Genomic DNA, 72,089 nt, shown 5'->3' on the forward strand with positions numbered 1-72,089 from the left:
AGAATTGAAGGAACAAAATGAAGACTTGAAGTGGAGAGTGCGTTCAGAAGGCACAAATACATCACAGTCACGATGTAATTGCAATGACAATGACAACGAAGCCTATAGTCTAGGAACTAGCAGAAGAGAAACTTTTAAGCACACTGTACAGTCGACTCATGGCAACAATCAGATGATGAAAAGCATGAGGAAGGAGTTAGACGAAGTCAAAAATGCCATGAAGGGAAAGACAGTGATAAATCTTGACGTCATGATCAAGAGGACAGCCTCACCCTTCACTGCCAGTGTTTTGGAGTGCCCCTTGCCTCCCAAATTTTGTCTCCCACAAATGGAGGTTTACAATGGCACTAAGGATCCCCTAGATCACATAAGGGCATTCAAGACAATATTAAACCTCCAACAGACCCCAGACGAGGTAATTTGTAGATCATTCCTAGAAACCCTCAGAGGAGCAACAAGGGTGTAAAACGCCATAAGAGGCCTACCTCATACCTGCTAACTGTGAAGCAATAGGAAGGGGAAACCTTGAGAGAGTATGTAAAATGCTTCAACAAAGAAATATTAGAAATTTACGAGGTAGACGATCAGGTGATAATGATGACCTTCCAAGCAGGGTTGAATAATACTGACCTCGTCTTCTCTCTAGGGAAGACTCAGACAACTACAATGACAAACCTCCTGTTCAAAGCCTAGAAGTACATGTACGGAGAGGATGCATATGCGGCGAATGGAGTAGATGGCAAGCGGAAGATGGAATAAATTGACGAGCTTTAACACAAAAAGAAGGAGAAGAAGGATCGTTTTCCCAGTCGAAAGGACAATAACGAAAATACGCAAGCTTATACAAGATCGTCAAGTATTCTAGAAGAGGAACTTGTTAGCTCGAAACATTCAACACTAAACAGTTACCTCGTCCATGGAATGTAGAGTACTTTAAGAGGTATTATTAGTAGTTAGATGACATTTTCAATTTTCTTTCATCAAACTGTTTTCTAAGCAAGAATGAATAAGGGGACATTTTTCCCCACATGAATAAATGTTGTTCTCTTGAAAGATCTAAAAGTATTATTTACCATACAAAAGAAAAAAAAAATCAAGAAGAAAGCCCGTCATTGAAGTCCAATGAGTAAAACCAAGTAGAGGATAAAAATCTCGATAAGAGTAAAATCGTCACATAAGGTTCCATTCGAACGAGTACAATCATAATGACAATCAAATTCTCAAAGCAAGAGTAAGTTATATGATTAAATTCGCATGGTTAAAAACCGAAGAACACGATCATAATGATGATTAAATTCTCAAAATGAGAGTAAGTCATATGATTAAATTTGCATGGTTAAAAACCGATGAGCACAATCATAATGACGATCAAATTCTCAAAGTGAGAGTAAGTCATATGACTAAATTCGCATGATTAAAAACCAACGAGCACAATTATAGTGACGATCAAATTCTCAAAGCAAGAGTAAGTCATATGATTAAATTTGCATGGCTAAAAACCAACGGGTACAATCATAATGACAATCAAGTTCTCAAAGTGATAAAAAGTCGTATAATTAAAGCCACAACTATAAAAACCAAAGGGCATAACTGCTTCGGTGAAATTCTTAGAGAAGCAGGCAAGATCGATAAAACAAAAGCTCTACCTAATTATCAAGATTAGCAAGAAGTGTGTGCTATAAATGGCATCCAAAGATAGGAGTTTGTGAGAGACTACACCCTCAACCCAGTTTTGGATGTGGTGTTAGGCCAAACCCACGTGAATGGGTGGAGTCGTGTTATTGCCTCTCAAAATGGAGGTTCAACTGATTATATTTTCCCTTTTAAATTAAGGGTTTTACAATGGAGTCGTCACTTATTTAATTATTGAAATAAATAAAAAAACCAAAATTGAAAATTTTCTCATTTTATTGATTTGCAAATGAATTTACATTGATCATAAGAAATTATATGGCTTTGGTCCTAGATACAATCTAAGATAAAGTATATGGCTTTGTTTCCCAGTTACAATCTAGAAATTGATAATTACATGGAAAAAGCATTGATCTATCAACCCTTGATCTAAGCTCGGAGGCTATGTTACAACGTGGGAAGGTGTTAGGCACCCACCTTGCCTGATGAAACTGGTCTTAGACTATGGTGGCCAACATTCATATCATATCATCCAATATGTCAATCAATTTGCATGTGTGCATGTGATAAACCCTAATTTAATTTATTAAGCATTGCATTTGGATTGAAAAATAAATTCTAGTGAATGTGTGTGGATGGTGATATCTTAGATTCAAGGATTTGAAAGAATTATGAAACAAACATCTTTTTCATATTTTTATGTGGATTTAAGATCAGAACTAGTGTTATGCATAAACATGTGATGAACAGCCAAGAACATGTGAAGAACACATAAGAACATTTAAGAACATTCAAACACATTCAAGGAAATTTAAATAATTACTATCATGCTATAATCTTAAATTCTCATCATGGCAACATAAAAAACAAGTTAGGGAAAGTGATTATACCTTCATGCAAGATCCACATAGTGGAGGAGGAGACTCTTGGTGGAGGTACTAAGGGTGGAATAGAAAAGAATAGCTAGAAGAGGGGGAGTGAGTCTCACTCAATACCTTAAGTCTCAGGGAGACCAAGATATGAGAAGACTACTCTACTTCATTAGAACTCAAGAGAGGAGAAGAGAGGGGGTTTTTGTGTGTCTTGGAATGGAAGAGATGGGGAGTTTATATAGTAGTGGTGGAGAAAATATGAACGGAAGGTCATTTACTGAGGGTTGACAAAAAATAATAAACCTAGACCTTATTTTAGCATTTGGGAAAATCTAGTGCATTAAATGTAGAAATTGGTGGGAGTGGGGAGCAAGCAAAATTTGGTTTTCCTGTAGCTACTGTAATAGCTTATAGAGCCAACTTCAAAAAATCATATCTTACTCAATTCTGATCAGAATTTTCTCGTTCTTGTGCTAAAAGCGAAGCGCCGGATGTCTAGTTTCTGGGAAAATTAACCCCATTCACAAATTCAATATATTCTGAGAGATATCAACAAAATGGTGAGCAAATGTCATTTGTTAGAAAATAATTTCAGCACAATTAATATTAATAGGTCTCAAATTAGTTTCCAATTAACATTAATAGGCTCCTATCACTCCCATTTTAGACTTAATTAGTTCCAAATTCACCTTAATTAAAAAATAATTGCACAAATTACTCATTGAATAATTAATGTTTGACTATCTAATTAATTAAGTGTGTGCAACCTTACCATAAAATGTAGTCCTAGCCAATCAAATTATGAGACGTCATTAATCTCAAATTAATTATAATTATAACCAATTGGAATCAATTGTTCATAATCACATATAGTCAGACTCAATTTGTGATAGTGCATCTTGGCCATTAAAACTTGATTTGATAATAACTTTCAATTTGATGGTCTAATTAGGGCTTATGACTAGTCAATTTAATCGTTACAATATCAAGATCATTTTGATATAATGAGATTAAGGATCTAATGACCAAAATCAAGATGTATATTTCTAAGGTGAAATTACCCTTTTACCCCCCATGTAAGGTTAAATGCGACTTGCAAAATGGGGTGTCAATAGAGTCTTTGTCAAAACAAGTGTAAACTGTCAATATTCCTACAGCCATCCAAAAGGTTGACGCAGGAATAAGGGGGCAATTGATGAGTAGTGTAAAATGGTCATCCATAAAGTGACTGTCATTACTAAGGATGATCATCATTACTAAAGACGATCATAAGTGCACATTAACACCGAGATATAAATTCCTCACTTAAATGGCACAAGTGTAACAGGCGTATAGCCTTTTCAGCCACCAGCTCATAGCTATTACAGCCACCTCAAGTTGACCATTATGCAGCCGTTACAAGACATTGAATAGGGAGGTTAAATGGCTATTAAATCAGCCATTTAACCCTCCAGCTTAACCATAACACCTGAGAAGATAAATGCACAAAGCATTTGATGGATAACAGTAAAATACTTGTCCATATTGCAAGCCATCCAAATTAATGACAAGTAAAAGTATGGACGAGTATAAGTGCATTAATTCCAGACAGCATTTAATGACCAAATGATGAATGAACGCGGAGCCGTTACCACTGTCCAATTATGTGCAATTAATGGCTGTTACGAACGTTGAAGGTCTGAGATTAAGTGGTCATTATTGAGCCATAAATCCTCTAGCTTAAGTACAATGTAAGAAGAGGCCAACAAATTGGATATTTACTCACACAAAGGCTATATAAAGCTATGAGGGATAAGCAAGTGATTCATATTGTACAGACACACAAATTGCTCTACAAATTACATATTTTTAAAGAGTTTAAGCTAATTTAAGTATCGGAGGGTTCTTGATAAGCCCCAAACCGGTGTCATTAGCTACTCAATGTTTTCTCTCATATAGGATCTCAAGGCCGTCCATCGTACTGACGAGGAATATATTGACAAGGCAAAATTGCGTTTTATCAAAATTGATAGCTATAACCATTTACTATGATTAATTTGTTATGCATTTTCTTTGTATTTAAATTGCTAAAATGTATTATTTGAGGTAATCTTTGGCCAAATCGAACAGTAAATGACAAATGTAAGCTTATATATAATAAAAACACTTGCAATGTTGATAATACTGCACAAAATAATTTATTTTTTTATGCACCGATCCTTTGCAAGGACCATTATGATTTTCAAATGACTTCCATCATATGTATTCAAAGTGATAGAACATTTCCCTCAAAAAAGAAAAAAAGTGAAGCAACATTGACATTTCATTGTTCCTCTTTCAACAGGAAAATCAAAAGCAAGCATATGATTACAACAGCGGAAACATTGTTACTATTTTATTAGCAAGTAGCAATCGCATGGCTATTTTGGCCTAATATTAAATAGAAAAAGAAGAAGAAGGAGAACTTAAACTCATGATAGAGGGGATACTCAAAAATGAAAACAAAGCTTTCGTTATAGGCATCGGGATTTGCCAAGAGGTAGTCCTCAATAGCCTTAAAAAGACCCACAGCCTTTTCTTTACTAGCCTTTGAAGAGGACAAAATTTTACGGATGCCATGAGCAACTGTATTAGGTTATGGATGGTTAAAGGGACGAAAGCAACACGACAAAATGTGTTGAAGGTGGACGGACTCTCTGTGGCAAATGGACGGGAAAGTAGACAGATATGAAATGGACGGTGGCAAAGCCATGTGGCACCCACATGGTTTAATTGGTCCTCAAGGAGCTTAAAATGGAAATGTCTTGTACTTCACAATTAACCCTAATTAACAGAATCTCTATATGGGAAGGATCCTGTAAAATATGTACATTTATGTGGATCTTCCCTATAAGAAAAAATTCCTCTTCGCCAAGAAACAAAAGCCAGTTCTACACTACTATAAAAGCCCAAAACCCTCAGAGATCAAGGTACGCATAATTTCCTCCAGCTCTGGCACTTTAGAGTTGTGAGAGTTTTCTAACTTAACCTTCAGAGGGTATTTGGCCGGTACCACACTGGTACTCTCTGTAAGGTATTCTTCTTCTTTGTTGTGCAGGTTGTGTCTAGAGCGTGCTAGGATCGTGTGACTTACTGACGATTTCGGCATCATCAGTTGGCACAATCTGTGGGAAAATCGTAAGCTATATTACCGCTTCTCGGACGAAAAGTTGCATGGTGCTTACTCTCTCGATGGTGACCACTAACAATAAACAAGGAGACGAACCATGTACCACTGCCCTTGAGAGACAAGTTCAGACTCTTGCCGCGGCTGTTGAATGCCTCACCAAGCAAAACTATGACCTAGAAGAGCAGTTACGCCAAAGGGACGCCGAGCCCCAAAATCAAGAAAAGGAGCAGGAGGGGGACAACTTTTAGCACACCAACAGTAGGCAGAATAGAAAAGGGCCAGAAGGCAATAACGCCATGAGCAGATCGACTGCCACAAATATCACCCCACCGAACCTGGTTGCAGAGATGCAGATGATGAAGGAATAAATGGATCTGATAATGAATGCCCTCAGAGGATGGGTTTCAAGCGATCTCGATAAACTGGTACATCAAACAGATTCACTCTTCACTGCACCCATCACTTCATTCCCCCTCCCACCAAAGTTCCGTATGCCATAAGTAGAAGACTACAACGAGTCAAGGGATCCTTTGGACCACTTGGAGTTGGTCAAGACCCTCATGCACCTACAAGGCGTAGCAGACAAGATCATGTGTTGAGCCTTCCCAGTACATTGAGGGGTCCCGCAAGAGTATGCTTCAGCAAGTTGATGCCCAGAGGAAAATTCGTCAGCAAAGAAAGGACGATGTAGAGATTTGTCAACAAGGAAAATTGCAGAGATTCATCAGCAAAGAAAGGACGGACCAACCACAAAAGCAAGGTGCCCAGAGGGAAAACGAGTGTCCTAAACCACCCATAGGAGACATAAGGATGATTGTAGAGGGCCCCACAACTTCCTGTTCGACCAAGAAGGTGCACAAGACCTATCTTAGGATGGTTCAGAACGTCCAGCTGACGGGTTTGGCCCCAAAGATGGCGCGCATCGATAACCCTGTAATCGGGTTCACAAAGGAGGATGCTCGATGTCTCCACCACCCATATGACGATGCACTTGTAGTGAGCATATGGATTGGGGACTAAAACACTCATAGGGTCCTGGTGGATAATGGGAGCTCTGCTAATATACTCTACTACCCAGCCTTCTAGTAGATGAGGATTAGGAAAGAACGGCTAACTTCAACTAATGCACCACTCGTTGGATTTGGAGGAATAAGAGTGTACCCATCCAGTGTAGTCACTTTGCCCGTAACAGTCGGTGATTACCCTCAACAGATCACCGAGGATGTCACATTCCTGGTTGTAGACTGTTCATCCGCTTACAACGCCATCTTGGGCCATCCTACCCTTAATTCGTGGAAGGCCATAACCTCCACTTACCACCTGATGATCAAGTTCCCCACCAAATATGGAGTAGGAGAGGTACGAAGGGATCAAGTAGTAGCATGCGAGTGCTACATCGCCATGTGCTAGAGATGGACACCCATTTACAGACCATGTGCATAGAAGAACAATGGACGGTGGCAAAACTAGTCAAAGGGTTGGAAGAGGTACTCCTCGATGACTCTAAGCCCAAGGGAACGATAAGAGTAGGTACTCATGCTAACCTGCCAGTCCGCTAGGCACTCACAGCATTTCTAAGGGAAAACCAGGATGTCTTCGCTTAGAGCCACGAAGACATGCCCGGAATCGATCCTTCGGTCATAGTCCATAAATTAAATGTCTCGCCCTTGTTTTCTCCCATCCACCAGAAGAAACGGGTGTTTGCGCAGGAGTGGTACAAGGCCATAGCGGAAGAAGTTCGCAAGTTACTTGAAGCTGAATTCGTAAGAGAAGTATACTACCCCGACTAGCTGACCAACGTGATGATGGTCAAAAAGGCCAACGGAAAGTGGAGAATGTGCGTAGACTTCACAGATTTAAACAGGACTTGCTCCAAGGACAGCTGCCTTTTTTCCCCAATTGACATCTTGGTGGATTCGACAGTAAGACACCAGCTGCTGAGCTTCACAGACGCATTCTCTGGTTACAACTAGATCAAGATGGATAAAGCCGATCAGGAGAAGACTTCTTTCATTACCAGCCAGGGTCTCTTATGCTATAAATTAATGCCATTCGAACTCAAGAACACAAGTGCCACGTATCAAAGGTTGATGAACAAGATGTTTTCACATCAAATTGGGAGGAACATTCAAGTCTACATCGACGACATGTTAGTAAAGAGCCTGCAGGAAGACAACCATTTGGATGACCTCAAGGAAACCTTTGATACCTTTCATTCGTACAGCATGAAACTAAATCTGAACAAATGTGCATTTGGGGTGACGGCTGGAAAGTTCCTAGGGTTTATGGTACCCCAAAGAGGTATTGAGGTTAACCCGGACAAGATACAGACAATAATGGAGATAACAAACATCAAGGAAGTACAGGGTCTCAACGACAAAGTAGCCACACTAAGCAGGTTCGCCTTAAGAGCAGCGGACAAGTGCTTGCCATTCATCCACACGTTGAAGAAGTCGTTTGAATGGACAGCTGAATATCAGCAAGTGTTCAAAGACTTGAAAGCATACCTCTCCTACCCACCACTGCTGAGTCCCTCCAAACTGGGCGAGGAATAATTCCTCTATTTGGCAATCTCTCCGGCAATTGTCAGCGTAGCCTTAGTCAGGGAAGAAGACAGGGTACAAAAGCCTGTATACTACACTAGCCAAGCACTCTAGGGTGCAGAAGAGAGATACCCCTTGATGGAAAAGCTCGCCTTGGTGTTGGTAACTGCAGCTCGTAAGCTCAAACCATACTTCCAGGCCCACACTGTGGTCGTCTTGACAAGCAAACCCCTGTGAAGAGCAATGAGCAGCCCTGAAGCAGCTGGACGGATGGCGTTATGGGTAATTGAGTTGAGTGAATTTGACATACAGTATCACCCATTAACGGCCATAAAAGGGCAAGCCATTGCTCACTTCATCACGAAATTCACAAACGCGGAGGACTAGGGGGCAGGAGCGCAGCCACAATGGAGTATTTACATGGATGGATCATCCAATAAATAGGCAGGTGGAGTTGGCATAGTTCTTCATTCTCTAGAAGGAGACGAGATCGAGTGCATGATCCGACTTGACTTCCCTATGACCAATAACAAGGCGGAGTACGAAGCCTTAATAGTAGGGCTAGACCTAGCTAGAGTGGTAGGAGCTACAAATGTGGTCATGTATTGTGACTCTCAAGTAGTCACAAGTCAAGTGACTGGAGGTTACGAATGCAAGAGCGAACAGATGAAGAAGTACCTAGAGCAAGTGAAGTATCGAGTAAACAACCTCCAAGCGAAGTTCATTCAAATCCTAAGGGAGGAGAACGAGCAAGCCAACCGCCTCGCCAAGGCTGCATCAGCAGAACACATGCTTATCCCTAGCCAGGTACTGTCCTTTGTTCAAAATTCACCATTAATAAATGGCATCAATATACAGGAGGTAATTTTCGAAAACAACTGGACCACGCCGATAACCTCCTACTTAAAGGAAAGTATGCTACTAGACAGTAAGGAGGCCATTAGGAAGCTAAAGGTACAGGCAGCGCAGTTCGTACTAATAAAAGGCATCTTGTACAAAAGGGGCTTCTCCCGTCCGTACTTAAGGTGTCTTAACTTCGAGGAAGCAGATTATGTCATGAGAGAAGTACACGAAGGGGTGTGCGGGAACCATTCAGGATCGTGGTCTTTAGTGCATAAACTAATTAGGGCAGAATACTATTGGCCCACCATGCAGAAGGATGCCCATACATACGTCAAAGCTTGTGACAAGTGTCAGAGGTTTGGCAACCTCATCAGGCAACCAACAAAGGAGCTTACCCCAATGATGGCCCTATGGCCTTTCGTTCAATGGGGGTTGGATATCATGGAATCGTTCCTAACAACAATTAGGTAGTTGAAATTCCTAGTAGTCAGTATAGACTACTTCCCCAAGTGGTTGGAAGCCAAAGCCCTGGCCACCATCACAGAGAAGAACATACGAAGCTCTGTATGGAGGAACATCATCTGCAGGTATAGTATACCTAGGGTATTAGTCTCAGACAATGGGAAGCAGTTTGACAACGATTCATTCAGAGATTTTTGCTCACAACTAGGAATCAAGAATCACTACTCATCACCCGCCCACCCTCAAGCCAACGGACAAGTCGATGTCACAAATCGATCCTTGCTCAAATCATCAAGACTCGGCTTAAGGGGGCAAAGGGAATATGGCTGAAAGAATTACCAAGCATTTTATGGGCTTACAGAACAACAACAAGGAAACCTACGGGAAAGACTCTGTTTCGACTAGCATACGGAAGCGAGGCAGTTATCCTGGCCGAGGTTGGACTCACAAGCTACAGAGTTGGAAGCTATGACGAGAGTGGGAATGATGAAGCTATGCACCTTCAGCTTGATTTAGTGGATGAGGTTAGAGTAACGGCTGAGCAAAGGCTAGCACAGTACCAGGACCTCATGGCTAAGCACTATAACTCCAAAGTCAGACACAGGGACTTCCAAGTTAGAGACCTCATCTTAAGGAAGGTGACGGGCACCACAAGAGATCCTGCCCAGCGAAAGCTTGGACCTAATTGGGAAGGACCCTACAAGATCGAGTCATGGTAAAGGAAAGGCACCTACCACCTGGAGTGCTAGACGGGCAAAAGTTACACCACCCATGGAACACGGAGCACCTGAAAAAGTACTACCAGTAGACAAGGGCACGAACGACGCCACTCCTCATTTCTAGTTTACTTCCTTTAAAATAATTTTTACTATTAGCAGTATTATCTAAAAGCCCGAAGGGTAGTTGTTTTTATTTCTTTTTAAGAACAATTTCTACATGCGTGTTTTTCACAATAAGAAGAGTTATTCAGTTATGTCAAGTGTATGTGTACTAGGATTATTATTTATCAGGTCCACAAGTGGATGGGCTCATCCTAAAGTGATGACTCACATTCTTTATTAAGTTCATAAGTGGACGGGCTCATCCTAAAGGGATGACTCAGATTCATTATTAAGTCCACAGGTGGACAGGCTCACCCTATAGGATGACTCACATCCGTTTAGTCCACAAAGTGGATGGGGTCATCCTAAAGGGATGACCTATATTGATGAAGTCCACAAGTGGACGAGATCATCCCAAGGGGTGATTTGAATATATTAAGTCCAAAAGTGGACGAGATCATCCCAAGGGGTGATTTGATTATATCAAGTCCAAAAGTGGATGAGATTATCCTAAAGGAATGACCTACATTTATGAAGTCCACACGTGGACGGGTTCATCCCAAGGGGTGATTTGAATATATCAAGTCCAAAAGTGGATGAGATTATCCTAAAGGGATGACCTACATTTATGAAGTCCACACGTGGACGAGTTCATCCCAAGGGGTGATTTGAATATTTTTAAGTCCACAAAGGGATGGGGTCATCCTTTGGGATGATTTGAATTTATCAAGGCAATAAGTGGACAGATGTATTGCAAACATATATTGACAGTTATATGGTCAAAATACAGACACCAAATACTAAAATATTATAAAAGCCCAATAAAGGGCAAATGTCTACATGCAAGGCCTAAAATAGGCAACGGTTAACAAAAACATTGTTTTCCCAAAAATCTTTACATGTACAAAAGAAAAATTAAATCAAAAAACAAAAATCTACTCTTGGTCCACAGGGTCCTCTCCGTCCTTCCCTTTGGCAGTCTGATCCCCCTTAAGTGGACTGACTTCATACCCAATGGATTTGGCCTCTTCTACAGGAGCAGTCTCCCCGTCACCTTGAGGGTTAGCAATGGTGTCATTGGCGAACAACTCGTTAGTGCTTTCAGAGTAGACGGGCTGTGCTGGAGTCTGAGCCTAGGGTTCAAGGGAAACGTAGGACAGGTCCAGGTCAGGAAAAGAGGCCTTGACCTGACGGAAGCAGTCATCAAAGCCACCTGCAAATGAGCCACTGAGCTCCACTAGAAGGGCATCAGAGTCGCGATACTCATGTATCGCATTTTCGTTAGCCTGACGAAGCTGGTCCTTGACGTCTTTGATTTCTCCTTCCTTGTCTTCAAGGACCTTCCTCAGCACCTCCATCTGCTTCTCCAGTTCACCCCGGAGTTGCTCTAATGCAGCAAGTTTTTTCTCCTAGACTGCCTTCCAGGCCTTCAGCTCCTCCAGCTCCAGCACCATCGCCTTAGCCCTAACACGGTCCAACGCCATCTCATGAGAGAGACAATGGTCCATCAACCCCTTCATCATTAGCATCCCTTGTAGAAACCAAAAAAGGGTTAAAAGAGTACGGAGACAATTTGACAAAAAGGAAAGGGACGGGCATATTCACCTATGCGATGCTAAAGAGACCCGTCTCCCCCATGGCCTCGGTTGCATGATTGCTTAAGTCCTTATAATCGTCAGCTTTAATGATGGATGAAAGCTGCTCTAGTGCATACCTAGGGTCTTCACGGAGGAGGACAGGTGGTTTTTTGGTGACAAGAACCTGACTTGTCATGAAAACCTTTCCTTTCCCCGGACCAGGCAGGGTAGGTGTCTTCTTTGTTTCAGCCTTTACCCCGACGGCTGACTCCACCATGACCTTGGGTTTTTTAAGGGGACGGTTAGACTTCTCTGACGGTCTCCTCTTTAGGGACGGGTTGACTTGTACGGCAGTCTTAGGAGGCAAGCCGCCCTCTTGCTTCTTCTTCACCGCAGCCTACTGCTTTGTAAAGGCTCTCCTCTTACCTTCCTCCATTTCTACATCAAAGTAGATGGAGAGAAAAGGGTTTGGTAAATTACAAAAAGTAAAAGGAGAAAATAAAGGATGACAAACTTACGTCTGCATGTCTGACTGTCGTAGCGCGGGTAGCTTCAGTGGGCTCAAGACCGTCACAGTACCAATGGATTGTGTCCAAGGTAACAAGCTTCGTCCACACCCTCTTCTTCAATTTAATCGCAAAAAATTTCTCCAGAAAGCTCCACTGCTCCTAGGTCACCTCTGGACGGTCTTGAGCTGCAAAAAAGGGGACGGTTAGACCAACAACAGTAAATAAAAAACATAATTTAAAACAAACGGACACCTACTAGACGAAGGCATTATGCCCCAAGTTTTGTCTACGGGCATATACTCCTGATCGTTGGGGTGACACATCTAGTCGTCACCTTAGAGGAAGAAATACCGACTCTTCTAGTTTCTGTTGGAGTCAAGAGTGTCACACATTAGCCTGAGTACAGGCTTCCTTGGTAGGAAGTTGTACATACCCTTGGACTAGCTAATCACGGATGGATAGTAGCAATGAAAGAACCCCTCCACCATCATCCTACGCTCCCCGTCACTCAAGACTCCATACAAGACTTCTGGACCAAGGAACACTCTTCAGGCTTTCAGAGTGATTTCGGTGACGGCTAGCCCCAGGTACTGAAGAAGACGACAGTGAAGAGTGCTTAGAGGGAACGTAAGTCCCGCCTTAAACATCTGCTTATATACCTTGACGTCCTCGACCCCCTCATAGTAACACTTTTTGGACTTGAAAGGTAAACGGATAGGGATGCCGACGGGGATCTAGTACCTCTCCCTAAGGGACTCGAAATGTTTTCGCTTGATGGTAGAATTGAAATCGTTTACCATCCACAATGGGAGAAGGATAAACTCCCTAAGGCCATCCGAACCTACAACTGACTGGACGGGAGGATCAACGTAGATTATATTTGAACTGTTTGAGTCACCATTTAAACCTCCCTCTAACCCGACCACGTCCATGTCCTTATCCTCCTCCAAAGGAGAACTGGCAAACAGATCCCTTTCATCATGAGAGGTGTCGGGGTCATCATGACCAAACGGATACACCTCATCGTAGCCCACTCCTTCGCGGACACACAATTGATCACTCGACACCTCACTAGACATTTGTCACCTACACGTGACGGATAAAACCCTAAGACTCTACAATTCTACGTAGACAACGGGCAAGCAATATTTAAAGTAAAAAACAAAAAGGAGAACTCAGTGAAAGGCAACGGATGCTTACCAGCTAAACGATATGAAGAGGAAACGGACACAACGTAGCAGACAGTCGCAACAAGTGAACGGTCTCCAAAAAGCGACGGGGGAGACAAAGCTGAAAAGAAAGTAGACAGAGGCGCTCTGGCTCTGAAAATTTGTTGTGGGAAGTAAAAATGAGAGGGAGAAGCAACAGATATATATATATATATATATATAGAGGGAACGATGTGGAAGATGAAGGGACACTTCGGTACGAGCAATTAACCACTAGAAACGTGCCACGTGCCCCTACTGCATTAATGGCACTAGGCTAGCCTATCAAATCATAATGCATTTCCTAAGGGTTGAGTTAAACCGTCACTCTATGGGTTCGTCTGGGAAATAAGTTGACGGACCCATAGAGTGAGGGGGCAACTGAAGAGGACAATTAAAGTATATGATCTCATTTTACAGAACTTGTCATAAGCGATTGTACTAGGTTGTGGACAGTCAAAGGAAAGGAAGCAACACGACGAAACGTGTTAAAGGTGGATGGACTCTTTGTGGCATATGGATGAGAAAGTAGACGGATATGAAGTGGATGGTGGCAAAGCCACGTGGCACCCACATGGTTTAATTGGTCCTCATGGAGCTTCAAATGGAAATGTCTTATACTTCACGATTAACCCTAATTAACAGAATCTCTATATGGAAAGGATCCCGTAAAATACGTACATTTATGAGGATCTTCCCTACAAGGAAAAATTCATCTTCGCCAAGAAACAAAAGTCGGTTCTACACTACTATAAAAACCCAAAACTCTAAAAGATCAAGGTATGCATAATTTCCCCCCAACTCTAACACTCTAGAGTTGTGAGAGTTTTCTAATTTAATTTTCGGAGGGTACTTGTCCGGTACTACACCGGTACTCTTTGTAAGGTCTTTTTCTTCTTTGTTGTGCAGGTTGTGTCTAGAGCGTGCAAGGATTATGTGACTTACTGACGATTTCAGCAACATCAACCTTAATTTGCTCTTCCTTGATCTCGTGGTCACCTTTGGTGTGGTACTTGCTTGTGCTCTTCAAGATCAGGGGATGCCACAAACTTGATCTCATTATAGATTTTCTAGAGTATATTAGTCAAAGCTGATAAAGGAAGCACAAATTCAAATGAAGAGAAAGAGAAAGTGGAACCTTTAACAGCTATCTTGCAAAAGTAACATTAGCCTAAACGATGACGTTTGAGTTAGTGTCAAACGACATCGTTTTGGTCTAAATGTTTTATGTTTATTTTGAAGGAAGGCGCCGCCATTTTCTGTTATTGTGTTTAGAATGGACTTGCCTCTCCAGGCTTGCTCTGCCTCTCTGTTACACAAGCTTAACTTCAATAGATATTTTACACCCAGATATTTTGTAGTACAGCTGTAGAACAGTTAGTTTAGGTTGAGATTTCGTTACATATCTATTAGGAGTTAGTTAAAGTAGAATGGTTCTAGAATTAGTGTCAATGTATGCTCTATAAATAGAGCTAATCTATATTGTATCTAAACTTATAAGCTTTAATATAATTTCACAGAATTGCTTACTCTAGAATTCTCTCTCTACTTGCAGTCCGCCAATGTTGCACTTCTTGATGCTCATCTTCTTTCATGGTATCAGAGCTCAAACCATGACTTTCGCTTCTTCATCCTTAATAAGCACTAACTCTCAACCTACTACACAATTCCCAATCTCATTCCCCTTTACTACTTCTCTCAAATATGTCCAATATCATTTCAATTAAGCTTGACTATACCAATTACATACCACGGAAGCATCAGCTAGTTACAATACTTAAGGCTTACTCTCTCGTAGGGCATATTGATGGCACAGTGCTACAACCTTCTTAATTTGTTCTTGATGCACATGGAAATTCCACTGCTAGTGTGAATCCTGAATTCCAAGCATGGAAAATCAAAGATAAGGCTTATCTTTCTTTGATAAACTCAACACTAACTCCACAAGTGTTTTCACTTGTTGTAGGAATCACAAGCTCTTGTGAGGTTTGGAATACTCTTGAACAAAGGTTCACTTCCACCTCAAGAGAAAACATCTTGAATCTGAAACTTGACCTTCAAAGCATAAAGAAAGGAAGTGATTTTGTAAACAATTTTCTTCAAAAAATCAAGATAGCAGTAGATGAAATGCTTGCAGTTGGTGTAGCTGTTGACAATGAAGAACTACTTAGTATTGTTCTTTGAGGCTTACCTATGGAATTTGCACACTTTTGCTCTACCATACAAACCAAAAGTGATCCTATCACTTATGAGCAACTCTTTATCATGCTACACAGTGAGGAACAAGCTATGGTGGAGAACTCAAAGACAATACCACATGCCTTGGCTATGTTTGCTTTTAATAGCAAATCTAATGGCAATTCCCAATCTCAAACTCATGGATCTGGCAAAGGAAGAGGTAGAAATGGTGGTAATAGAGGTGGTAGAGGTAGTGGAAGATATAATAATAACAACAGTGGTGGTTATTCTCTACATCAGAGCTATTCACCTTAGAATCAAGATTATTCTCCACGTCATAACTATTCACCTCAGAATCAAGCATCTCAGTTTGGCAATCACCCCTACAAAATTAAGAATACACGCCTAATCTGTTAGATCTGTGGCAACTCAGGTCACCAAGCCTTTGATAGTTACCATAGGATGGATTTGCCTATCAAGGCAAGAATCCACCTACCAAGTTAGCAGCAATGGCTATAGCCTCCAATGCAGCAATCACTGGCACTCAAGATCCACGGCTTGCAGATTTTGGCACATAAAACCATCTCACAGCTAAACTTAACATCCTATCTACCCAATCCCAATACAAGGGTCCTAAGCTGTAGACACCTCATTTTGTACCCCTTATGACTCGGACCCTCATTCCCTAGTGATGGTAAAATTCTAAAGCCCAAGGTTGGTTTAGGGCTCGATCACATTATAAATTGACTTGAGGAAGATTTTTATGGAAAATATAACTCTTTCATGAATAAAATAAAGCTATTTATAGAAAATAAATGTCACGAAAACCCTAGGGCATGCGTACGAATACATGCATATGCGTACACAAGTTTAATGTATGTGTATGCATACACGGGCCTGCGTATGCAGCTAGGGTTCCAGGAGCTATGAAAGGAAGGTTTTCTGAATTAAAAGCTGAGGTTTGAAATGAATTCCACATCATCTGAGAGCCATTCTAAACCCCTATTTTTTCAATTATATAAAGCCTTACATGATATATTTCAAAGACACAGAAAATCTGAAGAGAAAACCTAAGATTCATTAGAAATAGTGAATCAAAGAGGGAGTTTTTCACAAAACATCCTTAAGTCAATTTTCTTTTGACTGGGACCTTTTCTGGTATTGATATTCGAGTTTTGAAGTTTACTAATGAATTTTGTTTAGTTGTGAATAGATTTAATTAAGGGAAATGGTCAAAATCAAGCCAAAGAGCTTTTGTTTTTGAGGTATATGTTCTAAACCTTCTTTTTCTTTTTTTAGTCTTTTTCTTGTTTTGGTTCTAGTTGTGTTTGTTTTTTTCTTATTTAGTTATGCCATAATATGTTTGTTTAGTTTAGATTTTCATTATCTTTTGATATAAAGCATGTTAGGTTATTAGATTTTTTTTTTTTAATTTTTAATTTTTTGATATAAAGCATGTCAAGGTTCTAGGATGTATCCATGGTTTTGAAATCCGGACCGTTCAATGAACCGTAAAAGGGAGAGGTTCAAGGTTTTTGAGGTTGGACTGAGGTCGAACTGTGATGATGTCATAATTAATTTAATAATTATTTAAAATATAAATAAATATATAAAATTAGTAAAAATTGAAAAATTACATAAAAAATCTAAATAAATATAGAGATCTAATAGAAATTTCACATTAAATTAATTTATGAAACCCAATAAACAATTTAATAGACATTTTGCCATGAAATTAATTTCTTTTAAAAAGAGCAACAACTTGAATGGTGGGGGACATTAGCTTGTATAATGTTATATATCTTTTTTTGTTGTGAATGTATATAATATTGTGTGTATTTGTTTAATCTTATAGTGTAAATCTTACATTGAATGGACAATCTTATAGTGTAAAGCAATAAATTAATGTACGAATTGGTGGGTTTGTACTTCGTAGAGTTTTTTATTTTTTTTTAATTTTTTTATGAGAATAACTTTCATTAGAGCTGAAATGGAAGTACAACAAAGTGTAAGAAGCAGCACCATTACAAGCAATCCATGTGGACCAGATTCCTCACTACTAGAGGAGACACACCTCTCCACACCTGACTAATATTTTTCCATCTAGCAAAACGAGCTAGCTCATGTGCCACCCTGTTGTACTCCCTTTTTTCAGGTGCCTGACCTGCCAGCTGCTAAATCATTCAAGAAGAGAAAGAATTCCTTGGACAATATGGTCCATTTCTCCTTTGACTTCCTTGGATAAAATTCTTTGCACTACAGAGAGTGAGTTTGATTCAATAGTAATATGATGAAGGCCCATTTCCTTTGCAAGTAGAATCCCCGCTTCCACAGCTAGAACTTCAGTCTCATCAACCGAAAAATTGCCTTGGAGTACTCTGCAAAGGACAGTAACAACCTCTCCTCTAAAATCCCTTATGACCAGCCCAATGCTTGAGCATCTTCGACCATCTGCAGTAGCCCCATCAACATTTATCTTGTAAACACCAGCAGGGGGTTTTTTCCAACTAACCTCACAAGACAACGGACCCAACAAAAAAAATTTTGACGCTTCTTTATAATCAGATAGCATATTCATTGCCAATTTCCAAACTTGACTTACCCCTTGGCTGACCGACTCAAACACCCTCTGGTTTCTATTAAGCCAAATGCCCCAAGCTGCCACGACCATAGTTTCCAAGTCCTTAATAGTTCTTACATGTAACAATCTTAATGCAGTGTCAGCAAAATCCAAGTTTTCAGCCCCATTACAAATGGACAATCCTTCCATTGATTCCATACTTCCTTCACAACATCACATTTAAAGAGAGAGTGGGTGATTGATTCGCCTTCCTTTCCACACAAAGGGCACAGTCCATCTGTGTTTACCCCCCTCTCTTCTTTAAATTTAGCATTGTTAGCAAAGCATTAAAACAAGCTTTCCATGTGAAGATTCTGATTTTTGGAGCAATTTTTAACTGCCAAATCCGTTTCCATAAAGGAATTCTAGGATCACCATGAGAACACTCTCCACTTCCAGTTGGGTTTATTACATTGAGGGCAATATAATACGCACTCTTCACTGAAAATTCCCCTCTTTTGTTTCCTACCCAAATCAACTTATCCTCAGGTACATTATAACTTAGCGGTATATTGAGGATTGTTTCTACCTCAAAAGGAAGAAATAAGGCCTTCGGTGTATCAACCTTCCATCTTTTAGAGTCTTCATCAATTAATGCAGAAACCATAGGAAAATCATCAAAAGGCCGAGGGGGAGAGATTACCTTATAGGTTGTTGGGGTGGGAAGCCACTTGTCCTCCCATATATGGATTAGCTTGCCATTTCCTACTCTCCATCAGGTACCCTTTCGGATAACTTCAAGAGCCTTAAAGATGCTTCTCCATGCATATGATGGATTGTAGCCAAGCTTTAATTTCAAAACATCCCCATTTGGGTAATACCTAGCTTTATAGACTTTGGCACAAAGAGAATCTGGGTTGGTCAGGAGTCTCCATCCTTACTTTGCTAGCATTGCTAGGTTAAAAGCATGGAAATTTTGAAAGCTCATGCCACCATTTGACTTCGATTTACACATCTTATCCCAACTCACCCATGCAATTTTTTATTCTTCATGTCTCTGCCCCCACCAAAACCTTCTTATCATCCCTTCAATCTCCTCACACAACCCTTTCGGGATTAAGAAGCAGCTTATTGTATACGTAGGAACCGCTTGCGCTACGGCCTTTATCAAGATCTCCTTCCTATGGACAATAATTTTTCCTTCCACCCCGCTAATTTCCTCCCAACCTTTTCCTTCACTTCAACAAAAATTTTGGTTTTAGATCTTCCAATGATGGAAGGAAGCCCCAAATATTTACTATGTCTAGTGTCTTGCATTGGGCCAAGGATGCTTTGTTGGAAAATACATGTTTATATCGCATACAAAACATACGCAACGGAAAATTAATGAATCTACTTCATTTGTGTAAGTGCACAATTGTACCCAGACCCAAAAACTAGTGTTGGGCTCAGGCCCAATGAGCCTTATACAATGAAATTTGTAGAGTATGGATTTGAAACCTAAGTTTGGGATGTTAGAAGTTTGATTAACAGGCTAGAGTGTCACAATCTATGCAAATAGTAAACAAGTATGACAAAGAAACCTCCTCGGACGTAAGCCGATGACGAATTGTATATTTCTTCTCTTTCTATGCCAAAGATTAAAATTCTTAGTTTTTTTTTCTCGTTCAGAATCAGGTCTCCCTCTCTTTCCTCTCTCGTCTCCTTATATACTTCTTCTTCTTCACTGATTCATCCACGTGTCATACAAATCTTCCCCTTGGATACTTGTCCCATCCACCACCTTCTTGAAGTCTTCAAATAATAGCAGGAAGGCTGAATTCTACTGTTCAGAGGTCATTTCCCGATTAATGCGGCCAGGGAGGTAGATTCAGGGCCTTTAATGTGGTGGTAGCAGCTTTTTCCTTAGATATTTCTCACATGTTCCTGCTTCTAAAGGGTGCTTGGATCACCCTCTTACCCATCAGTTCTTCCAGAATTCTTCATCTAACCCATTTAGCAAGTCCCAGGGTCATTGCTGGGCTTGTCCGAGGAGACACTCCTCCTCGGACAACTCCTCGGACTACTACAGTGCGTATTGACTTGTAGGCCTAGAGGCCCTGATCAAAACAAACTAGTACCAACCAATCAGGCCCAAAACCCAAACGTTTATTCAAGAGCTTTTACCCCCCACAATTTGCAATTGATAACATGTACTATGTAAATTTCAAAATTCAAGATCAAGAGAGCGTACCTTAGTGCGATGAAATTCAAAACAAAATATCAGAAGTACTCAGAAACACTTTTAATCTTCACTCCAATTTCACTCTACGCCAAGAAGTGTGGTCTCTCAATCAATTTTCCAATGGAGAATAAGAGAGTGTCTCACAGTCACATACACACCATTTTACAATGATGTCACACTTACATATAAAATTCTGTATGTTTCTCCCTTGTATCTAACTAATTATCTAATTGGGCTAGCCTTTTGGGCCTTACCAATTGGGTTTTAGTGTGTGGCTTGGAGTATGACCAAAAGGAACCAATAAGACACTGGCTCCAATGGGCCTTGGGCTTTTCTGTCAACTCTTGACAAATCCAAAATTACCATTAACTATATTTAATACCACTATAAAAATATAGTTGCACTCAAGGCTTTATTTATAAATTATATCCCAAGACTTTATTATACATGCAACTCCTTCATAAAATATTAGTAGTAATACAAATTCATGAATGTAAACTGCCAATTTGTAAATTACTACATCTTAATCCTTAAGTACCCAGTTTAATCCTTTATGTTATTCATCATATATTTATGAAATCCAATTTCATAAATATATACTTTAGTAACTCCTTACTAAAGTGGTTAGGCCTAATACTCTGAATAACCAAACCCATTAAACTTATCTCAAGGGAATATTTTGTATTTTCGTTAAGAGATTATGAATTCCATCTTGAGAATATATATTCCATCAAAACTAAATGTGGCTGCCCAACATACCGGAGGTTTTGATCGTGACTTTAGATCTCACTCCTGATATATCAAAGCGACCTACATTCATGATCAGGTCCATTATCCTCTTAGGATTAAGAGTTTATATAAATAGAAGTCGTGAGATTTATTATTCATTTGACAGTAGTTAGGAGAATAATAAATCTTACAACGGTCCAGTTCAATATGTCTTAACTCTTAAAACATATCAACATACCAACTAGAAGTCTCCACTTCTATGATCATGACAAATCATCTTAGTTGATATGTTATAGTCTTCGTAGATGAAATGCCCAATTTCATTACCGACTACGAACTAAAATTTTGAGTTTACAAAAAACTTATGATTTATATCTTTTGTGACTTTTCACATAAATCACATACTATGCATCTCACGGACTATATAATAATGTCCAAATATTCATGTCACCATTATTTTAGATAATAATAAAACAAATTTATTAATCACAACATGAAATCATACATAGCATCATACAATAGGATTTAAGGGCACACATCCTAACATGTTTAACACCTCACATCTTCTTTTATGGGGTGTGTTGTGACTGAAGAAGACAGATGACTTATCAACATTTACTTTCTGGCCCGAGGCAGCTTTATAGAGCTCAAGAATATCTATTAATTTTTGGCACTCTTGATCAGTAGCTTTGCAAATTAGCAAGCTGTCGTCTGCAAAGAATAAGTGAGTAACCATGGGGCATCCTCTGCAAATAGAAATTCTACTCGACAACTGATTCATTTTTGCCTCCTTAATTAATTATGAGAATCCATCTGCACATAAAAGGAACAAGTAAGGGGATAAAAGGTCTCCTTGTCGGAGACCTCTTTTAGGATAAATACACCCATGCACTACTCCATTGATAATCACATAGTAAGATACAGTAGATTTTTGCATTGCATAATTAAATTAATCTATTTTTTGTGGAAACCCATCTTTTCCATCACCCTCTGGATAAACCTCATTCCACTCGATCATAGGCCTTGCTCATGTTGAGCTTAACCGCCATAAAGTTTTCTTTCCCCTATCTTTTATGTTTTAGATAGTGCATTAGTTCAAACGCTACCAAAACATTATCGGTAATAAGCCTCTCCAAAGGAATGCACTTTGGTTTTCAGAGATAATTTGGGGGAGGATGTTTTTCAAGCGGTTTTCTAGTACTTTAGACACTAGCTTATAAACTACATTACTTAAACTTATAGGCCTAAAATCATTCATTTTGGATGGGTTTTTTTTTTTGGGGTCAAAGTAATATTGGTTCTATTTATATTAGCAATTGGCATATTGGAATTTAACACATTCAGAAACATATAAGTAATATCATTTCCAATCGTATCCCAATATTTTTGGAACAAAATAGCAGACATACCGTCAGGTCCTGGAGCTTTTGTGGGGTGCATTTGTTTCAGAGCTGCTTCCACATCTTCCTTTGTCAAAGTTCTTATCAACATCTAGTTCATCTCTTCATTTACTCTGGTATGGATTGTGTCTGTGACTTCCAAAATTCTTTTTGGTTGGGAAGAAGTATATAGTTTCTCAAAATAGGAAATAGCCGCTGCTGCAATGCTCTCATTTGTATTACACCAGTTCCCATTCTCATCCCAAATGCCACTAATTGTATTTTTCTTTCTCCTCGAGAAACTTTGGAATGGAAAAACTTTGTGTTGCAATCCCCTTGGCCATACCATAATACCCTTGACCTCTGATGCCATAAACTTTCTTCACAGTCAAGAAGATCATTAATCTCCCTTCTTAATCTGTTGATCTCCTTCCCCATACTACCATTACTATCTTGGAGAACCAATGCATTGAGTGCCTTCCTTTTGTTCTAAATTTACTTTGGCACATGACCAAAAGTCGACTAATTCCATCTCACCAAATTCGTTGCATAAACTTGAAAGACTTGTAGCTATGCCTTCAGGCGTGCATTGGTGCGAACTACCCTCCCATGCATTTTTGATGATCTCCTTACACTCCTCCTTTTTTGTCCACATTTCCTCAAAATGGAATCTACACTTTCGTGGGGGTTGCATTGCAATGGTATCGACAATCAGAAGAGCACAATGGTCAAAGGTCGAATCTACCAAATGGAGTACTCTTGTGCCATTGAACATATTGATCCAATCGTTGGTGGCAAAGGCTCGATCTAGCCTTAAGTATACTCGGTTATCCCCTTCTTGCATGTTACACCATGTGAAACCCGGACCGCTATACCCCAAATCTTTAAATCCGCAGTCATTAACCACCTCCCTAAACTTATCCATTTGCCTTTGCGATCTCAAAGCACCACCCATCTTTTCCTCCCTAGACAGAATCTCATTGAAGTCACCAAAGCACAACCATGGGAGTTGATATTTTCTACTTAGAGCAACAAGTTCTTCCCACGACTCCTTCCTTCTATGTGCCTCTGGGTTCCCATAAAAACCTATAATTCTCCATTTACACCCTAAGCTTTGCCCTATGATAATTGTATCGATAAAGCTTTTGGAATATCCCATAATTTCCAAGTCAACTTCTCTTCTCGACAGCATAGCTAATCCTCCTCCCTTACCATTTCTGGGCACAATGAGCCCATTAACAAACCTGATTTTTTCCATAGCTTTTTTCTTTATTTTTGTTTCTAACAAGAAAACAATATTGGGATCCCATGGTTGGACTAGTTCGCCCAACACTCTAACTGCCCGGAGGTTCCCAAGCCCCCAACAGTTCCATCCCAAAGAAATCATTACCCTCGACAGTGCTGCCTTGTAGTCACCGCCATTTCCTCAAACATTTTCTCTTTTTTCTTACCTTCAACATCACAAGTTTTCTTTTGGATATTACCTTCACTTTATGCTAGCACCTTTGCACTCTCAAGTCTCTTCGTACACACTATTGTTTCCTAATTCTCCATACTTACCTCTTGGGCTTTCCAAAACTCCCTTGCAAGCCTTTTCCATTTACCTTTACCCGCCCCACTATTTCCTTTGCTTGGACCGACTACCACTTCTCTGCCTTCCTTGCTTTCTATGTTCATTTTGGGCTTTAATTAACTAATCTCTTCTTGCTTTTCCTTGTTGGGATTCACGGACTGGCCCACTCTTGAAGACTCCACCTCATTAGCTTTTAACACTTCCTTGACTACACTACTTTTAGTTACTCTTTGTACATCACGTGGCCCCTGTTTCTTGCTTATTTCCTGCACCAACTCTTCCGATTTTTCCCACCTAATCAGATTACTTGTTGCATGCTTTTCTAACATTCCATCATTTCCAAATTTCCAAATTTTTTCCTTTCTTCGAGATTGAAGTTCCTACCCACACTTCCACATCCTTCTTTTCCATTTTGCACGGAAATAACCATGTCCTCTGCCGTAGACTGGTGCTTTTTCCCCAACTCTCCTCCACTCGTTGGTCCATTTCTTCTACTTCCCAAGGCTCTCATTCCTTCACTTGCTCCTTTTGAGACTCCCCCCACCCTCAACCACTCTCCATATTGGTGCTCTAAAGGTTGCTTCTTGGACACCACAGAGCAATGCTTATCATCATGCCTGATTTCCCCACAAGTGAAACAGAACGTGGGCAATCTCTCATATTTAAATGAAACCCAACATCTTTCCCCAACCATATTTGTAATATATCCCCCCTTCTTAGTGGTTTCCTAATGGGTAAATCCACCCTTACTCTCACAAACTTTGCTTGGTCTGTTTGCCATGACCGTTTTTCCACCTCCATGACTTTTCCTATCTTACCACCAATCTCATGTCCAGCTTCTTTTGTCATGTGCTCAAATGGTAAGCCCCAAATTTGGACCCAGAATGGTGCATGGGTGAAGAAAATATTGACTGATGATAAACCTCTTCTCCATTAGCATAACAGAAGGAGGTTATTTTTGAAATTCCATGGCCCACTCCTTTCGACCCTCTCAAGCTAATACCTTGAACTAAATTTGAATTGCAGAATATTTTCTCCAACCTCAACTATTCTAAGATCAGAACCCATCTTCCATGCCGATCTTGGTGTGTTCTTAAAGGCATGTTGGTTTTGTTGGCGATCTGCCAATAGCTTCCCAAATAAGCTCAGCTCGCATTCTTCTAGCAAATCTGGTGTACTTTTGGATGATATAATTATATCCTCTTCTTCTTCTTTAGTGAGCTACAAGTTTTTTAGACTGTCAACGATAGTTTGTTCCATATCATTAGGCGCAATAGAGATGAGATATCTAACTAGAAAAGAGAAAAAGGAAAGGAAAAAAACCCTTAGGGAGATGAGATATCTAACTAGAAAAGAGGAAAAAAGAGAGGAAAAGAACCCTTTGGCTTTGGAGCGTAAGGGAGAGGACACTCGCTCCACACCGAGACAAAGACAGTCCTACAGGGGAGAGAGAATTAGACTAATCACTAAATAAATTAACCAAGAAACAAGTCACAAGTCAACAACACGTAGGAGGTCCAAAACTTCTTTTCAATCTCGTGTGGCGTGCAAGCTTTAAGTACAAACAAAAACAAACAAAAAAAATCTCAAAATTCACAACCACAAGTCCACTGTCTAGTACACATGTGAAGAGCTTTCAAATCTCACTTTTATCTCTTCTTTCATTAGACATCCTATTCTCAAATCCTACTTTTCTCTCTTGAAACACCCAAAGTTAGGCTAGTTCAAATCTCACATTTCTTAGTTTTTTCTAGCCGCACGGTAGCCATGAACATTTTCAGCTTTTGCCAATCACATGGTAGCCATCAATAGCTAGCAAAGGGTCTACTCCATAGCAAAACGACTGTGCCCTTTCTTTTAATCCTTGTTCTCGTCGTCATCTTTCATCTTCTTCCTCTTCTTCTATTCTTCATCATCATCATCTTCTTCTTCTTCTTGTTTTTTTTCCTTTTAAAAGAGCTTAGGCCTGAACTGTGAGACCTGTTCACAGTTCTCAAACCCAGGCAGTTCGACAGGTTCGCATGGTCCACTAGGTTTTTTGTGTAGAATAGGTTTTGGAAGTTAAAAAATAGTCTCAAGGAGCAGTTCCCAATTAACCCAGTCGGACCATATGGTCTGGTTCAAGTTTCAAAATCATGGGTGTGTCTGCATGCGCTTGCTTTCTGCATGCGTATGGAGGCTCAAAGTATGAGTACGCATACAGCTGGGCTGCGTACGCAGGCCTATGTATGTATACGCATGCTTGTACCTAGAAACCCTAATATGAGTTTTTCTACCTATGTTTCTTTATTTCCTTTATATCATATGCTTCTGTTTTTGTCATTTTCATGCTTTTAAGTATCTGTTTCTCTATTTACTTGTTGTTTGTTCTTCATATATTAGATTAGCGCTTCCTATTAATGTTTTCTTTGTCTTGCCATGAACTTGTATTCACATGTCCATCCATTTGATGCATAGGTGCTGTGATGTAGTAAGGTAAATGAGATAAGTCAAGCATTCACGTGAACATGCATTTTGGATGATGAACACAATGAATATGTTTGTTTGATGCTTGGATAGTATGCTTAGATATTTGGATTATATTTTGATATTAATACCTTATTGCCATGTCTATGTTTCTGCCTTTGTGATATCTTGTTTGTTTACTACCTTGGATGAGATGATATGATATAAGATCGGAACATGCTAGGGTTTTGGGATGAGTGATGTTATGTTGATTGCTATATAAATGGTTCATAAACCTAATCTAGGTGGTGACTCCATCTTTTCTCCACCCCGGTCCACTCGGCCGAGGCGTACTCCCCTTTCCTTAGGAGGAAACTACTGCAACCACATGAGCAAGTCATTGTTGGTAATGGTCAAACTCTTCCCATCAATCATATAGGTAATGCCTCTATACACACCAAATATCATAAATTCTTGCTCAAGAATGTCCTGCATGTTCCTAGAATTTCATTAAATTTACTATCTGTCCACAAGTTTTGTTTACATAACAATTGTTCATATCATTTTGATGCCAATAAACTAAAAATTCAGGATATTCTTATGGAGAGAATCCTTTACAAGGTCTTGAGTGAAAATGGGGTATATCCTATCTACTACATTTTAAGAGTCCATCTTCTGCACATACTATAACATCATAGTTTCCTAGCATATCTTTTGCTTTTTATGCACATTAGTCCAATAAATGGTTACTTTGGCACCATAAACTAGGGCACCCTAGTGATAAAGTTCTTTCTTCAACTTTATCTTCTCTACCTCAATTTGTTGTATTCAATAAAAATGAAATTGTTACTCATTGTAAGCATTGCCTTAGTGGCAAGATGCATCAACTTCCTTTTGATAAATCAAATTTCATTTCTTTTCAGCCTCTTGAGCTTATTAATAGTGATGTGTGGGGTCCTTCCCCTATATTTTTTGTGAATGACTTTAAATACTACCTTGTTTTTGTGGATGATTTCACCAATTTCACTTGGACTTATCTTCTCAAATATAAATCTGATGCTCAATATATTCAAGTATTTCAAAGCCACTGTTGGGAATCAATTTGATCTCAAAATCAAAACTCTTAGAGCAGATGGTGTTGGAGAATTCGCATCTAATGCCTTCACAAATTTTTGTTCTTCTAATGGCATTATTCATCATCTCTCCAGCCCACATACACCCCAACAAAATAGGGTTGCAGAAAGAAAACACAGACACCTAATAGAGTGTTCCCTCACCATGCTATCTCATTCTAAACTTCCATTACAATACTAGTCTTATGTAGTTTCTACTACTACTCATATTATCAATAGACTTCCTACCCTTTTATTGCACAATAAATCTCCTTGGGAGATGTTATATCAATCTCCACCTGATTTGACACACCTCAGAACTTTTGGTTGTACTTGCTTCCCTTTATTGAGGCCTTATAATACACATAAACTCCAACCACATACCAAACCATGTGTTTTTCTTGGCTATCTAGCTTTCTCAAAAGGCTACATTGTCTTGAACCTACCACTCTTCATACGAACATCTCTAGAAATGTCCTTTTTAATGAAACTGAATTTTTTCCCTTCTAGCCATCCCTTTTGTCCACTAGCTCTTCAACTAATATTTCTCATACAAGAGCATTATGGTTGTCTTTTTGTTACATGCATACACTTCTGATACATCATAGTCTACACTTGCACACCCTGCATCTACATCTCATTCACTACCTCCATCTCCCTTGAGTGAGCTGCTCCTCCTACAACTACACTCCCTACACAACCCACATCTCATCTAAGTCCCATCCACCTTATATCTACATAGTCTGAATCTCCTCTCCTCACTTCAGTGCACCCTCTTCCTAGAAAGCAACCTCCACCATACCACCTACTCTTCCTTCCAATAATGCCTTATCTGATTGTATACAGGCTGATTCAACTCCTGCTCCAGTCACATCTACATCTGATCCACCTGATCCCACATCAACAGTACTTGTACCTTCCTCCCAAATCCCACAAATACTCATCCTATGATAACCAGGTCTAAGCATGGCATCAATAAACCAAAAGCCTTTTTCTGTCAAGCCAACCAAGATTGATTACACTTTTACTGAACCCTTTACCTTTAAAGTTGCTACTCAATATCCACAATGGTGTGCTACTATGGATAAGGAGTTTGCAACCATACAAAGGCAGGGTACATGGACTTTGGTTCCTCCTTATCCTACACAAATGTAGTGGGATGCAAGTGGGTTTTTAAGCTCAAGCATAACAGTGATGGTTCAATTAGTAGATAAAAGGCAAGATTGGTATCAAAGGGGTTTCATCAGTAGTTTGGTGTTGATTTTGAAGAAACTTTCACCCCTGTGATTAAGCCTCCCACTGTTCGTATCATCCTTTCTCTTGCAGTACAATTTAACTGGCCTGCAACCATACAAAGGCAGGGTACATGGACTTTGGTTCCTCCTTCTCCTACACAAAATGTAGTGGGATGCAAGTGCGTTTTTAAGCTCAAGCATCACAATGATGGTTCAATTAGCAGATACAAGGCAAGATTGGTATCAAAGGGGTTTCATCAGCAGTTTGGTGTTGATTTTGAAGAAACTTTTAGCCCTGTGATTAAGCCTCCCACTGTTTGTATCATCATTTCTCTTGCAGTACAATTTAATTGGCCATTGAGAAAATTGGATTTGAGAAATGCTTTTCTCCATGGTTTTTTGAGGGAAGAGGTCTACATGGTTCATCCCCCTGGCTATGTTAATTCCATACATCCTAACCATGTTTGCAAACTTCGAAAATCCCTTTATGGTTTGAAATAGGCCCTAAGGGCTTGGTTTGAGAGGTTCTCTACTCAATTACTTCACACAAGCTTCTTTGGCAGATTCATCCTTGTTTATCGTTAGACAAGATAAGCTCTTAGTCTATCTCGGTCTATGTTGATGACATATTCCTTACAGGCAACAACCCTGCCTTCTTGGACACCTTAATCCAGCAGCTTAGTCAAGCCTTTGAGCTCAAATATCTTGGTCCTCTACCTTACTTCCTAGGTCTTCACATCACCAGGACTTCTAGAGGCCTCTTTCTTAGTCATTCAAAATATGCTCATAACTTACTTCTAAAGCACAATATGCTTTCTTCCAAAGCTGCTAGAACTCCATGTGCCCCCAATTTGAGATTGGTTCCTAATTAGGGTGCTTACCTAGTTAATCCTTAGGAATATAGAAGCTTTGTGGGTTCTCTCCACTATCTTATTTTCACATGCCCTGATCTCAACTTTGCTGTGAATTAGATGTGCCAATCCATGTCTTCCTCAACAAAAGCTCATTTAATTGCTGCCAAGCGCATTTTGAGATATCTTAATGGTACTCCTACCTCTGGGATTTTTCTTCAATTTGGACCACTCTCCCTTTCTACATTTTCAGATTTAGATTAGGCTAGTGATCCATTTGACCGTCGATCCACTACTGGGTACCTTGTTTGCCTAGGCCATAACCCTATCATATGGAGTGATAAAAAGCAAGACACTATGTCTCAAGGAAATCAATACCGTACCGGAGGCCGTTTCGGATTGGGTCAGGAAATGAAATATTTCGGTATCATTAGATACCGGTGTACCGTTTCGAGTTTACCGCTATATATATATATATATTATTTACTTATTTATTTTTATTTTTATAGATCTCATATTTGTAAATTTATTTATTTGGTAAAAAAACTTAAAACTAATTTCATTTTTAAGCTTTTATAAATTGGAGAGAAAATGAAAAAAAAAAATTGGTGATAAAAAATATTTGTTAAGTCTTAAATGATTATACATTGGGGCTAGGTGTTCATTGTTCAATGTTTCGTAGAGAAAGTAATTGGTGATAAAACCAAAGGAATCAAAATTTAATAGTAACGTGTCTTTCTAAAATTTTCACATGTTCCAAGTAGTTTTTGTCAATTTTTTTACACCACACACGTTAACCTGAGTTAACTTCTCACTTCAAAATTTTTTAAAATTTCAGCTCTCTTTCCATCAGTACTCACATATTTTCAAATAGCTCTCAGGCGCTCTCTTAGGTGAGGCATTCAGCTTCATTTCGCTAACTCAATGAACATTGGTACTGCTGTTCACCGCTAGTCGCCGTCGTCATCACCGCCAAAGTGAGGCCAAGATGCACAGATCTGAGGCCGATGGGTTACTGCAAGCGTTAGATCTGAGTTTAGGGTGAGAAAAATTGCAAAACAATCCTCATTTTTCTTAAATTTGATAAAGAAAGCTTGGTTTTTGTTCCGGTCCGGTATCCAATTACCGGCCAAAATTTGGTATGAATCTCGGTACAACTGAAACAGGTTCGATACGGCTGTTATTTTAACTAGAATGAAACACCTACATTTTGGTTCCAGTTTAGATACCAGTATGATAAATACCAACAGTACTAGCTGATACGGTACGAAATCATCTTCCATGCTATGCCTTAGACTTCAATTGAGGCTGAGTATAGAGCTCTTGCCACTACTGCAACTGAGCTCTACTGGATTCAATAAGTCTTGAAGGATCTTGGTATATCTCTTGCCTTTCCACCCAAACTATGGTGTGACAATGTGTTTGCTTTGGCTATTGCCTCCAATCCCATATTTCATGCTTGCACAAAGCATGTGGAGGTTGATTACCATTTCGTTCTTGAACATGTGCTCTGGCGAGACCTTCAAGTTAAATACATCGCCACTACTGATCAATTGGCTGATATATTTACAAAGAGTCTCTTTACCTTGTTTGGAAATTTAGACCCTGGTTAATAGAATTAACAGAAAGGAGAGTCAGAAAGAGGGGAACTCAGAGAGCGTGAAAAAGTGCCTCTCCCCCAAAAAAAATGTGTGTTGAATTTTGAAATCCAGTCTCTATTTATAGAGGCTGGGAGACTCGAAAAATTAGCTAGACGAAGAAAACATGAGTTGGGACGCATTCTTATCTCTGAAAAATCAAAATGGATCTATTTTAACTCAATCCAAATGCCCTCGAGCTAGGCTCGCTTTTGAGTTTCAGTCCGTTTTGGACTCCTTTTATGAGATTTTTTAAGTCAGGACTTGCACTTGGATGCGTTTTTAATCCATATTCTAAAAATAAAACTCTTTTCTAGATTATTCATGTCTTTTCAGCAACAATTATCTTGTAGATAAATACTCTAAAAAATCTTGATAAAGTCTATATTATCTACAATTTTATTATTATCCAATCATCCCCTTTATTCCCATGCAAGCAAGCCTATTTTTGACATTATCTAATGACCAATCACAAAATTATTTAATTAAATTTAATTATTTAACCAATCAGAATTAATTTAAATTAATCATGCGTGGTTGACCCTACCTAGACACAATGTATGTTAACCGTGCAAACTTGATCATGCAATATCTTTGATTCGACAATCCGATTTGAAAACCGGGCATACCGCTACGACCGTTAGAACCTCAAGATCATTTTTATGATATATAATGAACAAATTAATGCATGAAATGAAATCATGAATTTTGGGATACATGAATGGTCATTCCAGTCATCTTCCTTGATTAAATCATAGGTGCAAAATCGAGTGTCTACAGTTCCAAAATAGATCTAATTTTTTTTTTTTTTTTTGCAAAAAACCTTGTTTTAAATAATAAAACAAATCTGATTTTTTTTTTCTTCACCAAAACTAATTTTTTACATATACCAAAATGGATCTCATTTTTTTATGAATCAAATTGGTTTTTTTTATTCACAAAAACAGATCTGAATTTTTTTTAAAAAAAAGAAGTGATGCGAACCTCAATCGACACGCTTTGAGACCCAACAAACAATATTGGAATATTTAATACCAAATGATGCGAACCTCAATCGACACGCTTTGAGACCCAACAAAAATATTGGAATACTTGCCCAAGAAAGCTAAAATTCAGATTTATGACAGAAACCCTGACCCAACGTTTATAATCGAAACGCGAACCAAAGGTATAAGTTCACCTTGACCCAATGATTATAAAGAATCACGAACCAAAGGTATAAAGTTTGAACGCCACAAGGAAGAATCCTTGATAAGTTCACAGTTCTTGAAGAACCAAAAGAGAGCAAAGCCTCACCTTTTCTGATTTTTATTCCATAATATTCTCTGAAAAACGTTTACAAGCATAAGGCCTATTTAAGGGCTCCATAAAACTTGACAGACAAGAAAATATATTCTAAAATAACTCCTAATTGATACCTTACCATATCTGGAATCAAATTTGACCTAAAAAGCATTAAATGCACCTAAAAACAAGGAATTAAATCACCTAAACCTAAAATAACGTTTTTACATAAAAATACCAAAAATAATAAATTACAATAATTAAACAGTAAATTGTGTCCTCATCAAGAAGAGGGTACATTCATAAATAGATTTAAGTGACTTAGTTCAGTTAAGTGTCTCATGTATGCAACATATCATTCATGTCATGCATAAAGGATATATTGGTCATGAGAGTTTAGAAGACCAGACTTGTCTAGGCGGAATGGGTGTCTAACACCTTTGCATTCCGTAACCTAGCCTTCGAACATAGTTTCTTTTGGATAGGTAGACCTATGCTTTGTCTTTCTTTTTATTTTTGGGGTAGATTGTAACTAGGACAAAATGCCATGAATTTTTTGGTAGATTGTAACTAGGAATCAAAGCCTTGTAATATTCAATCTATCAAGTTTGTATTTATTTTTATTCAATTAATGACAATGAAGCATTTTGATCATGTAAATTTGTATTTCTTTTTTCTTTTTCTTTTTTTTGGATAAAAAATAAGTGGCGATTCCACACCACTTACCCAAAAAGAGAGGTGTCTTGAAAAAGCACCCAAATCTCTTTTTTGAGAGCACCAAAATTTCCCCGGTCTCTCATAGACGTTTTGAAGGCTTTTGCTTTAGGAACTTCTTCTTTGTAAGTAAAATATTTTTGGCTTCAAAGAGGTGAACAAACTTCTTTGAATTCTAAAATATTCTTTCATTAGAAGAGCACACTCATGCAAGAGGTAGTCTATTTCTTCTTTCCTTTCTTCTTTCATTGATTTTTTTTGTTATTGTTTGATGCATGAATACGTGTAGCATGTTTTATTATTTTTTGTTCTTGATATATAATTACCATGTTCTGCTTGAATTTTTCTTTAACATGTTCTTAGATGATTGTTTATTGTGATTCTCTTTCTTAAATTTCAAAATCTGCTACTGACTATCAAAGAATTCTTTAAACTCAAAAACTAATCTAAATTTTTCAGATCTGATTTTCTTTAAATTCAAAATTGATTTGTATTTTTCAAATCTGATTTTTTTTTAAAAGTCACAACTCAAAACTGATCTGTATTTTCATTAAATACAAATCTATTTTTCTTTTTTTCAAAACAAGTTTTCCTTATTATTGAAAGCTTAAATAGTGTGTAAAATACTAATGAATGTTTAGACCCCCAATTTCAAATTAAACCAACATAAGCTTATACCCAAACAATAGATGTGTGGAATAATAGGTACAAGCAAAAACCCAAACAAATAAACAACTCTACACCATAATTAATCACAACACAGCAGCAATTAAAAAGTAAGAGTAAGGGTTAGAGAGATACAAACACAAAGATAACACTGGCACGTGTTATCGAAGAGGAAACTGAAGAATTTGGCGAAAGACCTCTCCGCTGCCCTCTAAGCGGTAAAATGATCCACTAGAGAATAAAGTTAGAGTACACGAATAACAAAAGACCCTCCAAGTCTAGTCTACCCAATGTAATTGAGCCCTCCAAGCTCCTGCTACCAATTGGTTAAGTCTAACCGTGTCTTCTCAAGCTTTTCGGATCCTGCAATAAGCCATTGCATCAACCAAGTTTATTGGTCATCGCTGAATTGCTTCCCAAACACCAAATAATCTCCTCACAGATATGAGTTTGGTGAGATAAGGATTTGGCTAATGAACCTCTCAAGGGTATGTCAATGGAGAGGGTAAGAGTAGAGAAATTTGGAGAATCAAAAGTCTAAGATTGTGGATGAGTCAATCTTTGTTTTCTCTAGGGTTTCTCTCCCAAAATTCTCTCTTAAAGCTCTCTACATTTTGTGGGTATAAGGATATTTATAGTAGGGTACATGAGGAATGTGAAAAGTCATTTTTTCTGCAAAACAGGACATTCTTGCGACTCACTCTCACGACTGGAACAAGTCACAAGTTTATGTCGCGAGATAATTGCCAAGCCAAACTGTACTTTTTGTCCTGTAGTGCTCCAACTGTCGTGACCCTTCAGCTTCCTGCATGCTTTACACGTGTGGAATTTTGGCAAGTTGCCAATCGCGATCACTCGTGAGATCCAGTCGCGAGAATCCCCTAAATGCACACACACTTGAATTTCTTCACACTCTCTCACACACAACCTTTACATTAATCCCACCTAAATACAGGGTATCTAATTGCTGAAATTACAAGCAAATTTGGCACGGAATAAAGCCAACACATGGTTGAATAAATTCAACCTTATAATCTCCCCCTTTGGCTATTTTATAACAAAACCTTAAAACAGACTCTAGACTTAAAATGTGAGTTGAGAGCAGTTACCAAAACTCAATCACACCTAACTCTAGATTCTAAGAAGCTCTTGAACCATACAAACAAGTTTTCCTGAAAACAATATAAAGGTTTATTGTAAGTAGAAATCTTGGAATGCATATGGAGCAAGCACAATGCGATCAAGCAAGTATGAAAGTAACAATGAAGCATAGCTTGATCATACAAGAACAATCACTATACATAGTGACCACAATGAACATTCACATGAGGAATGAACATCCGAACATGCAAGCTAATAAGCTCAATGCAAAGTATCATTTGCATGTCCAACACACAACTGATGCAATACTACTAAAGCAATTGCATCAGGATACAAGATCCAATAACGGCACAAGAGTGGAGTACTAAAGAAAATGCATAACATTAACTAAAAGTACTAAGCTACAAAAGCAAAGGTACAAAATAAAACATAGTATATATAGCTAACACATTCAAGCATCCATAACACACAATATCCAAGTATTTTAAAAAGCAAAGTACTAAAACCATAGAGTACTAGAGTAAGTGCTATGAAAACTATAATAGCCAAAAAAAATTTAAAAGCTATAAAACTATTAAAAGTTCTCCCCCTCAAGGTAAGGCTCCCCCTCAAGAGCTACTCCATATACTACTCCCTATTTTTTATTGGAATGGCTAAAGGGCTAAGGCTGGTTCTTAAAGCTATCAAACTTGGATGTGAGCAAGTTGATTTTGTCTTGAATGGTGGTTAGCCTGTTGGAGTGCTTAGTTTGGATTTCTCTCAAGCCGTTAATCCTCTCAAGAATGATCTGAAAAGCATCTGGAGGCATTGCTGAAGATGAGGCTCTGCTGCTTCTACCACCACGTCTTGGTGAAGAAGATGATGGTTTTCCTTCTGTTTCAATATCAATGTCCATAGGCTGTTCTTGTGCAGGATCAACCTCCTCCTCATCGCCCAAAAGACAAACTTTGCTCCTTGTGATTGTTAGAGCATTGATAGCAGGAGGTGTAGACATGAGACTAACATTTTTTGGATTCTCCACACATTTTTCATGAAGGATCCTCATGATTAGACTAGGAAGGATAAGCTTAGGCCTTAAGGTTGTCCTTGTTGCATCTGCAATGATGGAGAATGCATAAACACCAATGTCAATGTAGATATTCTCCCAAAGTTTCATGAGGAAGATGGCTCTAGCATTTTTTATGGTAGTCAACTTCCTTACTAGATACAAGTTGGCCATCATGATGTAGGCAAGGCATCTCAAGTTCGAAGGGAATGTGCTTCTGTTGAGACATTTTCCTTCTCTAACTCCACCAATACGGGATTGAACCGTCTCTATGGAAAGCATTATGTCCATGAAAGGTGTGAAGTCATGCTCTATGTCTTCATGTGCAAGAACACTGTCAATGTCTCCACTTCTATGGTGAATTCATGGCCTCTAACACAACAATCTAGGTAATTGTCTCGTAGGATGGTATTGGTGTAGAATTCCCGAATCAATGGTTCACAAACCACAAGAAGATCACTACGAAGCTTTTCCCAACCTCTATTCGCAAAACAACTTAGGATGAAGTAGTCATTAAGATCAACAAGATCCACAAACTGCTCTTGAATTATTGGAGCTTTCACAAAGTGCAGCTTATATCGCTCAAAATGTTGGGTGGAGCGAAACCGGGTATCATCCATGCATTTCCTCTTGTCACCACGTTGAGCAGTGGTTTTCTTTGGAGCCATCTGTAAAACAAAGCAGCCAATACTACAAAATAGAGCACGAAGTATGATAACAAACTTGATTAGTGACAAGTTAGTGCCAAAACAAAAATTTTGAATTAAAACCCTAAAAACTGGAATTTGAAGAGTAAGTCAAAAGAAAATGACATGTGAAGACATACATCATCAAAACATGATAGAATCATGGCATTAAGCACTAAAACATGTCAAATTGTGTGTGTGTGTGTGTGCGCGCGCATCATATGCAAAAGTGTGCAAATTAAGGCAAAGTGTAAAAACACATAATCATTTGGTGTTTCAAAATCAAAGAAACATGATTATCCCCACAATCTTTGTATTCCATGGAATCAAAAGAGACACACATAAACATCTAATAGACATTTTAACCTAAACATGGTATGCACAACACAACACATAACATAGTACAATGCACAAAAATGAAGAACAAACATGTAAAGTAAGCATTATACTAACAAAACCAACAAAAACCATAAATCAAACTCAACAAAACATCAACAAAACCATATTCAACAACCATACTTTCATGTCTCAACATAAACACAAAATCCAAGAAATCTAGGGCTAGAAACTTGAAATACTTTGAAAATTAAAGAAACCCTACCTTTTCTTAAAGATTGATGAAGGATTGATGAAGAAAATGGAGGTTTTATGAGTGAAAATGGAGGTTTTGGGAGAGGAAGAGGCGGACAAGACAATGAGGGTGCACGTGATGCGAGGGAAAACTGAAAAGTTTTTGAAACTGTCTTAAATTTAACCCTATTTGTGCAAATCACACGATTTTCGCAACTGGAATGACTCGTGAGCAAGTCGCCAAGATGAGTCGCCAAAAACCCTTAACAAAATTTGTCAAAGTGTTTTTCGCGACTAGGAAGGCCACTCGCGAACAAGTCGCGAAGGGAGCCGCGAATCCTTCTGAATTTTTCAGATCTGATTTTCTTTAAATTCAAAATTGATTTGTATTTTTCAGGTCTGATTTTTTTTTTTTAAAGTCACAACTTAAAACTAATTTTTATTTTCATTAAATATAGATCTGATTTTTTTTTTCAAAACAAGTTTTTCTTATTACTGAAAGCTCAAATAGTGTGTAAAACACTAATGAATGTTTAGACCCCCAATTTCAAATTAAACCAACACAAGCTTATACCCAAACAATAGCTTTGCGGAATAATAGATACAAGCAAAAACCCAAACAAACAAAAAACTCTACACCATAATTAATCACAACACAACAACAATTAAAAAGTAAGAGTAAGGGTTAAAGAGATGCAAACACAAAGATAACACTAGCACGTGTTATCAAAGAGGAAACCGAAGAACTCGGCGAAAAACCTCTCTGCCGCCCTCTAAGCAGTAAAATGATCCACTAGAGAATAAAGTTGGAGTACACGAATAACAAAAGACCCTCCAAGCCTAGTCTACCCAATGTATTTGAGCCCTCTAAGCTCCTGCTACCAACTGGTTAAGCTTAACCATGTCTTATCACGCTTTCCAGATTTCGCAATAAGCCCATTGCATCAACCAAGTGTATTGGTCATCTCTGAACTACTTCCTAAACACTAAATAACCTCCTCACAGATATGGGTATGGTGAGATAAGGATTTGGCTAATGAACCTCTCAAGGGTATGTCAATGGAGTGGGTGAGAGTAGAGGAATTTGACGAATCAAAAGTCTAAGATTGTGGATGAGTCAATCTTGGTTTTCTCTAGGGTTTCTCTCTCAAAATTCTCTCTAAAAGCTCTCTACATTTTGTGGGTATAAGGGTATTTATAGTAGGGTACGTGAGGAATGTGAAAAATTATTTTTCTACAAAAAAGGACATTCTAGCGACTCACTATATCAACTGGAACGAGTCTCAAGATAACTGCTAGGCCAGACAGTACTTTTTGTCCTGTAGTGCACTAGCTGTCGTGACCCTTCAGCTTCCTGCATGCTTCACACGTGTGGCATTTTAGCGATTTGCCAGTCGCGAGTCACTCGCGAGATCCATTCACGAGAATCCCCTAAATGCACACACACTTAAATTTCTTCACACTCTCTCACACACAACTCTTACATTAATCCCACCTAAATACAGGGTATCTAATTGCTAAAATTACAAGAAAATTTGGCACAGAATAAAGCCAACATATGGTTGAATAAATTCAACCTTACTGTTACAAAATTGCAGATTTTGAAATTTAAAAGAAAGGATTGAAAGTTAGGTTGATTTTTCTTTTTTATGTAATGCATGCATAATAAATTTATCTCATGAATATGGATCCTCTTTCAAAAAGTCTTTTTTTTTTTAATTTCTAAAAACAGATCTGATTTTTTTAAAAACAAAATCTCACTCTTTTTCTTTTACAAACAACAAATCTGATTTTTCTTGATAAAATCACTTTTTTTTTTTACTTTACACAAAACAAATTTGGTTCTTCTGGATAAATTCTTTCTTTTTGCCCTTCCATAAATTAGATCTGATTTTTTTTGCAAACTAAGTTTTTTTTTACCCTTAAAATAGATCTGAATTTTTCTTTTTAAAAGAGGACATATTCATGAGGCAAATTTATTTAGATCAATTTTTGTCAAGTGTTTTTCATGTGAGTTCAACATATCATTCAACATCATGCAAAAAGGGTATAGAGATCATTAGAGTCTAAAAGACCAAACTCTATCTTGGCGGAATGGGTGTCCAACACCTTTCCATTTTGTAACCTAACCCCCAAGCTTTGGATTTTTAGATAGGCATATTATTGTTTTTTCTTTTTAATTTTGGTAGATTGTAACTAGGACCAAAGCTATGTGTTCTTTTGCATAGATTGTAACTAGGACCCAAAGTCTTGTAAGGTTTAATTTACCAAAATTGTACTTTTCTTTATTCCATCAATAACATTCAAAGTATTCTGAATATGTATTTTGTATTTAGTTTTTTCATATTTTTTTGTATAAAAAATAAGTAGCAACTCCACACTACCACCCCAAAAGAGAAGTGTCCTTACAAGCACCTAAATCTTTTCTTGAGAGGCCCCTAACTTTTGCGGTCTCTCATTGCTGGGTTTTGAAGGAGTTGGGCCCAAAAAGTAGGCATTGGAAGAGACTGGCGAGACAGACCAAGCAAACAAGCCCAACAAAAGAATCAAGCCCAAATAACAAGAAGAGAGAAGGATTTGTACGAGTCAACTCTTCTTTAACTTATGCAACACCACCGAGCCCAATGAGTGTGTAAGTAAGGAATTGTTGGGGATTTGGGTCGTCTCCGGCAGTTCGATTACTCATAGAGGAGGTGAAATTAAAAAACCCCACCTTGGTTTTCCTGGCGAAAACCAAGGCATAAACTAGTCGAATGAAGGGGCTCTAACAAAACTTAGAGCTCATGTAAGGGATTGTAGTTCCGAGTGATGGCAGGAGTGGCAGTTAACCATGTTATGGATGGAAGACACATAGGTAATATTTAAGAGTTGCTCCAACTCTTATATAGATGCGGTGGTGCTCAAGGAAGACGATGAGAGCCTGTGGAAAGCTGCAGGGTTCTATGGGCACCCTGATGTGAGCATGCGGCACAGTTCATGGGATTTATTGAAAGCTCTCCACACCCAAGCCAAGATGTTGTGGGTGGCTTTTAGGGACTTTAATGAGATTGTCCACCCTAATGAAAAATTAGGTTGGAGAGATAGGGATGCCAAGCAGATGAAGGTGTTTAGGGAGACACAAAGCGGATGTGAACTTATTGATTTTGGGTTTTGTAGGGCAAAGATATACACGGTGAAATGGAAAATTTGGGGACTAACATACTCTTGTTAGGCTTGACAAGATGGTGGCCAATGAAAGCTGGAAGGAATCTAGAAGCAATGGTCCACCACGTATCTATTATAGCATCAGACCATTATTTCTTGGCCCTTACCCCGAAGAGGAGCAGACCCTAAAGGAAAAGAAAGTGGTTCTTCTTCGAAGCGATGTGGACAAGAGAGGCAGAGTGTGAAGAAGTAATCGAATAGGATCCTTACAGAGAAGACTCAGACCTCCCTATCCAAGACAAATTGATAAGGTGCCAACAAGAGCTAATGCGGTGGAATCAAACCGTATTTGGCAATGTAAACAAGACTCTAAAGTGAAAGCAAAACCGCCTTCAACAACTGGAAGCTCTCAATTCTCTTAATGAATCGAAGGAAGAAATAAGTACATTGAGGAAAGAAATTAATAAAGTGCTTATCAGAGAAGGTGATGTGGAAGCAAAGGTCGAGGGTGGAATGGTTAAAGAATGGGGACAGAAACACGAAGTTTTTCCATGCAGTAGATAGCCAGAGATGGAGAAAAAACAATATTGAAGGCCTTATGGATTCGATGGGAGTGTGGCATGAAGAGGATGGGGAAACAGAAGCAATAATTTGGGATCATTTCAAGTCCATCTATAGCTCAGATTGTCCAACTAGCTTTGATGAAAGTTTAAGGGCTATTGAAGAAAGAATTTCTCAAGAGATGAACAATGAGTTGCTGAAAGAGTTCATGCCTGAAGAGGTCTAGAGGGCTTTCAAACAGATGCACCCTACAAAATCATTGAGTCCGAGCAGTATGTCTCCTATATTTCACCAATAATACGAGGATATTGTTGGGCCATGTGTGTTAAACTGTGTGTTGCAGGCTTTCAACTCAAGCATCATGCCTAGCTGAGCTAATGACACCTACATTTGTTTGAACCCCAAAACAAAAAACCCCCCAAAAAATTATTGAGTATCACCCGATCAACTTATGTAATATGATATGCAAGATCAAATGCAAGGTGCTGGCAAACAAACTTAAGAAGATTCTACTAGAAGTGATCAACAAATCGCAAAGCACATTTGTTCTTGGAAGGCATATAACAGACAATGTACTTGTCGCGTTTGAAATGATGCACTCCAAAGATCAAAGGAGGGAAGGGAAGGAAAGGCTAATGGCCATTAAACTCGACATGAGCAAGGTGTATGATCGAGTTAAATGGCACTAGTTGGAGGCAATGATGTGAAAAATAGGTTTCCAATAGAGATGGATATCTCTGGTGATGATGTGTGTTTCTGCTGTGACCTACTCAGTGTTAATCAATAGGGAACCAAGGGGTGCTATTACTCCCTCTAAAGGCCTCCGCCAAGGGGACCCAATCTCCCCATACATGTTCCTCCTGTGTGCAGATGGGTTATTAGAAATGTTAAGGAGGAAAGAAAGGGATTATAGTATCATGGGCATGTCGGTTAGAAGAGGGGCACCCAGAATATCCCACCTCTTCTTTGCAGAAGACAACATTATTTTTTGCCAAACATCATTTGGGGATTACGAATAAGTTGCTAAGGTGTTGGCAGAATATGAGAAGGAATCAAGGTAGAAGTTGAATAAGGAGAAAACTTCCCTCTTCTTCAGCAAAAATATGAGATGGGATATCCAAGAGTTTGTTAAGGAAACGTTTGGGGCTCAGATTGTTCAACAACATGAGAAGTATCTAGGCTTATCCCCTTTGGTGGGCTAGAGTAAAAGGAAAGCTTTCAACTGCATCAAGAACTAGATGGGCCAAAAAATTGTTGGCTGGAAAGGCAAGCTTTTGACCAATGTAGGCAGAGAAATATTAATAAAGGCGGTGGCTCAAGCTACCTCCATGTACACAATGAGCTACTTCAAGCTCCCAGACTCTCTGTGCTCGAATTTGAACTCTATGATGGGAAGTTTTTGGTGAGGGCAGAAAACAAATGAAAGAAAACTTGCCTGGGTTTCTTGGAAAAAGCTTTGCTCCCCGAAGATCGAAGGTGGAATGGGGTTAAAGGATTTAAAGGCTTTTAATATGGCTCTACTGGCAAAATAGGGATGGTGAATCCAACAAAACCCAGACTCATTAGTCCACAAAGTGTTCAAAGCGAAGTATTTTCGTGAAGACATCTTTTATGAAGCTCAATTGGGAAAAAAGCCATCCTACATATGGAGGAGCATCATGGCAACTAGGGAAGTAATTAAGGAAGGATATAGGTGGGTGATTTATAATGGGAGGAATATGCATATCTAGAATGACAGATGGATACTAGTTACGGAAACATATAAAGTAATGAGCCCAAAAGTCCTGATCAGCGGAGGAGGAGAAATGGTATCAAGTTTGCTGGATGAAGAGAGTAGAGCATGGAACACGAAACTAGTTCAGAACACCTTTCTACCACATGAAGTAGATGTGATTCTAAGCATCCCCATAAGCCCCATGGCTCCGAGAGACTCTCAGGTGTGGGCTGAAACCCCAAATGATATTTTTACAGTCAACAACACATACAAAGTTGCATCTAAGTTGCTCAAGGAAGCTAAGGAGATGGACAATAATCCAGGATGCTCAGACAATACCAAAATGCAAGCTCTTTGGGATTTAAAGTACCCTAGCAAAATTAAGCACTTTCTGTGGAAAGCTTGTAGGAACATCTTGCCCACAAAGCATTGCTTGTAGCGTCGAAAGGTAATTATGGACAACAAATGCAGCTTATGTGGGGAAAGAGAGACATCAAGGCACATTATGTGGAGTTGTGAGACCACCAGGGAGACGTGGGATGTATTAAACATCAAGGTCACCAACCTAAATGCAGCCATAGAAGAGTTCATTGACGTGATTTGGTTGCTTCGGGAAGATGAAAGGGATAAAGATTAGGAGGTGATAGCCACTAATGTGTGGAGCCTGTGGAATAACAGGAACGCAGTAAGACGTGGTGGGCAATTCAAACAGGGGAAAGTCATAGCTACAGAAGTGCAAAAGCATGTCAAAGAATTTCGTGCAACCATACCTATCAATCCCCCAATGGCCACACCACCCCCCAAGAGGTGGTCACCTCCGTCGCCTAGTTAGTATAAAGTCAATGTGGACGGTGCTATGTTTAGAGATCAAGGAAAGATTGGTGTAGGAGTATTTATTAGGAATGACCGAGGAGAATTGATGGGAGCAATGAGCAAGAAAATCCATTCCCCTTGGGAGCAATCAAGGCCAAAGTGAAAGCAATGGAAGAAGGAATTATGCTGGCGTGGGACCAAGGATTAAAAAACATCGGCGTGAAAGGCAACTCCTTGACCATTATTCAAGCTCTAAAAGGCATAACCCCTTTACTACCTCTATCGAGAAGGTTATTGAACATACTAGCTGATGTTTAAAGAAGTTTGAAGCTTGGAGGATCTATCATTCAAGACGAAGCAACAACACAGTTGCTCACTCTATGGCCAGAGATGCCATTTCGATTTCATACTCTGTAATTTGGGTTAAGGATTTTCCCCCCATAATTGCTAATCAGATTCTATGTGATGTAATAGCTATGGACTCTTGTCCTGATTAATGAAATCAAGTCTAAGTTTTTCATTAAAAAAAATTATCTAAGTCAAATGATTGTTCTTCATATTTTAATGAATTTTAGGTTTGAGAACTAGGTTATTGATAAGACATTAATATATTGACTTTTGGATGAATTAGTAAGCAAATTAGCCCTCAATATAGTCTTGACATTAGAATTTCATAGAAGTAATTGCATATTTGCATTCTACTTGAACGTTGAGTGGGAACCACCGCTGGTTCATGAAAATAAATTATAGAATTATGTTTATTATATTAAATTCACAAAGCTAGAAAAGTTAGAATTCCTAATAAATTTCACTGGCTAAGTCACATGGTTAGTGAGAGTTTGGATCACCCCTACCCTAATCAAGTCCGATAAAGGCCTATTATAGTTCACTCACCCAAAAACAAGACATAAACTCTACCTTGGGCCAAAGTTAATTTAAAAATTGTAATTCCTAAAATGTTTGAAGCATTAATAGGTGATATTTTATTGAGGTATATCATATGGGTATATTCAGCATTATTAGATCAAATTGTTAGGATAGTCTTACCGTATTTCTAGAAATAACATTGTTTAATTTGGTTCTGAAATCCAAGTTAGATTGAAAATGCATAGATTTAGTTAGTTACTAAATTTTGAAATTAGTAAATTAATTCGCTAAAGTCTTTACTAACAAATTCTCCATTTACAATCTTTAAGGGCTTGTTTGGTCGCAGTGAAGGTTTACCTTTAGTAGCATGCCTAATTGAAGGAGATATAAAATGTCAAGAAATTTGGACCCTAATTAATATATATATATATATATATATATATATATATATATATATATATATATAGAGAGAGAGAGAGAGAGAGAGAGAGAGAGAGAGAGAGAGAGAGAGAGAGATGGATTCAAGTTACACCTAGTGTAACTCTAAAAAAGTTACACATTTTTAAAACCGTAGATTTCTAAGAAATCTAATAGTTAAAAAATCACTATAATTAATATCATCTTTAAAATTAATTGCTTTCCATATTAGCTAACTGAATTAATTTGAGAGAATATTATATTATTTTCTTTTCTACTTTCTTTCTCTTTCCTAATTAATTCATCCCTAGCATTGTACAAGTGCCCATTCTCAACGTTCTTGAGTTGCATATTTTATTTCTCATGGACCATAAGTATCAGTGAGTGGAAAAGGTGCAGAGATGGTGATTTTTGGAGTGACTGGTGGGTTTTTGGAAATGTCAGGAGTTAGTTTTAGGGCATACTGATTCTTGTTGTGAATTGCAATTTGTTCAATCAAACGCCATCATTGTCAACTAAATTGTTGGACATATATATGTAATGATTAGCTAGATAGATTAATGGTGAAACAAAAAGTTCTGTAGACATTATAATCTGTTGTTACGTGAACAAAACCTATTTAACATTTAATTGGACTATACATAAACAAGCCGTTGAATCATTTTACCATTCTTGCACATGTAAGGTGGTATAGGTCCAGTCAAGAAATTCTCTAGCCTTAAGACTCTTGGGAAAAAGACTTTTTTTTTTTTTTTTGGACAGAAGCTCATGGGAAAAGACTTGTTTTAAAGAAAATTGAGAATAGGCACACAACTCTCTCATTAATTGCAGTTGCAGATGTGTTATTACTTTTCCTTGCGTCTACAACCCAACCATGTGAATTGTGCTAAGGGAGGGATTGATTTCATGGGCTCTTGTGGGCCTCTCTAGGACCAATTTCAAGTCTTGTTTCATATGGATGATGGGCCAATCCAAGTAGGCTTGGGCTGGTAATTTTGGTTCTTTTAATTAGAAAAATAAGTGGGCCTTGGGGATTAATTGTGCAGGCCTAATTCAACTCAATTTCCGGTTTTTATTTTCATGGATATTGGGTTGTAGAAGTGGGTTTTGGGCTGAATTTGTGGGCTTTCAACCTACTTATTTGCATCCAAAAATTTGCCAATACAATATTCTTTCAAGAGTCTAGGTACACATGATGTAGCTTCGAACTGGTTCTGAGTTCTGAGTTCTGAGACCAAACCTAATACCAGAGAAAACATCATAAAACAAAAATACTTCCTAAGTTAGGAACTGCTGTAAAGCCTAGGCACGGGCGATCCAAAAAATCCAATCCGTGAACAATCTGTTTGGCTAAATGAAGACAGTACGTAGTTGGACAATTGATGTTATTAATTTACGGTACTTATTAGTCAAACAAACTAATTAATAGAGTAGCTTGCCTAGATCTCAAATACCATAAGTATAAGGAGAAAGAAAGTATTCTATTATTTTTATGTTGTCCAATGCCAATAATGCCACTTCTCGATCTAGTACATAAAATATTAACTTGGGGACAACACATGCCGTGACAACCCATCATTCAGAAACAAATTATAACTATGTTGCACTTAGTTTTGTTTTTATAATACGCTGATTGCTAGCATTTCACACGCCTTGTCGCTTATGTCAACGGGTGCCAAAACATTTTTTTTCATATTTAGGCAGCGTGACGGTTTGCAGTTTGCACTATTATCCAATTGATGCAGTTAAATCCATCACATTAATTGAAAAATAAATAAATTCTTGTCATTGGTTCTGTTCAGATTTAAACTTTTAAAGACTTTTCATAAAGGAATTCGTAATAAATTGGTAGATTTGCACCTATAAAATTAGAAGGGCAAACCAACCGAATCTTTTCTTTACAAATACAAAACATGTTAAGTTTCTATTTTCAGTAAATCATTTCTTTATGTTTCTATCATCTCCTCTTTTTTTCTTTTTCTTTTTTAATACTAAATTTTTTTAAAACACACACACACACGAGGAAAGAGAAAAAGATTTTAAAGTAACTTACAGTAGTGTATATTCAAAAGAACCTAACTTTTGGATAGCTAATGATGTCTAGGTACTTTTAAAGGTAAAAAAGAAGAAGAAAAAAAAAGTGCTTTTTTGGGTGTTTGATGTGCTCCATTTTACCTTCTGTTTCCTTTTGAATGAATATATATATATATATATATATATATATATATATATATATATATATATATATTAGGCTTTATCTTGGGATGTTAACTCAAATTTTAATTTTTGATGAGAAGGATGATACCCTAAGTAAGTGAGTTTGGCTCCCATAGTTTTTTTGGTAACTTGCTTGTTAAAGGCAAGACAAAAAGATTTATAAAATAAAAAAAATAAAAAGAGCTTGTTTATTTATAATAAAAAAAATGCTAATTTTGTTTCTTATTTGATAAAATGTCAAAAAAAAAAAGGTAAAAAACTTAGAAGTTAGATGTACATTTGATCTTTTTTTAATCTCATAATTTTCATTTGACTTATATTATGATTGCTTTGGGATTGTAAGTGTTACACTACACACATAATACTTGAGTACTCTACAATGATCTTTTAAAATAACATATTAATGATCTTGTGCTAGATCCTGATTTTCATAAGTGGGTTTGGAGACTAGTTCAAATTCAAATAGAACCGATCCCACATCAACACTGAATTACAATTTATTTGGGACGGAGGGAGATGAGATGAGAGTATAGAGGAATATGGTTAGAATATACTAATATTTAGTATATTGTAGTCCTCTTTTATTTTCCTCTCTTCTACTCTTCTTTTATTTTATTCCATCCAAAAATAGGGTTATTTAAGTGAATATATGTATAGAAAATAACATATCTCACTCATAGTGTAAGTGAACTTGTGCATTTAAGTCAAATAAAATTACATTTTTCTAATAGGACAAAGTTTAGTTATAAAATCGGTTGTAGCCTTAGGCTACAAACTCACTTAATATTTTTTTATTGGAGATGAATTTTGACAAATCCACCATTAGATTACATCTTCTTCTTATTTCCTCCGTGTTTGCAAAATTTTAAGAAAATTAAAGATCAATAACTATGTCATCAATAAATTTTAAATTGCAAGTTTTTGTAATTTAAAATTATGCATAAAATATAAGTTTATAGATTATATAGTAAATAATATCCGATTGACATAAAATTTAACATGTGTATTAAGAACATAAAGAACATGTAATTTAATTGTTAGATTTTTAAAATATGCAGTAATATTTATTTTATGAAGTAATTTTATACCTTAAAGTTACAATCAATTTTGTAATTAAACTTTACTCTTTCTAATATAAGTGCACTTAATATGAATAGATTTGCCTGCTTTTTGTTCGCACATTCAAAATGCGTAAGCCTTTAACCCTTTTTGATGGAGCCTCTTCAGCTCTTTCCGTACTACCATGACAAAACTGGTTCAGTGCACAAAGGAGAGAAAAATGGTTGAAATAAAATGTTTTCCATGATTTCAAATGTTGCCTATATATAATATAAGTATATTATTTCACCCAAAAAAAAAAAGTATATTATTTATTAATTAATTAATTAATGTAGTAATTGGGAAGGAAGAGGATGACAATTGACAAGTGGAGTCGTTGGCAGGGCAGCTGTCGTGGCCACAGGCCAAAAAAAATGACGAAGTCCCTGCTCTTTAATTAGTCCAAAATAATAACTATTTAATTAAGCAACTAAAGAAAATAAAAATGTATAATAAGACATTTTAAATTACTATATACGATATCTCTAAGGAAGGACCTACACAATCACATACAGTCATTCACAATCTAGCATCCACGTACTGATGTTTGCCATTTCGATTTTCGACTGCCATTCGTTCGCATTTGACTGGGGCCCCGCCCCTTTTCAATTGGATCCTATCAAATCCAATGACCTTTTTGAGGCTTGACCAAATTCATCATTTTTAGTGTCCCATCACCCATGCTGTTATGCACTAGGCGAGGGCAAATCGGCCCAATACCATCTTTTTCAAAACAATTTAGGTAAAAAATACTGTTTCAGAAATAATTGGGAAAATATCACTTTTTCTAGTACTCTTGGTGAGCTCGAGTACCGGATTTTCTAGTTCTACTGTGGCATGCTAGCGTGGCATTTCGGATTCAAAAAATGCCACTTAATACTCGAGTTCAACAAACTCGAGTACTGTATACTGTGGTACCCGAGTCCTCTAAACTCGGGTACCAATCTAGATTCACGCCAGTTTTGATGGATAATGCCATTTAATACTCGAGTTTCATGTGCTCGAGTACTGTTAACAGTACCCGAGTACCTGAAACTCGAGTACCAATCTGGATTGGCAACCATCTATTTGGTGTATATGATGCCCATGGTACTCGAGTTTCAGGTACTCGGGTACTGTTAACAGTACTCGAGCACATGAAACTCGAGTATTTCTCACTAAAACCTGTGAAAGTTCAAATCTAATCTCTCATTTCTTACTCACTCACCAGACACACTCTCCCTCTCCACACCCAAAACTTACAAACCCCAAACCCATTTCATCGCCGGCGACCTCGCGCTCTCAAGCCCATTTCATCGCTGGCGACCACGCACTCTCAAACCCATTTCATCGCCGGTGACCACGCACTCTCAAACCCATTTCATCGCCGACGACCTCGCACTCCCAAACCCATTTCATCGCCGGTGACCACGCATTCTCAAACCCATTTCATCGCCGACGACCTCGCACTCCCAAACCCATTTCATCGTTGGCGACCTCGCACTCTCAAACCACATTGATTGCTGAAGCTTGTTTTCTGTGGAAAGTGTCTCTCAGCTAAATCTCCAAGGTAATGCAAGAAAAGGATTTAGGATGGCTTTGAAGGGTAGATTGTGCAACATCATTTGTATTATTTGTATTTAGCGATTTTCCTGCCATTTCTAGGTTAATTTATCTTTCAAATATTTTTTCATTGAATAAAGGTATGATTTATATCTGATTAGAAAATGTAGGAAAGAAATTAGATAGTGCGTAGAAAAGAAAATGTTGGAAAGTTTTATGTGATAAAGTGGAAGAGAGAAAGCAAGAAATGGTCGAAGTAAATAAATAACAATCTCAGTGGGATAAACAATGATACCTATGCGTAGAAAACTTAAAATGTTCTCATACGTAGCATATCTATATGCATACCTCTCAAATAATGCATAAATAAGTCGCATATAGTGCAATGTAGCCAAATGAGAAATACAATGATAATTAGTATTTATCAATAGAGAGTAAATTCCAACTTATAAATATCAAATAATCATACCCTTGTGTCATCTGATCCAGATATCAAAAGCGAACCTTTGGAATTTCGTGCCACAGCATTAACACAACCTTGATGTCCCTATTGAGAGAGAGATAATAAACACAATTACTTTTAATACATTGTAAGAACTTTGAGACCAAATACCATTTACCACATAGTTTTATATACTAATTGGAATTCCCTGGTCCTTGGCTTAGCACTTATTTTTGGTAATCACTAATCCAAAATGCTAGGGAGTCATAAATACCCAGGGCTTTCACATAAAAAATAAAAATTCTCAGCTCCTTCCAAGAGACGCTGGATGAACTGAACTCTTAGCACCTTTTTTTTTAATAAGTAGGAATAATTTATTAAAGAAAGACCACTACATGTACAATGGACACAAAGAAGCCTAACGTATTACATGATTAATTGTAGGCAGAATCTCATAAGAATAAATTACACACATTTCATGATTATAGGTGTAATCTTAGTAGCGCTATTTTACATGTGCCAAGATTTTCCAACCATTGATGAGCGTCAATGGTTTGAAAAATTGATCATATCCACAATGCTAGGTGGTGTCATAGCTAGTGCTTTGTTGGCTATTTGGTTGGATGATATACTTGGAAGGAAAAAATTGATAATTTTTTATAATTATTTTCAATACTGTGGGTGTTCCAACTATTGTCGTTGCTCTAGCTCCTAGTTATATTGTCATTGGATGAATTATACTAACTAGAATGTTAATGGGAATCACTATAATGACCTGCACAATAAATTGCAAAGATTTTTCTCCATAGTGATTGAGATATGCTAATTATAGTGTATTTAGTCTTGATTCCTATTGGGCAATTGATCTCCTACATTACAACCATAACCTTAATATGCTAACATTCTTTTTAAAATTTAGTAAGGATGGATGTTTGGGTCGGCATAATTTCATCTATAGCTCAATTCATTTGACCAAAGTATCTCAAATGAGATGCTATCATTTTGATTTAGTTTATGGGTGTTTGATGAATATGCTAATGGGCCATTAATCACCTTTAATTTATGCCAGGTATGAACCCACATCGAGCAGGACCCTCTATAGGGACTGTCTTGACGAGGCAACCTATGCATCGTTCAAGTTTGCTTTGGGATGCTCCTTTGGCAGGCGAGGTATGCACTTGTGTCCAAAATCGTAATCAATATATGTAGTAGAAAGATTTTGGACATTATGTTTGAAGTGTAATTATTACGTGGTTAGTGAATGCTATTATTAATACTAAGCTGCTTTGTTTGCAGGAAGTGCCAGGTGTCTGACTTGTCGTCACCGAGATAAAGGTCTGTTTGATGGTGGGTTAGATCCACAAATTGCCACTTAGATCACAGATGCGGGGTTATATGGGCTACTCCGGGTCCCACATATGGACCTTGACCATGCACTGATCACAGCCTTAGTGGAGAGATGGTGGCCAGAGACGCACTCGTTCCACTTGCCCCACGGTGAGATGACCATCACGCTACAAGACATAGAGGTCATCATGGGGATACCTGTACATGGCTTGCCGGTGGTAGGATTTACCCATATGGACAACTGGCGTGACTTTTGCATGGATTTGCTAGGTACCCCCCCCTCCACCGGACAGACCAGTTGGTACAAAAAAGAACACTGCAGTGTTGGAAGGGCCGAGGATAAAAGCCAAATGGCTGGAGGAGTAGTTTCGCAACCCTCTTCCTGCTGACGCCACTGAGGTGCGTGTGCAACAGTATGCTCGGTATTACATACTCCAAATGTTGGGTAGTATACTGTTTATGGACAAGTCTAGCGAACAGCTCTCAATCATGTATCTACAATTTTTCAATCCAATCAGCAATGGAAAGAATTATAGTTGGGGTAGTGTAACATTAAGTTGGCTATATAGACACCTCTGTAAGGCATCAGAGAAGACAGCCAAGCAAATTGGTGGTGCACTGCTATTAGTGCAGTTGTGGGCGTGGGCGAGGTTTCCACAAATATGTCCTGTGATGAGGCATCCACACCAGACATTGCCCCCAGGTCCACTTGCTGTCAGGTATGTAGGATCTTCAACTTAGTTATCGTTTTACATTTCCGCATTAATTTTTTTCGCATGGGAATTATGTAAGTAACTAATATGAAGGTTATGTCTGTGTTGTTTGGTAGATGGAAAGGGTCTAAGATAACAACTGACCATCCAATACATGTCCTACGCGCCTATCATGTGTCGCTTGCTTCGCTCCGGCCAAATCAGGTATCGTGCCTTACAAGTGAGAACCAACCACTTTATGGTTGTTTGTATGGTTGTTTGTAAGATATCGTTACACATATATTGTCAATATGGTTGTTTGCATTTGTTGGATCATTGTAGATTGTCTGGGAGCTATATAGAGATTATTTGGGTTCCCTGCCCGCATATTGTACGGCAGGCCAACACATATGGAGGTCCATCGTGCCGCTCATACATTTTTGGGTGGTTGAAGGCCATCACCCCGAACGTGTTCTTCGACAATTTGGGATGAAGCAAGGCGTACCAGACAATGTCGATACTTCAATTGAACTTCACAAGATAACACTCCAAGGCAAGCACGAAAAAAATTGGGCTCAAGAACATGCCACTCATATTGCTAGATGGGCTGCGCATGCCACAATTGCGGAAGCACCGCCCTTTCATGGGGTAATGAGCTACAATGACGAGTATTTGGTGTGGTATCGTCACATCACTGTTCGGCATATTACAAAAGAGACCTCATACTGGGACACTTTGGTAAGTTTACAAAGATTGTTCTGTTATAAATGTACCTCGCTTCGCATAGTTTAGTTCCAAATCCTAACACTACTCTTGTATACTTGTGACAGGTTGAATCACAGTTGAGGATTATGGCGAAGTTCGAACCAGGGTCTGAGATCTACACCGACTGTATGAATGCCTTGCAATCTGTTGAAGAGATCAGTCGATTGACCTTGGACGATGCACGCACTGTGGGCAACACAAGTGAACCGGCTGTAGGCCGTGGTCGGCAAGCAGGTGGACATCGAGGGCATGGAGGTCGTCAATCTAGTCAGGACCATGCATCTAGTCGGCGTCCCACAACTGCGAGCCGTCACACATCGGGTGGGCGTCACACACCCGTGCATGACCACACGATGGAGGAGGCAAGTCAGACATCAAATGAGATGTGTTTGGACACTGGTTATGACATGGGCTCCATGGCACATGATGATGCGGGTTCATCCCATACGTTTGCCCAGACATGTCGGTCCCCATCCATGGTTCGCAATGATACCTGCCCACCCACATCCTCTCCCCACTGACTACTGGCACTATCCCCGCAGATGTATGTGGTAGAGATGAGATGAGATTCATGCCCACCCCTGGTGCCATCCAGACAGAGATACCCATCCCCCCACCTGAGGCTTCACACAGTGAGGATCGGCCGCGAAGGCCGCAACGGACACGGACACATCCTCCTGACTGTGGGACTGGACATGGTACTCCCCCTCTTATACCGATTACATATGCATCTCTTTATGGTTAAATGATTTGAATATGAGTATTTGCTTGTGTTCTTTTCAGGCAAGGTGAGACCAGTCAAGGAACCAGTGAGGAGAAGAAAACGGGGATGATTTTCGATGGTCAATCGCATTGGTGGAACCAAAGGGTGAGACCAGTCAAAGGTCTTAGAATCCAACCTTGAATATTGTTGTTTATGATCTGCTTGAATCTTCTATTTCAAATAATCAGATACTCGAGTTTGACTTTGCCTTATATGATTGTATGTTTTGTCTAATATATAAGAATATAGCTGTATGTGCAGTCAAATAATTTTTTAACTAAAAGACTTGCTATACACTTTTCCCAGCAATGACATCAATCATTAGAATTGAAATGAATGCATTTCCACAATTAATAGTGATAATTTAGTTCAATGAATCCCAACCCCCTTGGCAGAAACTTTAGAAATGATTCAATTGTACCGAGGACCTGTCTGGTTTCAAGTTAAAGATTCTGTGATTGCTGTCATAGTTAAGGTTGTTTTTTGGGTCTTGAAGGTTTCAACTTTAATATTAGTTATTAAGTTCTTATTATTTATGAGTTTGGAATTTTATGGTTTGCTTGGTTATATATCTAATTTGCATTCTTTCACTTCTCAATTTCACTGTTCAAAATTACTGCTTCACAATTCAATGAATTCTGCAGAAATCTGAATCTTCACTGGCAGCAATACTGGCTTCTCACAGCTGTTATTTCTGCAATATGGAGTCAATAAACCAAGGAAGAACACTACACAACCTTGTGGGAACTTGTCACAACCCAAACTCCATCGGACAATTGGTTCTTATGAGTCACAGAAATGCAACCATATTCTTGGGCACACTTCTGTTCATGCAACCATGATAGGGAAGTGTTGTGTCTGACAAGAATTCCCTCTCCTTCAAAGTGTTCAAGTTAATTGGTATGATCCACGTCATTGTGTCTGTCCCAGCATCAAGGCTTGAGTCCTTTTTTGGTTCAGTAGAGTTACTAGCTTAGCACTAAAGCATTTTTTTTTCCACCCTACAGAATATCTGTACATCTAAAATGTCAGTAAACCGCATGTAATGCATACAACTAATATTTGGACTATAGAAGAGGTTCAGGCATATTTAAGTTGTTATCAGCAGTTCTTCCTTAATCCTGTGCTAGTACTTATATGGTTTAATTAATTAAAATTGAACTGTAATTGTGACCTACACTTTGAGTCATTCTTTTAATTGCCATTCATCATTTCGGAGCTACAAGGAATTAACAGGAACTGCATGGAGCCTCACTTATTTTGTCAGCTTCTACTTAATAACTGTGTTACTGCTTTTAAATTTGGTAAGTTTTATTTACTATTGCTCCATTTTTTTTTTCCAACAATGTTGCCTATATGTTTTTTAAAATTAATAAGTTACACAAGCACTTAGTGTGGTCTGAACCCACTATAGGAGAAGGAGGTGCCATATGAGCTAAAGCTTATTGGCCCTTTCTCCATGTGTTGCAGAAGTAAATTGCCTGCCATTTGATTGTTTTGCAATTTATGAGGCAGAGCAACTTTGTTTCTTGAATAAGATGCTGAAGAAATAGATTTTCAGTAATTGACTAAAATTTAACATAGAGAGTGACAGTAATTACCTTTATGTATGAAGCATTCATGCATAGTAACTTCACAAGGGTCAGCCCATAACAAAGAACAGTTTTGGTTTGGCTAAGTTAGGGGCCCCGATTCCATCCCAAAAATTTTACATGTAACTCCAAACAGGGTTGTTGAGAATGACTTACTTTTAACATTTTAAAGTTTTTCTTATCGGGAATTTGGAATATGAGAAGCCATTGCTGCTGTGGTATTGTTGTCTTAATTTTAAATTTATTTGTTTAGTAAATGAAGAAGCTCTACTTGGAAAAAATGCCTCTTTGCTTGATGTGGATAATTTTGAGAGAAAGAAACAGTTATACATTTTAATGATATTGAGCTCTCAGTTATCAATATGATATCATTATTTTTTAGGTAGTTGTAGTTTGAAATGGGCTCGAATGTATGGTACTTTAGAAGCATGTTCTAATGTAGAGTTTATTTATTCTACTTATTTTAGGTTGTAATTTTTGTGAATTGTATTGCTTTAGGTTTGCTTTATAATTTCCTGTTGACATTATGTGTTCCTCTTTTCAACACAATTGTGTATTAGTTACCCAAACAAATGAAGACTAAATTTAGAGTTTGTTTTTCATGTAATTTCAAATTGTTGCTTTTGTATTGGAGGCATTCTTTGCTGAAATGGATCTCGAGTCATCGGACAATTTTCAAGAACAGGATAAGGTTGGTAGTTGCCCTGCACTTATCATTTCAATATAAAATCAAAGCTATGCAGCCAGGTCCATCTCCTGAAAATGCAAGCATGATGCACAAAATTTCTCTCAAAGAAAAAGAGAAAAATCTTGTGTCTTGTTTTGTGTCACCCACATGGGACACAAAACATTGTGGTCTTCCCACTAAACCCAAACAAAACCTCACACGTAACACTCACCATGCCCTAGTCTCTAGATGTACCAACCTTAAAATGGCGACTCTGTACATTCATTACCAACTTCAAAGTTCAAACACACAACTAGCATTTCTCTTTACATTAGCAAAACCCAAAGCCCAAACCCCATAACTTATTACAAATAAAAACCCTCCCATAACTCCTCTTCAATTTTCATGGCTTCCACCTCTTCATTCTCTCTCACCCCATGCTTTTTAGCGCCACTGATTTCAGCATTTTATGCGTAAGCTTCCCCTCCCTACTCATTATTTTGGTGCATTACTCTATGTTTGGTTACCGAGAAAATGCCCGAAAATTTAGTATGAGGAAACTAAGAGGACTGAGGAATAGTAGCCAGAATTTGATTTGATTGCTTCGTCTTTTATTCATTTATTTTTATTGCTATTTAGATGGATAGGCAGAGGGTTAGAGGTTTTTGTTCCATATTTATAATTGTTTTGATTGTTGATTGTACTATTTTAGAACCTGTTTTGTGTCTTACTCTCTGTTTGAGTTTTATGCGTCGGCCGAAACTTAAATACAGCTATTTGGGTGCAGTGCATTAAGTTTACGAATTGAATTTAAATGCGTGGTTGCATTGACCATTGAAGCACAAAAAGTGTTATCTTTTCCAAGAAAAAATAAATCCAATGCAGTTATGTGTTTAAATTTAATTGGGAGCCTAATATGTTTCACCTAAGTCTTACTCTTATGCGTTTTGATTATGATGATTTCTTGTTGTTTTTCTTTGATTAGAAGGCAGTTTGGTTGCTGAGAAATTGTGGGAAAGCTGATAATTTTTTGACATTTTCGAGAATTGGGGTGTACACTAAAACATCATTCATGTTCGGTTGGTTCTCTTAAAACTTGTTTGTGCAACATTACTTTGTGTCTGGTTCACTAAAAAAATGTATAAAAGAAAATGGATATTATTTCTTTCCATTTTTTGTACTGAGGTTGTCTTGGTTTGGGAAGTTTAATATGAGGAAATGAAGAGGTCTGAGAAATAGCAGTCAGACTTTGATTTTTATTTGTATTTTTCTTTTTAGGTGGATGAATGGAGGGTTAGGGTTTCATGCTTTATGATTCTGATTGTTGATTGTTATTTTACTTTAATGGAAGAATGGATGTTCTCTTTGGTTGTTGAGAATGTGTGGGAAAGCAAATCCATAAACACTTTTGAATTTTTTTTAGGGGGGGGGGGGAGTGTTACACTATAAAATCCATGCTCAGTTGGAGACGAATGCATTATTTTGTTTATTGAAGTTGCATTTTTTATATATTACAAATTCTTTGTAATCACTATTCTGGGTGATTGTTCCCTTTGGTTGTAGAGAAAATGTTGACAAAGAAAACAGCAAAAATGTTTGGAGGTTTTATTATTTTGGTTCTGGAAATGGAGAAAACTTTAACTGTAAAATTATTTAGAATTAGTTTTTGAAAAATAAAAAAATAGAGAAGAAAAGGTTGGTATTATTATTAATTTTTTGGCATTACTCTATGTTGTTTTCTTTCATTTTCAGGAAGGTCTTTTTTGTTTTGATTCTAATTCTGATTGGTGGTTGCTCAGGATTTAACTGCAAGGAACTTCTTGCCAAGCTTTGGCTTCAAAAAGACTACAAATTTTAAGGGAAACCAGTTATTAGTTGGGAGGTCATTTAAATTGAATTGCTTGGTAGACAGAGAAATGGATGTCAGCACATCTGCCTTGGTTGATGGTGTTGCAGAGTGCTTAAATGGTATGTGTGGTTGTCATATTGCGGCTATCAAGATATATGATTTTGTTAATTCTATCCAAATTTATGGTTTTTCATCATATTTGTGGTTAATTTGTTTTGTTGGTTGCAGAAATGGAGGTCAAGGTAATTTGTTTTGTTGTTTTGTTGGTTGCAGAAATGGATGAAACCCTTTTCTTAAGCCTGACAAATATGACTTTATTAAATGAAATTTACTGACCTTAAATCTAGTCTCCTTAACTGCCCAAAGAACTAAAAATCTTTTGGTTTCCTTATGTTTTTATTAGCCTATGCTTTTTGCGTGTGTGTTTCCATGTACCGATCTGTACTTTGTTGTTTCTCAAACATTGTTCTGATACCAAAAAAAAAACAATAAAGTAACTAGTTATTTAAGGTCCAGGACTTAGAACCTTTGGCATTTTCCTTCATTGATGTCATATCATCTTATACGGTCTAAATGTCCATATAAGCCTATGCTTTTTGGGACGACCGCCATGTCTTAAATAGCATCATGTTCTGAATGCTATTTTCTTTTTTTTAATTTGAACTAATTGGAAGTTGTATCGTTAATATGCTCATTCTTCCATGATACAACTTCCAATTTCCTGGCCTCTGCTTAGCTAATGTAGTTAGGCTCTGACACGTTGGATGAACCAAAATATAGGTTGATAAGGTCAATTGCTTTAACTTTGTCAACCAATTTTGTATCAATTTTATTTATTTATTGTTAATTGTGTTTTTCCTGGGTTCTACAGGTGTAATTGAGGTTTTGGTAATTAGTGGAAGGCAAATTGATGTTGTTAACTTGGGTTTTGCATTTGAACTGACTGGGCAGTTCTCTCCTATGCCTTTACTGAAATCCTACTTAAAGGAGGCTAGAAAAGCATCTTCACCTGTAAAATCTGGATACACATCTCCTACAGCCCAAGTATTTTCATCACTGTACACTATATTAAACAAATTTATTTTGAAACTTCCGTTTTGATAATTCTAACTAGTGAGCCGACTCACTGATATGGATTCTGGTGGTAGCTCCTGCAGAACGGTTATTAGGTATATTATTGAGCTTGTCAGTTGCAACTGAATAAAAGATGTATTGCTGACTTTTGCATTATATTATAATTGGGTAGAAATAGTTGTATGGTATAAACTTGTTTAAGATTATGATAGACACACTAATGCACTAGCACATTTAAGCATGTTTGAGGTGCTATCTGAACGAGACTGGTCTTGCTGGTTGGATTGGCTTTACAATACTTTCATGTGATTCAAGTGGTTGGATCAGTTGATTGCTAGATGTGTTCTTAAACATCAAATCTTATTCTGGCTTCCTTACTACTCAAAGACAAGCACCCTACATGTTTTGGATCCCCATCACCACCTATTTAATCTGATTGTGTGCTGCCTTTTAACTTCAATAGCATTTTTTATTTCAGGCTCTATCTGGGTGATTTGGTGGTGAATTAGTGACCAACACCTTGAATGGGTTTTAAATTCTGTGTGACAAGTTTAGTTATTTTATGTTTGAATGTTTTCACAACTTGATTTCACTTCATTAATTGAGGGTAAACTGGCTTAGCATCACTCTTAAAATTGCCAATGGAAATGAGGGCTTCGATTCCAGCATTGAGGGTAAAATTTCTTTCTTTCTGTGTCAGCAACTTCTTTGGTTAGCCATGACTTTTCAAAATTGAGAGTAAACTATATTGCTCTCCGTGTCAGCAACTTCTTTGGTTAGGCACCACATTCCGTCTGGGTTATGCTTGAGCTGTTACCAGGATTTCTTTCCCCTGGGCTGCCAAGTGTTTCTTAAACTGATTTACCATTTGCCCATGGTTCAACATTTGGCTGTTTGATTAGATGCCTGAACAGTACTCTCTTAGTGCCTGTCTATGCGTGTTTGTTGCATTTTTTTTTCCCTTAGGGATCCACAATCCACATTATCATTATGATGGACAATCTCATCAAAATGTGGGCTATTGCTGATGTGCAATGGGGTTTGCCAATCTCTGAGTTTTCCTGTATGGTTGCGTTTTTAAATGCCTAACAAATTTGCTCTTGTTTCAGAATGAGGTTAACGACAGAGAGCTGAGTGCCCTAAAGGCTGTGCTTAGGTGCATTGAAGAGCATAAACTTGAGGAGCAATATCCGGTGGACCCACTCTAAAAACGCGTCCTCTAGTTAGAAAAGGCTAAGGCAGATAAGAAGAAGGCAACTGAAGCTGCAAAGCCTCAACCAAAGAGACCCCGTGCTAACAGTGTAAAATATGGGCCTTGTGTCACTAACGTTGCTACTGACAAGACTTTCTACCCCCGAGTCGCTGATAAGTATCCTCAGTACGTGTATGATAGACCCTATGTTTACCCTGGACCTGCTGACAACCATTTCCCTCCCCTAATGGGTTCTGCTACTTACACCCTATCTCCTAGTCATGGCAACTACTTTGGAAATGGCTACCAGTACCAAGCCCCATATCTTCACTAGTTAGCAAAAATGGCAAAAAGTGACTATGATCCTATCGTTTAAACTGTTAGTCTTAACCTTGCAGCTCTTTGTATGTTGTATTGTATGAATGAATTTAGTATTTTAAAAAAAAAGACCCTTAAAAAACTTTAAAAAAATTGTCTTGTTGATTTCGTTTTTTAGTTGTACAAGATATTTCAGTTCTCTAATATATGCACAATGTTTTCATTTTGTAAATATTTATTATTGTGTCCCATTTCGTATTTGTTTATTTACCTTATCGTCTTTGACTGTGTTATCCATTCCTTTGAGAACTGCCATACGATTATGGGCTGAGAAATTATAGAGATTAGACTATACAGATAATGTGGGGGCAGACACTATGCCATAGTTGGAACAGAATGTTCCAACCCATTTCCATTTGGGTGAGGATGGGGGATATTCCTTGTTTTGTACAAGAGAGGTTGCTACAGAGGCTCATGATATAGGATTTTGTTTTAAAAGAAAATTTCCAATAGAATCTCAATTGAAGAATGATCCAAATCACCATTTTTTGTGATGTATTCATTGATTTATACCCACTAAGCCTTTTTGATGGTGGATTGTTCGTGATTTATTCAATTGATTCTCTTACTACTCTTTGTTATTTTGGATGAATATGTATTATTTTGTTACTCAACAAGTACTGAAAGCAGTTGTTGTGTATTCCTTTTCCACTCATCTAGTTTTGTTATCCTCAGTCATTGCCTGGATTGTACAATTTCAGATAACTCAAGATTGTGCCAAGGCCAAACCATACAGGAATGGCCATAATTAGAGGCAGAAAGGCTGTTAGTTCAGGGCAGGGGCAAAAAAAAAATTTTTGTTGAAAGTACTTGTACCTTAAAAAAGTTATATAAAAACTAAAAGCTAAAAGCTGAAGCTGATGTGAAACACTCCTAATATAAAAATTTTAAAGAAAGTATACACAATTTCCAAAAAATTTATAAAAAAAATCACAACATTCTTTGATAAATAAGTTGAATCTTACAAGAATGATTGGTATATTTCCATACTCGAGTTTATTGGACTCGGGTAACGATATACACAGTACTCGAGTAATACGCTCCATACGTATTACTCGAGTAGAGTAAGTTACCCGAGCAATACTCGAGCTTACTGGACTCGCGTACATCTAATAGTACTCGAGTCCTTTAAGCTCGAGTACTAGTCTGTATGATTACTATATTATACCCGAGTCATACTCGAGTTTCCTGGACTCGGGTACTTCCTAACAAGGTACTCGAGTCCTACAAACTTGAGTAATAAGTTCCATACTTATTGCACACACCGACTTCCCTGGCGGTAACCACCACATAAATGCATAATGAATGGTACTCAAGTTCCCGAAACTCGAGTACCTATTCACAACAGTACTCGAGTCCCTTAAGCTCGAGTACTAATTTGTATGATTACTATATTATACCCGAGTCATACTCGAGTTTCTTGGACTCGGGTACTTCCTAACACGGTACTCGAGTCCGTCAAACTCGAGTAATAAGTTCCATACTTATTGCACACACCGACTTTCTTGACGGCAACCACCACATAAATGCATAATGAATGGTACTCGAGTTCTCTAAACTCGAGTACCTCTTCAGAATACTAACCCCATCACCTTTCACCTATTTTTGGTTAAGCATCTTCTGAACTCTACTTGCGTCCATCTTCCCAACTCCACGTGACGAGTCAGAGCGCTACGTGGACACAGAAGCTACTGGTAGTTGGGTCACCATCTGCAGGTCCTTGAGTTTGCAAGACCAACGTGCTGTCCATTTATCCTTTGGGTCAACCCTGTTGTGACCAGAACATAGAGGTAATAGCTAAGTGCTTAGTTTGAAATTGTGTTTGTATGTGCTTTGTATCAGATTGTTACGCATGTGGTGTTTTTATACTCCATGCATGAGGAGTTTTTTGTACTCCCTAATATTTCAATAATAACTATGTACAACTGCTGATATTCACACCTTTGTATTGAAGTTTCAAAAATTTGGAAATTTAAAAATGTGGTTAATAATAAATAAAGAAGTGATATAAGTAGTCAGTGTATACGAGTATTTGCAAAAATATACAAACTCAACACATGTGAAAAAGTTGTGTAATTTCTTGTGAATGTAATAGATGTTTTTGGGAACTCTCCGTGGAAAAAATGTGTGGCCAGCCCACTAACTTGATGATTGGAATAATTTTTCATTGTTGGATTGGATTTGAGTTGGGTCAAATTCAAAGTAATAGTTTTTTTCAACCACGTGGGCAAAAAACTCCACCCACCATATATACAAATTTATTTTATAATATTATTTTCATTTTTAGTTTGATTAAGTTTGGTATCTTAATCATTAATTTTCACAAATTTGAAATTTTGAAATATAATTTAGGCAAATTATATGAATGGTAAATATTTATTTAACTATTTAAAAGTACTTAAATAGTTTATAAAAACTTGGCCGTTTGGTATAGAATTTTAAGCAACAATTTTCAATTTTGAAACAACATTACACGTATTTCTATACATTTTTTCATCCACCTGTATTTCCAAAAAATACAAATAACGTTACTAGAACAGCATTACCAAACGAACCCTAAAATTTTAAAAAGCATGAAATATATATGCACAACCCTTCGACAATCCAACCTAGGCTTATACACATGTAATAAGTCGAGCTGAAAATTACTTATTTATAATAAAAGCGCGAATGCGCGCACAGTGTCTTGGCACTGTACATCCAATATTTTTGCACTGTGCAGCACTGTAGCTACAATAGTGTTTTGGTTTAGTTAGTCACTTTTTTTTCCAGTTTATTCAATCCTTTTGTTTATTCAACTGGCACTGTAACTACAATGCCAAAAGTTTTTTTTTTTTAAATTATTCTCTGTAATTGGTTTGTGTTTTTTTTGCAATTGTACTCATCTTTAATAAAATCCACGAGTCTTTAATGAACTCATGAACACATTCATCTTTTGTACATATTATTCGACGTATAAAATCCACAAGTCTTTGATGTCTTTGAATAGTAATATTTCAAAGTTCAAACCTCCATTATTCGAATAAAAAAAAGTATCATCAAACTATCCTAGCTTTGTGTCAATGTCCTTATGTTCACCAAAAGAGTTTAATAACTAATCTATTGTAATAAAAAATTTAACTTGCTAAGAATCTTGTAACTTAATTTATTGTTGCATTTTTTTATTTCAAATAAAAATATATAAGATTCAAATACATAAATCATCAACTATATATGTAAAAAAAAAAAAAAACTTAACCATAGCCAATGCACACCAACAGTAGTAAACCGGATCCTTTTAAGAGTAATGCATAGTCTATTTTGCTACAGTCATATTGCAGTAATATGTCAGTTTCTATGGTAGTCCATCGCCCTAGTTATATGGTAATAATAACGCATAACACAATGTTGTTTTAACTTGACTTTATTATTATTATTTTTTTCTCATTTAAAATGTAAATATGATTGTATTTGAATTGTCAGTCTGATTATGGTTCTTAATTATGTCAAAACACTAATAATTTTTTTTAGACGTGATTTGATTTTAAAAACCATGTGACTTTGACAATAAGAGATTTTATAATTTTTTTTATGAGAGAAATTTATAAATTGAGTTAACTAGAACGCAGAACTCGATATACTATTAATTGTTTTTATATTTGTCAAATATTCAATTATTTACATGTCTATAATTGAGTTTGAATATAAATTGTTTTTATCATACGCAAGATCAGTTGCAAGTGGTTATACATTATGACAACTTTTATATTGATGCCAACAGGTCAGTGATGGATTTTCACTTTTTCTATGTATACTACGATGGAGAGATGTATTATCATGACTTGCATGGGTTGTCATACCAAGGCTCGAACCAAAAGCAAAATTGTGTTAGGGTGAAGCGTGGGATAGGCCTTATGAAATTGCAACGAAGAATATTGAAGGTGATGAGGTTAGACCACTCTAGGCATAACATTTCCATCGTGTATCGAGCACCTCAACGGGTTCTAGACACCCATGTTTTCTACAATTCACTACAGTTATCGAGTGGCGCCCAAGTGAAGATAATGTGGGAAATTGTTGAGCAAATGGTGGTGAAAGGATTTTTTGCTTCGGATCTCTATGTCACTGTTGAGCCCACCATAGTAGAGGCCGGGGAGGGTTCACAACACACTGTTTTAGATGGAACTGTAGATGAGCACATTGAGTCAATACCATTACAATCTTATCAAGGGTGTACAGAAAACACAGGAGATGAGTATGGTACTGAACCGTGGCAAACATTTCCCCATGCTTCACACATTGAGGAGGAGCAAGGGCCCCAGGAAGTGCATGCAGGAGAGCATTTATCTCATGATGAGCTGCATGGGGGCATATCTGAACCCGAAGATGATCACGGACTTGGTGACGATGCAACCCATATTGATGTTACTAGGGATGAGTTTGAGGAGCTTCTAGAAACCATGGGTGAACATGGTGATGTTGATCATATCAAGGATGTGGTTGTAGAAGAGAATAGAGACACATGCCCTGGTCCCGATCCTACGCCGGAATGGTTCACCAAAAACACTTGGGATAATATGTTTGATCCATCACCGGTTATGCAAGCAGAAGTATCAAGTTGGACGCCTGGGGAGCAGCCAATGAAAGGAATGGTATTCGCGACTAAATTCGATGTGCGACATGCATTGACTTGGTACGCACTGCGAGAGAATTTTAGGTTTAAAACTGAGCATTCAGACTCAGAGAGGCTTATGGTGAGTTGTGAGGATGATTCCTGTCCATGGTCAGTCCGTGCGATCTGTTGCAAGGGAGACAATGTCTGGAAGATCGCAAAATGCAAGGGCCCTCACACGTGCGACAAAATTCAGAATGCTCATGATGGACGGATGATTGATTCGGTGTTCCTAGCATACGTACTTGAGCGCTATATACGAGAAGACCCCGCGTATAAGATAAAGAACTTACGTCACGTTGCTTTGGCAGACTTAAAACACGAAGTATCTCACTACAAGGTATTCTTTAACTTGCATTCTTTTTTCAATACATGGAAGTATAAGCATGATTGTAATTCCCAAAACTCATGAAAACCTGATGTTATGAAAAATGAAATTGAATTGAAACAAAAAAGGAATAAAGAGAAAGAAATATTATCTTCATCTTATAGCCTTACAAGTCTTGATTTGTTTTCTTCAACTATAATTATTTGACTTGTATTCATTTCTAACATAATCATTATGGTTCAAATACAAGGTTTGGGATGCCAAACAAAAGGCCGTTGCAGCTATATACGGGGATTTTAAGGAGTCTTATGCAGAGTTGCCGCGTTTTTTGGTAGGACTTAAGGATGCAAGTCCGGGTACAAAGTATAAGTTAAACGTGGACGATAATTATGAACCGGGAACCTGTACATTCAAGTCCGTATTTTGGGCGTTTCGTCCATGTATTATTGGGTTCAAGAACTGTAGGCCTGTGATTAGCATTGATGCAACCCACCTCTATGGAAAATATAAAGGGAAATTGATGATTGCAATGGCGACAGATGCTAATAATAAGATTTATCCACTAGCCTTTGCCGTTGTCGAGAGTGAGAGCACAGAGACTTGGGGTTGGTTCTTGGCTTGTATAAGAAGGTATGTTACTGACCGGAGACACCTGTGTGTCATATCTGACAGACACCCTGGGATACAAGCTATCTTCAGAGACACTAATCGAGACTTTTTGTAGCCTCCCATGACAGAACATCATTACTGCCTTCGTCATCTATGCAGTAACGTCAACACTAGATGGAATAATGAAATTTTAAAGAATCTAGTATGGAGGGCAGCAAGTGCAACCCAGGAGCGAAAGTTCAATGCCACCTTCGATTTAATTGAGAATGTGAACCGGGATGTGCACCAATATCTGAAGGATATGCCCAAAGAGAAATGAGCTCTAACTTTTGACGAGGGTTACCGTTATGGGGCGATGACTACAAACGTCTCCGAGTGCTTCAATGGTGTTCTAAAGGGTACTCATAGCCTGCCCATTACAACAATGGTGAAATACACATGGTTCAAACTGAATGCTTATTTCGATGATCGTCGCAACAAGAGCATAGAACAGTTGAATTCAGGAAAAAAATGGTGTAAATATGCCTTGGATATCTTCATGAGAAATAAGGAGAAGGCGGAGCATCACAGGGTGACGAGATTGAGTGCGCAACAACAATCATATCAAGTAGATACACCACATAATCCAGGGACTGCTGGACATGGGGATCACACACATGGAGTTAATTTGTTGCAAAGAACTTGCACATGTCAGAAATGGAAATTGTATAAGATACCATGTTCACATGTCATTGCAGTTTGTATTAGGTATCGACATGATGCAGAGCAGTACATTGACCAATGCTATAGCGTGGACGCACTATTTCGGAGCTAAGCTCCTGTTTTCCCTATCTTGAAAGATAGATTATCATGGCCAGATCCTAAAGAAACTCGAAGGGTCCTTCCTAACCCCCAATTGATTCGAGAGAAAGGTCGCCCTGTCTCAACACGAATTAGGAATGAGATGGACGAGGGCGGGAAACGGCCTAGAACCACACCATGGAAGGAGGGGGGGAGGAAGGTGCAATGCGGGTTGTGTGACCAAGAGGGGCATAACCGAAGAACATGCCCTAAGCGGAACGAGGCCTCGACGAGTGGTGGTCTCGCAGACTAGGTACGGTAAGTTTGAACTGTGGCATCCTTCTAATTCTTGAACGTGCAGAGTACAAACATTTTTTAACTACTCGATGTGTACATGCATCTTTTCTTCAATGTAAAATTTCCCACGAAATATTTTCTGGGTTTGTGTTGTTCTTACTATAAATCACAATTTTTTTTTTTTAGTGTTTTTGGGGGCATAAGGGTTGCAATTGATACTGGGCTTTTGCTAAATCTGTATCTGAAATCGTCAAAAAGAAGATTTGGGTTTTGAGATTTAATATGGGTTTTACTTTAGGGTTAGAAAAGGAAAGATCTTTTGGTACTTTGCTTTGCTATTGTATGAAAAAAAACTCTTTGTAACTTGTTTGTTGGAGTTGTTAACAATGGATTAGGGATTTCGGATTTCGGATTTCGGATTTTATATGAACTTTTTCTTCAAAGTTTTATGGTTGTTTGAGTGGGGGTTGAGGCATTGAGAAATTTTTTTGTGAGATGATAATAAGTATTGTGGCAACTTGTTTTAGGTGTGGAATTTTGTCTTATTGGTAGAGTGCTTGATGGGTGGGGGGCTAATAGGCCTTTGTTTTGAGATTGTGGAAAGCTTTTGAATGTGATTTATGTGAGCGAATGCGTTGAGCTGAAGGCCAAAGATTTAGTCATATTGTTGTTCTTTGTTTTTCAGGTCTTGCTGACACAATTCAGAAGCCTACCGCCATTGTTTGAAGCAATGCCCAATGCAATTCATGAATTGAATTTAGCAAGTAACACTCTTGGCTCGAGTTTGGTTAATATTTTATGATTATTTGGTTATTGGTGTTGCAGTTGCAGTTGCTTCACTTTCCTATACATTTTGGCAAAATGAGTATTTCTTTTTACTTGATCATTAACAACGCGTGTCTTCACTTTAATTTTTGGTGCTGTATACAAATAAATTAATCTGCAGTAGATTTGAGAACAACATTTTCAAGAACCTAATTAATTTGTTGATGTTGTAATTATAATCACAGTTGTTCTTGTTGCTGTCAATGCTCTTAGTTCTTACATCCTCATCTTCTTATGTTGATTGTTAATTATTATTATTATTTTTTTTTACTAGTGTTTGTTGTTCATTTTAACTGAGTTACTAAATTTGAGAGTAAAAAGTAAACATGATCATGGAAGGGTATTCATGAAGACTCCTATGGCATAACATATATTTCTTCCACATGTTACCTAATCATGTTTGCTGGAAGTTTTCAGATGCACTCAGTACGGAGTTGGTAAGTTTCAAGGATAAAGGAAATATTCTCAATATATCATGCGTTAAGGCTTCTAAATCTGTTTCTCTGGTTTTTGAGGCTTATTGTGATAATATGAATCAATGCAATTTCAGTAATTTTTAATGAAAATTGAAATTTATTAGAAGTGTCCACAATTAGTTAGAATCTCTCTCTTTTTTTCTTTTTTTTTTCCTCGATTCAAATGTTTCCAACAATTCATTGTTGCTTTTAACAAGTTTCAATATATTTATGTTAAATACATATTTCCCCGTCTTTTTTAGATCCATTTTACTTAATTGATCTCTGTGTTGTTGCCTGGCAGGCATTGGCTGCATTAGGACTAAAGACGGGTGGCACTGTTCAGCAGCGTGCAGTAAGGCTTTTCCTTACAAAAGTAATTGTGAATCATTTCCCCCCCTAGTAAAAGATATAAGGTGTTAGTTAGCAAAAATTCTAAGATGTGAATGTATATTATTGTATGTGCATTACTTTCTAATTAAATTTTAGTCAAATAACTAGTCAGTTCTTAAAATTATTATCACCTTTTCCAACTTTTAGTTTTTGTGATTACTGTTAATTTGGATCTGCTGTTTAGGAAGGAAACCTTTTTTTTTTCTTTAAATTGTGTTATCGTTAATGGTGAACATGCTTTAAATTGAATATGCAATAGTTGTGTGTTGGAACTACTAGATATCCTGTAATTATATGCTCTTTCTGATAGGGATGATATTGAATGAAATTGGCTAGAGGATTAGAATGACTGCTTGCTTAACCTTATGAGTTGAGAGGCCTTGGAAGGTAATAAAATATTGTTCAATTTTCAAGTATTAGAGTTTCAATAAGTAGCCATTATTCTTTAGCCTTTTTATAAAAGGTGGATAATTTGTGTTCTGAATCCATCTTTACGCACTGTCTTGTTTGGTTGGGAGTGGCCTTTTTTTTTTATTGGTAAGTTTCACACACACCCAGTGGGTCTTGAGCCCACAACCGCATCTTCCATCATAATGGGAGGAGCTATAGCTTATTGGTTGGGAGTGACCTTGATTCCTGAATTCTGATTTTATATGATGTTCAACTCACTTTCTTCTAACTTTATTTATATGTCAATTTTTTAATTTGACTTAGTTTTCAATCCCCCTTATACCTGTTGTGCAGAACACACCACTTGAGAAGTTGGACAAGAAACATTTTGCCAAAGGTTCACGTGTTTTTCAACAAAATGGGACTACTGCAGCTCTGCAACAAGACGAGAATTCAAAAGAAATTGCCCTAATGGAAGCCAAAATGCAATAATTATGTGACTTACTGGATGAGGTTAGCCTGTGTTCCATCCTCATCTAATCTTACCTTATGTTTGTACCCATTGTGCGTAATTGAATTACTCTTTTATGTTTGGGGGCATTTAGATACATGCATACAAAAGTTCTTATTTATATTTTAACTATAATGTATAGTTCTAACAACTACATGTGTGATTTTTTTTTTCTTTTGTGATCTTCCATAGACAATTGCACGAACAAGAGACAATATTGTGAAGAAGCAGGCTTTGACATATGAGGAAATCGAAGCAGAACGTGAGGAGGTGAGTAATTAGACCTTTATTTCAGTCTTTCCAATCATTTAAGGTAGAAGTTCAAATCCTGATTTTGAAAAGACTTTGTTAAAACCTTTAATGTGTCTGTTCTGTGGCGTCTTGTGTCTATAATGCAACACATTTAATTTACGGCAAGGGTTAAGCATCCAGTATGGTGTGATTAGTTTGGGAGCTGCTGATGGGGTAACCTATCCATGCTGTATACAATATTAATTTTGTTTCAAGCTTTGAACCACCCCAAGGTGGTTCTGCTCTCATCATGTGTATACCCTTAACTGCAGCTTTGTCTCTTAAATAAAACTTCCTGTATATCTATCAAGATATTGACATGAGTCCACAACTTGGGTCTAACAAAAACTTGAGATGGGCATGAAATTCCTTAAAAGCAACATGAAGACTTGAGGTACTTAAAAGCCACATCTTATCCTTGCCTAATGTTTTTGCAGACATGATTCTGAAAATCATTGTGCCACTTTTCATTCTTTTTTAATGTTTTTTTTTTAACATCTTGAGGTACTTGTTAAGTAAAGACATGCTCAATTCAACACTGATTTGAGACTTACTTTTTCAGGAGGCGATCGGGGAACGGTTGTGATTAGTAGTCGGAACATAAACGGAAGTAATCATTCTTGTTGTGTATTGCCATTAAGCTTGAAAGGGGAAAATAGTTGGGATGCTGAGAATTAGAGTTGAATGGCTAAAGTGGAGCTCAACATTTTGAGTGTTGTGTAATTATGTTATTATATCGATAAAGCCGTACGAAATACAAAATTCCCATTTTTCAATTTAAGAAGCTTGTTTAAAGTTTATTTATTTACTTTTATGAGGATGCTGAGATGTCAGACGCTAAGGAACAAAGTCATAGTTATATCACATTCTGTGGCTTTATCTGGGTAATTTGGCAGGAATATTGCATATATTTTGCTAGTTTGTTATGTTGATTGGCAACAATGAATGGGCTCATTCCTTTTGTAATGTAATTGCCGTGAAATTTCTCTCTTTTGTTTGGACATGGCATTCAAATGCCTGCACTTGTTGAGAAGTTTAAAATCTAGTTTTTTCATTTGTGATAGATATCAAATCGGTTGTTCATAGTTACATTCCTCACCGGTGCCAAAAGCAGAAAATGTCAGGTGCAAATAATGAGAATATAAAGGAGCAGGAGCTTACTGAGAATACTGTAAAAAATCAAGTTGATGGTGACAGTTCCGTGAAACTTGAGTATTAATCGGCATTACTCAACAAATTCGGGCAAATCCAGATTGGTACTCGAGTTTCAAGAACTCAGGTACTTTTCAAAGTACTCGAGTAGATGAAGCTCGAGTATCAATCTGGATTATCCCATCACAAGCTGGCGGACAATCCAGATTGGTAACCGAGTTTAGTGGACTCGGGTACCAGATTACAGTACTCGAGTTCGCCAAACTCAAGTACTAGGTGAATTTTTTTTTTAATAGAAATTCCATGCTGGCATGCCACGGTGGAAGTGTAAAATCTAGTACTCGAGTTTGGTGAGCTCGAGTACTGAAAAAAGTGGTATTTCCCCAATTACTTCCGAAACAGTGTTTTTTGCCTAAATTTTTTTTAAAATGATGGTATTGGGCCGATTTGGCCCAGTAGGCGATGCCATTTCTATCCTTATAATTGTGATTGGGCTATTATAATTGTGATTGGACCGCCCACTGTTTTATATTTGTGATTGGCCTATTATTATTATTATTATTATTATTATTATTATAAGTGTTATTTGTATTCACTACTCACATTAAAACGAAAAACTGTGTCCGTATCATTACTATTTCGAATTTCAGCGATACATATCTATATATG

The 72,089-nt window shown here is 37.8% G+C and overlaps 5 protein-coding genes and 1 long non-coding RNA gene across 7 annotated transcripts; 5 read left to right on the forward strand and 1 right to left on the reverse strand.

Moving 5' to 3' along the window:
- The first annotated feature begins 8,714 nt into the window (after window positions 1-8,714).
- Window positions 8,715-10,219, forward strand: LOC142608994 (uncharacterized). Its single transcript, XM_075780641.1, has 2 exons — window positions 8,715-9,505; window positions 9,709-10,219. The coding sequence occupies exons 1-2, from the start codon at window positions 8,715-8,717 to the stop codon at window positions 10,217-10,219; spliced, it is 1,302 nt and encodes a 433-aa protein (XP_075636756.1).
- Window positions 10,220-17,972: 7,753 nt separating this feature from the next.
- LOC142608995 (uncharacterized) lies at window positions 17,973-18,563 on the reverse strand. The gene has a single exon (XM_075780642.1). The coding sequence runs from the start codon at window positions 18,561-18,563 to the stop codon at window positions 17,973-17,975; it is 591 nt and encodes a 196-aa protein (XP_075636757.1).
- A 33,274-nt stretch (window positions 18,564-51,837) lies between these two features.
- Window positions 51,838-53,744, forward strand: LOC142608996 (serine/threonine-protein phosphatase 7 long form homolog). The gene is made up of 5 exons (XM_075780643.1): window positions 51,838-52,036; window positions 52,356-52,485; window positions 52,596-52,683; window positions 52,801-53,196; window positions 53,289-53,744. The coding sequence occupies exons 1-5, from the start codon at window positions 51,838-51,840 to the stop codon at window positions 53,742-53,744; spliced, it is 1,269 nt and encodes a 422-aa protein (XP_075636758.1).
- An 88-nt stretch (window positions 53,745-53,832) lies between these two features.
- On the forward strand, window positions 53,833-54,815 carry LOC142608632 (uncharacterized). Its single transcript, XR_012839554.1, has 3 exons — window positions 53,833-53,921; window positions 54,007-54,091; window positions 54,631-54,815. It is a non-coding gene; the product is annotated as an uncharacterized LOC142608632 (long non-coding RNA).
- Window positions 54,816-56,574: 1,759 nt separating this feature from the next.
- LOC142610067 (FRIGIDA-like protein 3) lies at window positions 56,575-60,502 on the forward strand. 2 transcript variants are annotated; one of them, XM_075781777.1, is made up of 4 exons: window positions 56,575-56,718; window positions 58,045-58,213; window positions 58,966-59,138; window positions 60,278-60,502. In XM_075781777.1, exons 1-4 carry the CDS (start codon window positions 56,683-56,685, stop codon window positions 60,374-60,376), a joined length of 477 nt encoding a protein of 158 aa, XP_075637892.1. In that variant the 5' UTR covers window positions 56,575-56,682; the 3' UTR covers window positions 60,377-60,502. The 2 variants fall into 2 exon arrangements, with proteins under 2 accessions (XP_075637892.1, XP_075637893.1); XM_075781778.1 differs by lacking the exon at window positions 56,575-56,718 and adding an exon at window positions 57,238-57,324.
- An 8,027-nt stretch (window positions 60,503-68,529) lies between these two features.
- Window positions 68,530-70,529, forward strand: LOC142611432 (splicing factor SF3a60 homolog). Its single transcript, XM_075783549.1, has 4 exons — window positions 68,530-68,665; window positions 68,988-69,059; window positions 69,821-69,979; window positions 70,170-70,529. The coding sequence occupies exons 1-3, from the start codon at window positions 68,612-68,614 to the stop codon at window positions 69,956-69,958; spliced, it is 264 nt and encodes an 87-aa protein (XP_075639664.1). The 5' UTR covers window positions 68,530-68,611; the 3' UTR covers window positions 69,959-69,979; window positions 70,170-70,529.
- The last annotated feature ends 1,560 nt before the right edge of the window (window positions 70,530-72,089 follow it).

The sequence above is a fragment of the Castanea sativa genome, chromosome 9, assembly GCF_040712315.1.
Source record: "Castanea sativa cultivar Marrone di Chiusa Pesio chromosome 9, ASM4071231v1".
Lineage (NCBI taxonomy): Eukaryota > Viridiplantae > Streptophyta > Magnoliopsida > Fagales > Fagaceae > Castanea > Castanea sativa.

Excerpts from the sequence above, each read along its gene's own strand:
- LOC142608994 (XM_075780641.1), top strand. The coding sequence starts at position 8,715 with ATGACCAATAACAAGGCGGAGTACGAAGCCTTAATAGTAGGGCTAGAC. Across the intron at positions 9,506-9,708 it reads TCGTTCCTAACAACAATTAG|GAATCAAGAATCACTACTCA; the intron begins GTAGTTGAAATT and ends GCTCACAACTAG.
- LOC142608995 (XM_075780642.1), bottom strand. The coding sequence starts at position 18,563 with ATGGAAGGATTGTCCATTTGTAATGGGGCTGAAAACTTGGATTTTGCT.
- LOC142608996 (XM_075780643.1), top strand. The coding sequence starts at position 51,838 with ATGGACCTTGACCATGCACTGATCACAGCCTTAGTGGAGAGATGGTGG. Across the intron at positions 52,486-52,595 it reads CCAGGTCCACTTGCTGTCAG|ATGGAAAGGGTCTAAGATAA; the intron begins GTATGTAGGATC and ends GTTGTTTGGTAG. Across the intron at positions 52,684-52,800 it reads CTTCGCTCCGGCCAAATCAG|ATTGTCTGGGAGCTATATAG; the intron begins GTATCGTGCCTT and ends GGATCATTGTAG.
- LOC142610067 (XM_075781777.1), top strand. The coding sequence starts at position 56,683 with ATGCTTTTTAGCGCCACTGATTTCAGCATTTTATGC. Across the intron at positions 56,719-58,044 it reads CTGATTTCAGCATTTTATGC|GATTTAACTGCAAGGAACTT; the intron begins GTAAGCTTCCCC and ends GTGGTTGCTCAG. Across the intron at positions 59,139-60,277 it reads ACACATCTCCTACAGCCCAA|AATGAGGTTAACGACAGAGA; the intron begins GTATTTTCATCA and ends CTCTTGTTTCAG.
- LOC142611432 (XM_075783549.1), top strand. The coding sequence starts at position 68,612 with ATGTTACCTAATCATGTTTGCTGGAAGTTTTCAGATGCACTCAGTACG. Across the intron at positions 68,666-68,987 it reads ATGCACTCAGTACGGAGTTG|GCATTGGCTGCATTAGGACT; the intron begins GTAAGTTTCAAG and ends GTTGCCTGGCAG. Across the intron at positions 69,060-69,820 it reads TAAGGCTTTTCCTTACAAAA|AACACACCACTTGAGAAGTT; the intron begins GTAATTGTGAAT and ends CCTGTTGTGCAG.